We start from the raw sequence: 72,089 nt of genomic DNA, 5'->3' as shown, positions 1-72,089 counted from the left end.
CTGACAATTCTTCAACGAGCTTCTTGTATTTCTTCAAGGATGGTTCATTTGTAGTGTACTCTCCCTTTATTTGGCGAATAACTAGCTGCGAATCACTAGTGATCCTGGCATTTTCTAGTTTCATTTCTATTGCGAACTTTAAGGCATGTATCACAGCTTCATATTCCGTTTCGTTATTAGTGGATGCGAATTCCAATCTGAATGAAAAATCCATCTTCGCTCCTTCTGGCGAAATTAAAACAATTCCAACTCCATTGCCTTCTCCATTTGATGATCCATCTACCAATATCTCCAATCTATTTGGTTCTGTTAATAAGTCTTTTGGATCTCCGTGTTCTTCTTCTATATTTATCATTTATTCTACCGCTTCATCTTCTTCTAAAGGAAATTCTGCCAAGAAATCTGCAACAACTTGTGATTTTGGTGAAGACAAAATTTCATATTTATTATCAAAGTGGCCTACTTGTGCATTCTATCTCTCCACTCTTCCTGATCTTTTTGAATTCTTCATCACTGATTCAATTGGTACTTTTGTTAATACCTTTATTTTGTGTGCTTGAAAATATATGCGGAGCTTAAATGATGCATAAACTAATGCTAAGATTAGCTTTTCAATCTTTGATTAATTCTTCTCGGCAGTATTAAAAGTTTTGTTAATGTAATAGATGGGTTTCTCCACTCCTGCGTCTATTCGCAATAACACGGCACTTAATGCATGCGGCGTCGTCGCAAGATAGATTAATAATTCTTCTCCTGATTCTGCTTTTTGTAAAATAGATGTATTCATAAGATGTTCTTTGATTCCTTGAAAAGCTTTTTCGCATTCATCAGTCCATTTGAATTTCGCACCCTTCTTGAGTATATCGAAAAAATACTTGCATTTGTCTGATGATCGCGAAATGAATCTCCCTAGCGAAGCTAAAAGTCCATTCAAATTTTGTACATCTTTTATTGTTGCTGGTGTTGGCATGTCACGAACTGCTTGCACTTTTTCTAGATCCACCTGTATTCCTTCCTTTAATACAATGTAGCCTAAAAATTTTCCCGATGCAACTCCAATGGTACATTTCTCAGGATTCAGTTTAATGTCATACTGACGCATTTGTTCAAAAATCTCGCACTGTACATGGTCTTTGGCTTCTTTACTCTTTACTAACATGTCATCCACGTATACTTCTAATGTTTTGTGTATCCATTTCGCGAACACCTTCTCTACCATTCTTTGGTATGTTGCTCCCGCATTTCCCAAACCAAATGGCATTTTCGTGTAACAATATAAACCTCTAGGGGCAAAAAAAGCAGTATGCTCTTGATCTTCTTCAGCGAGAGGGATCTGGTTATATCCTTTGTACCCATCTAAAGACGATATTCTATCATTTCCAGCTGCTGATTCCACCATTTGAGGAATATTTGGTAACGAAAAGCTATCTTTAGGGCAGGCTTTGTTTAAATCAGTGAAATCTATGCAAATCCTTATTCCTTTGTTTTTCTTTGGAACAATGACCATGTTCGCTATCTACTCTGGGTATTTAGTTTCTCTTATAATTCCTGCATCAAGCATTTTTTGTAGTTCTTCTTCTATTTGGGAATGGTAGGTTGTTGCGATTTTTCTTATTCTTTGTTTAAATGGTCTCACATTCTTGTTAATCTCCAGCTTGTGACATGTGATTGATGGATCTATTCCCGGTATCTCATCCATGCTCCCTGCGAAAATGTCTTTATATTCTCGCAAAAGGTTAACAGTTCTTTCTTCTTATTCTACATCCATCTTGGTTCCAATTCTCAATATTAGAGGTTCTTCTATAGTCCCAACGTTTACTTCTTTTGTTGGTTCTGCGGCAGTGTAACTGGACTTGGGTTCTCCCATTGGTGTTGGTTCTTTTATTGTTTTCACAGGTCCTTCTCCTTCTTCCGAAATTTCTCTGGGTATTCCCCTGCCTTCTTTTTCCCGTATCGTGTACACTCTAAATTCTTCTTCTTTCTTTGCCTCCTTTGCTAACTTTCTGCGAAATTGTTTCTTTTTTGCTCGTCCTTCATAATGCTTTACTTCAATTTGATGACATAATTTCGCATTGTCAACATCTCCTCTGATTTCATCTATTCCATTTGGTGTGGGGAATTTAATACATTGATGCAACGTTGATATTACAGCTTTTATCGCATGTATCCATGGTCTTCCTAGCAACATATTATATGGCGATTCCATATCCACCACGCATAGTGTCACGTGTGTTTCGATCTCTCCTAGTGGAATTCGTACCACTATTTCTCCTTTAGGTTTTGTTGTGGATTTTCCAAAGCCATGAACAAGATATGCTGAACTAGACATTTCTTCATCTTTAAATCCCATTCCCCTGAACGCATGATAAAATACTATATCCACTGAACTTCCTGTATCGACTAAAGTTCTGTTCAATGTTCATTCTTCCGTGGATTTTGTTGTTGTCCCCTTCTTTTTTTGCGTAATAGGTATTGTAATAACCAATGGAGATGTGTGGTTCAAATTTTCTTTTGATATTTATGTCGCCATGAATGTGATTTTTTGCTTTTCCCAATCTTTCAAGGGTGATGTCTTTTCTACCGCCATAACCTTCCTTCCTTCAAAATCTCGTTTATGTATCCTTCCTTTGATGTTTTCATGGAATTCATTAACCATTGTTTTTGTTATCATATTACACTCCAATCTTTTGTCATATTCATTGACTCTAATCATTTTTCTTTTAACTGGTTCACTGATTTGTTTAATCACTTTCTTGATTTGAACAATCTCGACAACAATATTCAACTTTCAATCTTCAGCCTCCATGTTTCTAGTGCCATTATGTAGTTGCAGGAAATCCTACACTACACCCCTTACAAGATTTCACTAACATTTAACTCATTTTCGATTAACAATCTTAATTTTATTGATGAATCTTTAAACAATCTTACAAGAAAAGATAAAGGAATCAAGAATAACCACTGCTCTAGATTTTCTCTCTCCTACTTACTTGCTTCTCACTCAGAAAAGATCTCTCCCCTTTCCTTTACCACTGAGCGGATATTTATAGGGAATTATATAGTGGATGACAGCTAATCTGTCCTTTATTTTCGGACATGACTTGCGACATTCTCGCAACCTTACAAATGTTAATCTCGCAAACTCTCTAATTTTCGCAGGACCATCACGTTTTTCTCATGATTTAGCTGACGTCGTTTATTATTTCGTTTCTGAAGTTGTTCTGCGACACTGCTGTGTTGTGTTGTTAATAATTTCGCTGAGGCATTATTGCTGCGAGATTCTGATCCTACAACACTCAAAAACAAGAGACAGGACAAATACCAATCTTAACTCATCCAAATTCAGAAATTCTCATCTCCATTTTGAAGATAAATCAAAGAGGAAGAGAATGCAAAAAGAATGAGGTCATTCCGAGTTCGGACGAAGAAGTTACGACCAAAACAAGTTTACCGAATATCGACGTCAAGTATGCATACGGGTTTGCAAACGAATTTTCAAGTCCGCGAACTTAACCCCTGGATTTTGATTTTAAAATATGTTATGCATACCTGGTAGGTGTACCATGAAGTCCAAACATCCCAAACTACTATTTTCAAACCTAAACGTTTAAGAACCTTAAACACAAATCAAGTTAGGTAGAAAAGAACGATAAGAAAGGTACGTGAATCATTATAAGTTCTCTAAACAAATAAAAGCACAAATCTTTCTCAAGTTTATAGACATACCTTTTTAAATGAATCTAATTGAATTCTACAGCCTTACCGAACATAATCTGTGCACCCCAATTTTTGTGCTTCCCTCACCGTATACATAGCAGGGCATTTCTTGGTGAGGATGCACTTACAACACAATCAAGTTGTGTTGGGGTGAACAATGTCTTGTTCACCACAATTGACCTTTGGATTATCATGAAAGGGATCACTTTTAGAGCCTTTCACATCCAATTCCATTTTTCCAAAAAACTTGTTAAGTTCCAACATCATGGATACTGCCTTCTTCATAGTCATGGAATTTTCTGGAAGATCATTCCTTTTCACACTCAAAGCATCATTGGCTTTCTTTGGTACCCACTTATGAGTACGTTTAGGAACAACCAGAACCTTCTTCCCATTACTCTCTTTAAGATTTCTCGGAAGAGAATTGGATTGGCTATTCTTTTGCAAGTTAGTCTTTCTCCAATTGGGAGCATCGAATCTTGTCTTCGTCTTTACAAAGTTATTCTTTCGATAATAATTACAATTGTGAAAAGACTTCGTATGACGTTTATAGGCAAATCTAGGATTATCACAACACTGATTCCTTTGCCTAAAGGTTGGACGTTTACAACTCGTAATGTCAAGAGTGTTAGCCTTAACATATGATCCCGGTTTAATAACTTCTTTTGACACCCAAACAAGAATATCATGAAGTTTTTCATTCCTTATACGAAAACGACATCTCCTTTTTAGGTGACCTTTGTTTCCACAATAATGACAAATATAAGGAACGTTCTTACCCGGATTCATGTGTGCTGGTTTTGGAGGTTGATATACTTTGCTCTTTTGAACCTTAACTGCCGGTGAAGGTATTTCACTTTTGCCATCAGTGGAAACCTTTTTTTGAGAAGAATCACTAGCCTTGACAAATTTTACCTCTTTGTTAATACTTGGAGCATCTATTCCCTTATAGCCCAATCCTCGTGTATCACGATGATTTTTACTTGCACCTAGCATAGTGGTTAATTTGCTTGAACTAGTATTGAACTTTTTCAAGTCATCTTCCAACATCTTGATTTTATCAAGAGCAACAACTAAATCAGCCTCGAGGCGTTTTTCTCGAGCAAGATAAGCGCTTTCTCTGTCATCAAAACTTGTTTGCTGAGAGTTAAACCTTGTTTCAGATTCTGCAAGTTTTTTTTCCAACAAAAAGTACTTTTGATAAACATTATCACATTCAAGTGGGGTCCCAAGCATGTCAATATAATTACCGTGGGCCCGTCTACATGTGTGACCAATCGGCCAAGACCGACCATGGCTAGGCGCCTCAATTCGTGCGTCCAAACTAGGCATGGTCGTGCGGTTCCAATTGCAAACTAATCTCGACCACTCAACTTTGCCGGAAAAATTGAGTGGCTTAGATTGCATCTCCATGGGACAGTGAGGTACAGACGTGTACACCGGCATGCCGTCTACACCATGACCGATCGGTCTTGCCAAAAACGTGTCCCATGCTTGGATTCGACCAAGATAAAAGTTGGTGTTTGAGCACATCCTAAACCCTAATCCGACGGTCGCAGATATGGGTCGCAAGTCATCTCGTCCGTCCAACTTCTCCAGCTTGGACGGACAGCCTAAGACAGGAGTTAGGCGACCAGTGAGGCATCACCATGATCACCGTCCACCACTCTTCCACACCGAGTGATCGGCCAAGTCATGGCTTACCTGTACAACCTCCAAACGATCACTCGAATATGGCTGAACGTGATGCTATTTTAAGATGCTTAATCCGCGACTTACTCCGTTAAGCCTTAAAACAACGATGCTTCATACATGTTGAATATATTCGATGCATTACATGCATAGAATACACACGATATTTCATAAATATCGCCTCCCTAAATAAATTAGTTATTTAATCTAGCATCACATGCTACTTTCTGTGGGTCCCACGATCCACACACTCGAGACATTAATCATGTCAGAAACTGGGGGATACTTACTGGGGTATTGGTCTGGCGGTTTACAGCGTGCATCGCACAACGCGCCATCACAAGAACGTGTCAGGAAGACATGGATGGTTAGTGATGATGGGAGACATGGATGGTTGGTTATTTTCTTCATTCCATGGTTGTGTATAAGTGGTCATGCACGGCTATCAAGTTAGTTGAGAGGGCCATTCGAAATTTCTTGTGGTCTGGAGATGCTGAGAAACGTAAATACTTTACGGTTCTTTATGATGATTTATGTTGTCCAAAGCGTGAAGGTGGTCTTGGTCTTACGAAATTGATTGATGTTAATAGGGCCATGCTTATGAAGTTGTGGGTTTCGATTCGTGACTCTGATAAGACTTGGGCCATATTTTTGAAGGCGAAGTATTTCAAGTTAAATGGCAACTTGATAGATTATAAATTGGGTTCTTCGGTTTTTCCAGGAATCAGATTGGTGCATAACTTTGTGAAAAAGCATACGCGCTTAATTATAGATAATGGTGCTAATACTTCCTTATTTTTTGATAATTGGTGTGCTGATTTTTCAATTGCGCAAAAGCTTGGCATCACTAAAAAGGGTCCTAATGATTTTAAGGCCAAGGTTAGTGATATTATTGTTGATGGTTCTTGAATTATTCCTCCAAAGACTAAGTAATTGATGTTACGTTGCAATATCGATGTTGATAATTTGCCTCTTATTGGTGGTGGAGATGATTACAAAATTTGGGACTTGGACAGCAAGGGCGTATTCTCTGTCAAGTCGGCTAAGGCTACCATCAGGGCACCTGCGGAAGTTTCGCCAACTACGACTCTTTTTACTAGAAGTGTTGTGCATCCTACCTTAAGTGTTCAATACTGGAAGTTATTTAATAAACAATATTTCGCTACTGAAGATAACATCATTAAGAAAACAGGTAGGGAGATGCCTTCTATGTGCCTCCTGGCAAAGAGAATTGCGAAGATGTCAGCCATATCACTTGGCATTGCAAAATTGCTAAGAAGATTTGGGATTGGGCGGCTGATATTTTTAAAATGAAACCGAATGAAGATCTTGTGGCCTCTTACAAGGCTGCAAAAGTGCGTAGTAGGATGATAAAGGATTTGTGGCTTGTTGCAAATCTTGCAATAGTTACAGAGTTATGGAAGCTGCGAAATAAGGCTTATTATGAGAACATGCGTGTACGATGGCTTGAATTTAAGGGACGGGTTCATCAGGTAATTCGTGATAACTCAATTAGAATGAAGGGCCACATGTACAACACCTTAGATGATTTGCGCATTTTGAATTTCTTTAGAGTGAAGCACAGATCTTGCAAGCACTCTGTTCCAATTGAAGTTACTTGGACGCCGCATAATCCATGTGATCTTATGATCTGTTGTGATGGTGCATCACTTGGAAACCCGGGCCAAGCTGGTTCTGGTGTATTTTTTCGTGATTCTAACTCGGAAGTTCTGGGAGTTTTATGTGTTGGACTGGGCTGGCAGACCAATTACTATGCTGAAGTGTGTGCGGTTATCTATGGCGCAGTTGTTGCTCAAAGGTGGAATGTAAAAAATCTTTGCGTCAGATCGGATTCGATGAGTTGCATATTAGCTCTTCAGAAAGGGGAGTTACCGTGGCAGCTAATGCAGAAATGGAGAATAGCGAAGAGTTTTTACAACAATATTAGCTATGTTCATAGCTACAGAGAGGCTAATTTTTCAGCTGATGCCTCAGCCAAACAAGTTTGTTTGTTGGCCGAGGAAAATTATGAGTTTTATGAGGGTAGCCAGGTTTCATTCAGTCTGTTGAATGACCTGGAGAGGTTTATTTTCGTTTCAAATAGGTCTTATTGGCGTGCAACCTTTAGGCTTAGCGCTAATATAGCCTAGTCCCTGTACAATTTCGCTTTTTATTTTAATTTTATGTTGACCGAGTAAAAAAAAATAGTGATGATGGGAAAAGTGGGCAAGACTAGTCGTGTGACACTAACACACACAACTCCACTACTTCATCACTCTACTTCCTCCACTTCCCATGAGAGACGTGGGTAAGGCTCAATGACTTGTATAAATAGGTTCTCCTCCCTATTTCCAAAACAAGACAACGAGATAGAAGCCAAGTGTTGATACAATCGTATTCCAACACCAGAACTGATAGATTTCTTTCTGCAAGCCAGTTCAGCTTTCTGATACAAGTCATACACATCCAACACCTTCACAATATCAACACCTTCTTCGCTTCCCTACCTAAGATCAACCCCATCTCCTTCACTTTGTGACCGAAGCAAGTCTGGAACGGCCATTTCTTGGTTTAGGCCAGAGTTGTACAGATTGATTTCTCGAATCACAAGCACTCCCGTGCAGTGCATTTGTTTAGGGTTTAGATTCATTTCTCATCCACACACCCCAAATTACCAAAACCGGCAGAAATAGTTTTCACCCATAAACAGTTATATAGCCGTTATTCATAGACCGTTTCACGTCAGAGCAATTTTCAAAGTAATTGAAAATTTTCATGACTTTCGTCACTAGGTGAAGATAAACTTGATCAAAGCGAAACGCTCTACCAACACACTATTTCGAGAAAAAGATAAGTAGTGAATACTCAGCTCGAAATGTCAAATGTGTATGATCCAGTCTATATAGCATACGACTTTTTGTCTCATAAGAAGTAGGAGATAGAATAGATACTTTTGAGTGATAGATAAGTTCAACTCTCCACATACCTTTTTGTTGATGAAGTTCCACGGTTCCTTGAGTAGATCTTCGTCGTTGTATGATGAATCGCCATGAAGTCCTTGAGCTCAACTACACTTTTCTATCCTAGTCCGAGACTTAGCTATAATAGACTATAAATCAAGACTCATAGTTTTGATCACTAACATTGACAAACATGCTTGATATAGCAACGCATGCGAGGTTGACCGAGCTATGCTCTAACAAGAACTGTCACATCTAAGTCAATATCTAAACATTCTCTTGATGTAAAAACTGTTGATTGGGAAACTCTCCTAGAAGAACAGTTGGATGAACTTTCTGATGAAGGTGATTCAGATATTGATAGAGATGTTGATGAGGAAGTCTCAGAGTATGTTAAGTTTTTAGATTCGTGGACTATGAAGAAGATTACAACTTCTCATGTCTTACCTCTTCTGACTCCTCTCTGTCGAGAAAACAAGAAATTGAGAAGATGTTATGCATGTGTTTATTTTTCGAATCGTTCTTGCGAATCGATCCTCAAGGATTCGTAGGAAAACCTACGTATGAAGTCCTTTGAATCTACATCTACACCCTCCATCTATGCCTGCGAAGATGGATGGTTGTGACTGATTTGCGACACATGTGATGTGTCGTAAACCCTAATTAGGGTTTCATGTCCATGCTACTTTAGCTGGACGAATTGGAAAGCCACGCTTCTCTTTGGGGAGGCCGACCATGTGGGGCCCACATTGGGCCGGTGGTGAACATGCCAATACCTGCCTGAGAGTTATGGGTCCGGTCTAAGCCATCCAATCATGCCGGTGAAGTTGGATGGTCGTGATCAATTTGAGACCTTTAGTGGAATTTCCTACGACCCTTTAAACCTCACGCCGGCCGAACTTCGGGCCACCGTACGTGATTATGTGGCTAGGTCGGGGGATGATTGATTATGCAGACATGAAGGGGGTTCGTCGGTGTGTAGGAAAACGCTTGTCCAACCGGTCATGGGACGATCCACGCCGTCCAACCATGCCGGTACAGTTGGACGGACGTGATGAATTTGAGACTGCCGTAGGCGGCCTTTATTCGTACGGCTCCTCCAAGCCGCTCCATACCAGCCTGGACATCCAATTTCAGACTGGTGTTCGGTGGTAGTTTGGGAGGCATGGTAGGTATTCGACCGACCAGGGCATAAGCGGGCCTGCTGGTGGTCATTCCGGTGGTAGCCTGCTCCTGCTGTGGATCGTCTAGGCTGGTTAAATTATGCGGCCAACTTGCGTGGTCGTGATTGTTCTGAGACTGATATGGACAGTCCATATCCAAATATGCTCAATCGGGCTAGTATAACACACCGAGAGATGTATCCTCAATCGGGATAGTATAACACACCAAGAGATGTAGGCTCAATAGGGCTAGTATAACACACCGAGAGATGTATGCTCAATCGGGCTAGTATAACACACCGAGAGATGTAGGCTCAATATGGCTAGTATAACACACCGAGAGATGTATGCTCAATCGGTCTAGTATAACACACCGAAAGTTGTGGCCTATACGGGTATTTCGTGCATGCCTCATTATTGACACTTGGAGATTCGTGTTACTCTGCTGAGAGCAACACTCAGTCGTCATGTCGCACCAATAATGAGAGTTCTGCGGGAACATCACAGGAAATACAAGGCTAATCGCGCATTAATTAATAATGCTATAAATTCACAGGGTATATGGGATTGTTGCTACATGCTCCAACCTGGATGAATTTTGTGTATTTAATTCACAGAATGGTGGGATTGTTGCCACATGCTCCATTCTAGGTGAATTAGTAAAGTGAAGAAGTTTTTATCACTTATCAATGGCTTTATCCTTTGCAGGATGTCAGCGCATAAATTTGGTTTTACAATTTTAGCCGTGAACTAAAATTCACCATCAACAATAACGTCCTCCGAGAATGTCTCAATGATTGGAATAAGAGTTTAGATTACATAACCATGTATTCCTTAATCCGAAGTTTTCGAACTTTGTTGATTGAGAGAAACCGGAGGAATTGGCTTTGCCAAGTCCGCAAACTGACGGAAGTTCTCTTACTGAGAATTTCTGCTGGGATTTTCCAAAAACTCGTTTGCGTGTTTAGTCCGCGAACTCAGTCTGCGAACCTAGTCCGCGAACTGGCGGAAGTCTCTTTGCCGAGATTTTCTGCTGAGTTTGAAAAACTCTGCCGGTTGCCTTAAGTCCGCGAACTTGTTTGTGAGCTTAAGTAGTTATGATCTAAAGATGTGCTCCGAACATGAAACTTAGATTACTAAGGAATGCTTTATGCAAACCGTGGCTATAAAGTTCATGAGCCGATTCATCGAATCGAATCATCTTTGTTTCAATTGTGTCTTGTGTAGTTACATAAGATCTTATAGCAATTGAACAACTCTCTAACTAGTTCATTTGAGTCAACTGAACTAGTTATGGTGAAGAAGAACTAGGTTAATATGAAATGCTCATATGGTTAACCTTTTGGGTTACTATGTTGAACCAACATACACGTACACATTTGGGCATGGTTTTCACAAACCCAGTAAACGTCTACCCAAGTGTGTGTGACAAGCTATGTTTTCGATCTAACGGTTGAGAAATATTATCTTGAATCTAAATCAGGTTTTCATCTAACGGTGAATATGGATTGCTTTGTAACTAAGGCAAACCCCTGATTTGAAGGCTATATATAGGAGACATCTAGCATTGAGCAAAAGTAATTCCCACATGTCTGTGTGATACTAGTGCGCTCGCTAGAGTCGATTCTCCTTTAACCTTTGGTTTTCTACTCTAAAACCAGGTTAACGACTTAAAGAATTCATTGGGATTGTGAAGCCAGGCCGATACTACTTTTATCGTAGTTGTGTGATCTGATCTTGCATCTTCTATCGTACGAGTACAATCTTTGATTGGCTTGAGATCGTGAGAGTTCTCCGATAGGCAAGATAAAGAAGTCACAAACATCTTCGTCTCACTGTTTGTGATTCCTCGACAAACCGCTTGTGTAGTCAAGAAGGATTGTTGAGAGGCAATTGATTAATCTAGCTTGTTCTTCGGGAATATAAGACCGGATTATCAAGTGGTTCCTGTTCACCTTGATTTTATTATTTAAGACGGAACAAAACCTAGGGTTTTTTAGTGGGAGACAGATTTATCCCTTGATAGACTTTCTGTGTGAGACAGATTTGTTTATTATCAAGTCTGCGATTTTGGGTTGCAACAACTCTTAGTTGTGGGTGAGATCATCTAAGGGAATCAAGTGCGCAGTGTCCTGCTGGGATCAGAGGCGTAGGAGTACAACTGTACCTTGGATCGGTGGGAAACTTATTTGGGTTCAACTATAGTCTAGTCCGAAGTTAGTTTGGAGTAGGCTAGTGTCTGTAGCGGCTTAATACAGTGTGTTTTCAATCTGGACTAGGTCCCGGGGTTTTTCTGCATTTGCGGTTTCCTCGTTAACAAAACTTCTGGTGTCTGTGTTATTTCTTTTCCGCATTAAATTTTTATATAATTAAAATAATACAGGTTGTGCATTAAAGATCATCAATTGGAAATCCGACCTTTTGTTGTTGATTGATATTGATTGATCCTTGGACATTGGTCTTTGGTACCGTCCAAGTTATCTCTTTTTGATAAAGACTCGCAGATTTCCATTTGCTTGAGTAAAGATCAAATCGAGAGATTGAGATATAAACTCTTTGATATATATTTTTATTGATTGAGTTTAACGGTCTAGTTGATTCTCATAAAAAGTATATCGGAGTTTGTCCATACAGATTGCTAAGTGAAATATTGGGTGGTGTTGTTAGACCCCCGCTTTTTCAATTGGTATCAGAGCAGACAAACACGTTAAAGACCTTATAAGCCTGTGTTTGTAGCGATCTCATTATAGACGAGTCTATCTCTAATAACGTACCAGTTCAGAAATTACCAGATGATTCTAAAAGCTTGGATTCACCTGAGAGAACTGTCACATCTAAGTCAATATCCAAACGTTCTCTTGATGTAAAAACTGTTGATTGGGAAATTCTCCTAAAAGAACAGTTGGATGAACTTTCTGATGAAGGTGATTCAGATATTGATAGAGATGTTGATGAGGAAGTCTCAGAGTATGTTAAGTTTTTGGATTCGTGTAAAATGAAGAAGATTACAACTTCTCATGTCTCACCTCATCTGATTCCTCTCTGTCGAGAAAACAAGAAATTGAGAAGATGTTACTCAGGTGTTTATTTTCCGAATCGTTCTTGCGAATCGATCCTCAAGGATTCTGAGGAAAACCTACGTATGAAGTCACTTGAATATGACAATCTTTATAAAAAGTACTTTTTGTTGGAAGAGAAACTTGCAGAATCTGAAGCAAGGATTAACTCTCAACAAATTAGTTTTGATGACAGAGAAAGTGCTTGTCTCGCTCGAGAAAAATGCCTTGAGGCTGATTTAGCTTCTACTCTTGATAAAATCACGATGTTGGAAGATGACTTGAAAAAGTTCAATACTAGTTCAAGCAAATTAACCACTATGCTAGGAGAAAGTAAAAATCATCGTGATACACGAGGATTGGGCTATAAGGGAATAGATGCTCCAAGTATTAGCAAAGAGGTAAAATTTGTCAAGGCTAATGATTTTTCTCAACAAAAGGTTTCCACTGATGGAAAAAGTGAAATACCTTCACCTGCATTTAAGGTTCAAAAGAGCAAAGTTTATCAACCTCCGAAGATAGCACACATGGATCGAGGTAAGAACATTCCTTATGTTTGCCACTATTGCGGAAATAAAGGTCACCTGGAAAGGAGATGTCGTTTCCGTATAAGGAATGAGAAACTTCATGATGTTCTTGTTTTGGCATCACAAGAAGTTGTGAAACTAAGATCATACATTAAGACTGATCCTCTTAACATTACAGGTTGTAATTGTCCAACCTTTAGGAAAGGGAATCAGTGCTATGATAAACCTAGGTTTTCCTATAAACGTCGTATGAATCTTTTTCACAATCGTAATGGTTATCAAAATGGTAACTTCGTAAAGACGAAGACAAGATCCGATGCTCCCAACTGGAGAAAGACTAACTTGCAAAAGAATAGTCAATCCAATTCTCTTCCGAGAATTCTAGAAGAGAGTAATGGGAAGAAGGTTCCAATTGTTCCTAAACGCACTCAGAAGTGGATACCAAAGAAAGTCGATGATGTTTTGAGTGTGAAAAAGAATGATCTCCCACAAAATTCCATGACTATGGAGAAGGCAATATCCATGATGTTGGAACTTAACAAGTTTTTTGGGAAAATTGAATTGGATGTGAAAGGTTCTAAAAGCGATCTCTTTCATGATAATCCAAAGGTCACTTGTGGTGAGCAAGACATTGTTCATCCCAACACAACTTGATTGTGTTGTAAGTGTATCCTCACCAAGAAATGCCCTGTTATGTATACGGTGAGGGAATCACGAGATTTGGGGCACACAGATTATGTTCGGTAAGGCTTTAGAATTCGACTAGATTCATCTAAAAAGGTATGTCTATAAACTTGAGCATGATTTTTGCTTTTATTTGCTTAGAGAACTTATAATGATTCACGTACCTTTCTTATCGTTCTTTTCTACCTAACTTGACCTGTGTTTAAGGTTCTTAAATGTATAGGTTTGAAAATAATAGTTCGGGATGTTTGAACTTCTTGGTACACCTACCAGGTATGCACAACATATTTTAAAATCAAAATCCAGGGGTTTAAGTTCGCAAACCCGTATGCATACTTGACGTCGATATTCGGTAAACTTGTTTTGGCCGTAACTTCTTCGTCCGAACTCGGATTTACCTCATTCTTTTTGCATTCTCTTCCTTATTAAATTCCATTCAAAATAGAGATGAGAATTGTTGAATTTGGATGAGTTAATATTGGTCTTTGTCCCGTCTCTTGTTTTTTAGTGTTTGCTCCGTTTCGTTGTACTTGTTCTATTCTCTTGGACTTCGACACTGGGATTCTTGGAGAAATCCTATTCTAAGCTATTTTGTGGCTGTTACAAGAGTGATGTTGGTGAATCACAAAGAAGGAAGTTCGAGAATGGGTAGTAGTTCACATTGCTATATATTCTTGAGTGTTCACAATCATCTCATGTGAACTATGGTGCATAGTCGTCAATGACTTTGTATGTTCTTCTTTGTTAAGGAAATCTTTTTATACGCTTTTGGTAACCACTTTTGGAATAAATTCGTGCGAAAAAGATTGATTCTACCTTCTAAGGGCAAATATTGTTATTGTTGTATTAATCTTTATGATTTTGTGATATTGCAATTGTTTATGGGATATGTATTGTTTGAATCCGTGAACTTGAAGGTCTCATATGTTGTCAAAAGTAAAGTCGTTCATGAATTGGTTTTCGTATTGATGAAAGGACGAATGGACTTTTGACAAATACAAAAGTTATGCCTATGCAGTCATTTATTTGATGGAAAATAGGATAAAATCTTTTGTATGACAAGGATAAAGTCTATTATGTCATTATGCATATAGTGATGGAAAGATAGAATAGATCCTTGTATGTATTCCGCGGTATTGATCTTCTTTGATCCATTCTTTTTGTATTACCGTGAAGGCTCCATTGTGTGTCTTATGTTGAGCACGATACAACTAAGTCGATTATTCTTATTGGATTTGTTGGTTGTTCCATAAGATGCTATATGTTGAGCATTATGAACTAAATTAATCATCTTGGTTGGTTATTTAGTTATTTGCTCCGAAAGTCTTCTTTTGTCGAGCAAAACTTTTGACAATTAAATTGATTACCTTCGTGATTAGTTTGGTTGTTTGTATTCCAATTAGATTAATTATGGGTTCTCTTGTAATTAGTTTAGTTGAGTTTTCATATATTCCACAAGTTCTTGTGTTGAGTATATGAACGGCTATACTAACTATGTTCTATTGATTGATGTGGTCGTATATTCCGTAAGGTTTTCCTTATGTTGAGTATGTGAACGATTAAGTTAGTCATCTCCGTATGATTACCTTAGTCGTAGCTCCGTAAGTTTACTTATGTTGAGCACAATCAATTAAATTAATAACTTTTGTGGTTTGATTTAGTTGCGTATTCCAATTAAATTAATCATGGGTTTACTTGTGATTAATTTGATTGAGTTTTGGATATAGAATATCATTTTCCTATGGTTTTTGGTGTCCAATTAAAAATCCTTCTTTTCTTTCGAAATTAAGGTCGCTCTTGTTTTTCTCTCGGGAATGACATCAAACGGGGGAGAGTTCTTTTGAACTTGTGCTTAATGGTAATATCTTGCGGGGTGTGCGGATGTGGAATTTTATAGGGGTTATCTTGTATCTTAAAACTCCTTGATGAATGCATTTAGCTTCGGCTTTATGATAGCATCTAAATTAAGTTGGTATGTATTTTTCTTTTAGTTTATGAAATGTCTCTTGTGGAAATTTCATTATGATCCCGTTCTTTTACCTTTGCCAATTTTATTGACAAAAAGGGGGAGAAATAATGTAGTTCACACTACAAATACATATGGTTTTCGGATCATTGTGTAAGGGGGAGTGGTTTCCATGATCGAGATGGAGTATTGACTAAGGGGGGTGATACATATCACCATAGTATTGTTGTTAAAGTCGTGATGCAATTGGACTTTGATTTTACATAATGATACTATGACACTGTATAATAATGATAGAGAATCTCGATTTCTCTCATTGTTATAGCTACTGATCTTCAACAACAGTGGTGCTAAACTTACAACCTTTGGGATCATTGGAGTACTTGGAAGTACGAAGATTTCAAGGAACGTTGAAGATTAGACTATGGAATAGGAGCCACTAAAGTTTATCTTTTTTTGTATTCCATATGTATTAATAGTTTTGTCACTAAAATTGACAAAGGGGAAGATTGTTAGAGCATAGCTCGGTCAACCTCGCATGCGTTGCTATATCAAGCATGTTTGTCAATGTTAGTGATCAAAACTATGAGTCTTGATTTCTTGTCTATTATAGCTAAGTGTCGGACTAGGATAGAAAAATTTAGTTGAGCTCAAGGACTTCATGGCGATTCATCATACAACGACGAAGATCTACTCAAGGAATCGTGGAGTCATCAACAAAAAGGTATGTGGATACTTGAACTTATCTATCACTCAAAAGTCTATCTATTCTATCTCCTACTTCTTATGAGACAAAAAGTCGTATGCTATATAGACTGGATCATACACATTTGACATTTCGAGCTGAGTATTCACTACTTATATTTTTATCGAAATCGTGTGTTGGTAAAGCGCTTCGCTTTGATCAAGTTTATCTTCACCTAGTGACGAAAGTCATGAAAAGTTTCAATTACTTTGAAAATTGCTCTGACGTGAACGGTCTGTGAATTACGGCTATATAACGTCCTCTGAGAATGTCTCAATGATTGGAATGAGAGTTTAGATTACATAACCATGTATTCCTTAATCCGAAATTTTCGAACTTTCTTGATTGAGAGAAACCAGAGGAATTGTCATTGCCAAGTCCGTGAACTGACGGAAGTTCTCTTACCGAGAATTTCAGCTGGGATTTCCAAAAACTCGTTTGCGTGTTTAGTCCGCGAACTGGCGGAAGTCTCTTTGCCGAGATTTTCTGCTGAGTTTGGAAAACTCTGCCGGTTGCCTTAAGTCCGCGAACTTGTTTGTGAGATCAAGTGGTTATGATCTAAAGATGTGATCTGAACATGAAACTTAAATTACTAAGGAATGCTTTATGCAAACCGTGGCTATAAAGTTCATGAGACGATTCATCGAATCGAATCATCTTTGTTTCAATTGTGTCTTGTGTAGTTACATAAGATCTCATAGCAATTGAACAACTCTCTAACTAGTTCATTTGAGTCAATTGAACTAGTTACGGTGAAGAAGAACTAGGTTAATATGAAATGATCATATGGTTAACCTTTTGGGTTACTATGTTGAACTAATATACACGTACACGTTTGGGCATGGTTTTCACAAATCAATTAAACGTCTACCCAAGTGTGTGTGTGTAGATGGTGGATTTTCAACAAAGGGTAAAATTGTAAAAGTATACTCCGGATCCGGCAATCAGATGAGTATTGAGACCCACGTCTCTCATTAAATCGTGAAATCTCATAAAACCTCTGATTGATAAAGTTCTCACAGAGAATATGTGGATGTGTAGTCTCTCAGCTGAGACCACGGCACATCTCATGAATACTGAGCAATTTCAGTAATTACTCCGGATCCGGCAATTGGATGAGTATTGAGGCTCATGTCTCTCAATAAAGCATGAAAGCTCATGACATAAAACCTCTGATCGAGAAAGTATCTCAGGGAAGGTGTAGATGTGTAGTCTCCCGGCTGAGGCCACGGCACATCTCATGAATACCGAGCAATTTCAGTAATTACTCCGGATCCGGCAATCGGATGAGTATTGAGACTCATGTCTCTAAGCATGAAATCTCATGCCATAAATCTATGACTGAGAAGGTTGTCTCTCAGAGTACATGTAGATGTGTAGCCTCTCAGCTGAGGCCACGAGACATCTCATGAATACTGAGCAATTTCAGTAATTACTCCGGATCCGACAATCGGATGAGTATCGATACTCATGTCTCTATGCATGAAATCTCATGCCACCTCTGATGGAGAAAGTTTCTCAGAGAAGATGTAGATGTGTAGTCTCCCAGCTGAGGCCACGACACATCTCATACTGTATAGAATCGAAAGATTGGACGGCTCCTAGACAACATGCCTGCTAGTATAGAGCGACAACGTCTTCGGGATGTAACCAGGTTTTCCCCGACTATGCAAGAGGAATATGACACTCCAGCAAGTTCATATTGCTCAACCCTCAGATAATTAGTGCTCCTAGACAGGAAGCCCTTCTAGTATAGAGCCATCAATTAATTGTCTTAAATCGTCTGAATATCCAGTAATATTCTACGAGCCATCAGTTAATCGTCTGAATATCCAGCAATATTCTATGCTTCTTCGTTATATTTCGTCACTTCAATTCATGGTTCTTCCCAGCAGAATTCCACGGGTTAGTGATAAATATTTAATGAAACAGGCATCTGAGCATCGAATAAGCCTTGACAAAAATGGTGCAAGTGTACTTAAAAAATAATGCACAGACCAGGGGACTGGGCTCATCAGCCGGCCGGTCATGCCGTGACCAGTCCCGCGCCCAATTTTATATTTTATCACATTTTATTATTTTTCGCTAATCTCACGAAAATTCTCTCGTTCGAGCAAATTTCCTTTATTTCAAAGAAGTTATCTAAATCACATGATTTTATCAAAAATAATAAAATTAAGGAAAGGTTTCACGGGACCGAGCACCAGCCGGCCATGCCTTGGCCGTGGCCGGTCCCACACCTCACGTCTCCATTATTTTATTATTTCTCTCAAATTATGAAAATTCCTTGATTTCATGAATTTTCCCAAAAATCATGAAAATTACCTAATTTCATGTATTTTTATCTAAATCACATGATTTTATCAAAAATAATAAAATTAGGGAAAGGTGTCATGGGACCGCCAGCCGGCCGGTCATGCCTTGGCCGTGGCCAGTCCCACAGCTCAATCCCATTATTTTATTATTTCTTCTCAAATTATGAAAATTCCTTGATTTTATGAATTTCCCTAAAATTACCTAATTTCATGTATTTTCTCTAAAATCATGAAAAATTAGGAAAACTTGTGGGACCAAGATCTAGCCGGCCGGCCATGCCCTAGCCGGTCCCACACACCCATTATTTTATTATTATTTGGTGTTTTGTTTCCTAATTTCATGAAAACTCTCTGATTTCAACAAAATATCTTGGTTTTCAACAAATACCTTTGATTTTATGAAAATTATCTAAAATCATCAAAACTTAGTAAAATTGGGAAGAGTGCCTTGGGACCCGTGCCCATTCGTCGGCCGGCCATGCCACAGCCATTGACCGGTCCCACACTCCCATTACCTATTTTATATTTTAATTTATGTCTCTCATCTCATGGAAGTTCCCTAATTTCGCCAAACTCTCCAGTTTCATGGAATTTCCCTTAAATCAGAGAAAAATACATAAAATCACATAAAACTTGGAAAAGCATGTGGGACCGCGTGTCAGCCGCCCGGCCATGCCCTAGTCGTGGCCGGTCCCACAACTTGTAATTCCTTGTTTTATTTATTATTTTCATCATCTCATGTATTTTTCCCAGTTTCAGCAAAACCATGGATTTTGCATATTTTCTCCAAATGTTGATCAAACGTGTACCAGAAAATATCAAATTCTCAGGACTGAAGCGCGGACATCATGATGACACAGTCATATCCTCTTGACTGACCAAGGGTGACTCTGAGGCTTGCAAACAGCTGGTCCCGCATTTTTTAATGATTTCAACCTAATTTGCTCAGTTGCTCATATTAGGTTCAAACTCTTTCCAAACAATTGGAAGTTCGCTCAAACGACCATCTACTGGTCCCACGGCCACCAAGAGCCGGTTTGATGACCTCTTGGTCGGTCCCTCATATTTTCTACATCAGGTTTTATGATTTTGTCACTCACACGAGGATTATTTCAGTAAATGATTAAACCAACATTTAATCATTCTTTCACCAACTGGTCCTCAAGAGACTTTGGTATTTTTGCTCATTCGAGCATCTCGGCGTTATATGGTGAACCCGTCATCCCATGTATCCGGTCCTATGTGATTTGCAGTAAATCATCATCTCGGTAAAATTAGGGTTTTGAATCCAGAGCTCTATAGAAACGTGATTCTTAGCAGATTCGAACACTATGATAATTTTATGTTGATTCCATGATTAACATTCATATTTATTTTGGGCCAGCTACCAACAATTCATCAAAAAAATAATATTTGTTCAAACTAGCAATATTTGCTCGAACTAGCGATATTCGCTCGAACCGGCAATATTTACTCAATTAGAAATATTCGCTCAGACTAGCAATATTTGCTCAAACCAAAGAATATTGGTTCAACTATCAATATTCAACAATTTAGCAACACAATTTTGCTCGTCTTAGGTTATAATGATACCTCGTCTCAGCAGACACGTTAAATTCATGAGTTTCAGAACATTTGCTAATCATGTTCAACTCAGCGCTACATGGACTCATCGTCCCCTAAAGTCAGCAACTGACTCCACAATCACGAGATTTCAATCGTGTCACATGGGGGGATATTAACTAGGGTTTTGGTCTGGCGGTCTACGACACGTGTGTTCACCCACGATGAGAATATGAGCAAGGCGTGCAATCAGTTGGAAGAGTCAGCAAAGTAGTGGGTGGAAAGTTTACCAAGTCTCTGCACGATGAGTAATTGGTTTTAACACGATTTCCCCATTTCCCATTCTCTGATTCCAGCAACTGCCACACTTCATGGGATCATGGTGTTTTCAACTCCGGCATTATAAAATGTCCCTGAATCCTGATTGAAAGAACAAGTTTTCGAACACTCGAACAACATTCGCCAAGACGAGCAATTTCTCATCAATGTTCATAAACAATCTTTCGTCTACACGTACTCACAGAAATTACTCTCAACTGAGCAAAATTCAATCATTCAAGGCAATTTTACGCTGAATTCACAACACACCTACAATATCAGATCACCAATGATCTCACGCATTTCTCAGCTTCCCTCCTACAGATCAACCCATCCTCTCTTGTGACCGAATTGACTCTGGAACGGCTATTGTTCTTGGTTTAGGCCGGGGTCTTACATATTGATCTCTCGAACTTAAAGCACTCCCTTCTTGCAGTGCATCTGTGTAAGGTTTAACATTTCTCTCGGTTCAAGGAGTCTCCACACGGTTGACTCTTCAATTCCGTAAAAACCAGCAAATCGTTTTTCCCGATCCACAGTGTGACAAGCTAAGTTTTCGATCTGACGGTTGAGAAATATTATCTTGAATCTAAATAAGGTTTTCATCTAACGGTGATTATGGATTGCTTTGTAACTAAGGCAAAACCCTGATTTGAAGGCTATATATAGGATACATCTAGCATTGGGTAAAACTAATCCCCACACGTTTGTGTGATACTAGTGCGCTCGCTAGAGTCGATTGTCCTTTAACCTTTGATTTTCTTCTCTAAAACCAGGTTAACGACTTAAATACTTCATTGGGATTGTGAAGCCAGACCGATACTACTTTTATCGTAGTTGTGTGATCTGATCTTGCATCTTCTATCGTACGAGTACAATCTTTGATTGGATTGAGATCGTGAGAGTTCTACGATAGGCAAGATAAAGAAGTCACAAACATCTTCGTCTCACTGTTTGTGATTCCTCGACAAACCGCTTGTGTAGTCAAGAAGGATTGTTGAGAGGTGATTGATTAATCTAGGTTGTTCTTCGAGAATATAAGACCGGATTATCAATTGTTTCCTGTTCACCTTGATTTTATATCTTAATATGGAACAAAACCTAGGGTTTTTCTGTGGGAGATAGATTTATCCTTTGATAGACTTTTCTGTGTGAGACAGATTTGTTTATTATCAAGTCTGCGATTTTGGGTTGCAGCAACTCTTAGTTGTGGGTGAGATCATCTAAGGGAATCAAGTGCGCAGTGTCCTGCTGGGATCAGAGGCGTAGGAGTATAAATGTACCTTGGATCGGTGGGAGACTGATTGGGGTTCAACTATAGTCCAGTCCGAAGTTAGCTTGGAGTAGGCTAGTGTTTGTAACGGCTTAATACAGTGTGTATTCAATCTGGACTAGGTCCTGGGGTTTTTCTGCATTTGCGGTTTCCTCGTTAACAAAACTTCTGGTGTCTGTGTTATTTCTTTTCCGTATTATATTTTTATATAATTGAAATAATACAGGTTGTGCGTTAAAGATCATCAATTGGAAATCCGACCTTTGGTTGTTGATTGATATTGATTGATCCTTGGACATTGGTCTTTGGTACCGTCCAAGTTATCTCTCTTTGATAAAGACTCGCAGATTTCCATTTGCTTGAGTAAAGATCAAATCGAGAGATTGAGATATAAACTCTTTGATATATCTTTTTATTGATTGAGTCTAACTGTCTAGTTGATTCTCATAAAAAGTATATTGGAGTTTGTCCATACAGATTGCTAAGAGAAATATTGGGTGGTGTTGTTAGACCCCCGCCAGATAGACTCGTCCATAATCAGATCGCTACAAACACAGACTTATAAGGTCTTTAACGTATTTTCCAGCTCTGATACCAATTGAAAAAGCGGGGGTCCAACAAAACCACCCAATATTTCGCCTAGCAATCTGTATGGACTAACTCCGAAATACTTTGCTAGAGAATCAACTAGACAATCATACTCAATCTAGATAAAAGTATCTCAAGGAGTTAATATCTATCTCTTGATTTGATTTTTACTCAATATAAAAACAATAGCGAGTCTTTATCAAATACAAGGAATAACTTGGACGGTACCAAAGACCAATGTCCAAGTGTTAATCAATGAAATCGACAACCACAAGGTCAGATCTCCAATCGATTAACCTTGAACGCACAACCTGTATTATTTCAATTATAAATATAAACAATATAATGCGGAAAAGGAAATAACACAAACACCAGAAATTTTGTTAACGAGGAAACCGCAAATGCAGAAAAATCCCGGGACCTAGTCCAGATTCAATACACATTGTATTAAGCCGCTACAGACACTAGACTACTCCAAGCTAACTTCGGACTGGACTATAGTTGAACCCCAATCAGTCTCCCACTAATTCAACGTACAGTTGTACTCCTACGCCTCTGATCCCAGCAGGATACTACACACTTGATTCCCTTAGCTGATCTCACCCACAACCAAGAGTTGCTGCAACCCAAAATCGCAGACTTGATAATAAACAAATCTGTCTCACACAGAAAAGTTTATCAAAGGATAAATCTGTCTCCCACGGAAAAACCCTAGGTTTTTGTTCCGTCTTAAGATATGAAATCAAGGTGAACATGAACCAATTGATAATCCGGTCTTATATTCCCGAAGAACAACCTAGATAATCAATCACCTCTCAACAGTCTTACTTGAATACACAAGAGGACATCGAGGAATCACAAACAATGAGACAAATATGTTTGTGACTTCTTTATCTTGCATATCGGAGAACTCTCACGATCTCAAGCCAATGAAAGATTGTACTCGTACGATAGAAGATGCAAGATCATATCACACAACTACGATAAAAGTAGTATCGGTCTGGCTTCACAATCCCAATGAAGTTTTTAAGTCGTTAACCTGGTTTTAGAGAAGAAAACCAAAGGTTAGAGGATAATCGACTCTAGCGAGCGCACTAGTATCACACAGACGTGTGGGGATTAGTTTTGCCCAATGCTAGATGTCTCCTACATATAGTCTTCAAATCAGGGTTTTTCCTTAGTTGCAAAACAATCAATATTCACCGTTAGATGAAAACCTGATTTAGATTCAAGCTAATATTTCTCAACTGTTAGATCGAAAACTTAGCTTGTCACACACACTTGAGATATACGTTTACTAGGTTTGTGAAAACCGTGCCCAAACGTGTACGTGTATGTTGGTTCAACATAGTAACCCAAAAGGTCAACCATATGAGCATTTCATATTAACCTTGTTCTTCTTCACCATAACTAGTTCAATTGACTCAAATGAACTAGTTAGAGAGTTGTTCAATTTCTATGAGATCTTATGTAACTACACAAGACACAATTGAAACAAAGATGATTCGATTGAATCGACTCATGAACTTTATAGCCACGGTTTGCATACTGCATTCCTTAGTAATGTAAGTTTCATGTTCAGAGCACATCTTTAGATCATAACCCACTCAAGTACGCAAACAAGTTCACGGACTTAAGACAACCGGCAGAGTTTTCCAAACTCAACAGAAAATCTCGGCAAGGAGACTTCTGCCAGTTCGCGGACTAAACACGCAAACGAGTTTTTGGAAAATCCCAGCAGAAATTCTCGGCAAGAGAACTTCTGTCAGTTCGCGGACTGAGTTCGCAAACTAAGTTCGGGGACTTGGCAAAGCCAATTCCTCCGGTTTCTCTCAATCAACAAACTTCGCAAACTTCGGATTAAGGAATAGGACTTATGCACATATGTGTTTCCACACAATGATTATATCCATCATTGGTTATATATACCTAAACTCCCATTCCAACCATTGAAACATTCTTAGAGGACCTTATATAGTTGTTACACTATTTCTCGTCAAAGCGATTTTCAAAGTGACTGAAACATTATGACTTTCCCGATCAAAGCAAAACGCTTTACCAACACATGATTTCGAGATATAGATAGGCGAGATATACTCGGACCGAAATATCAAATATGTATGATCCAGTATATATAGCATACGACTTTTGTCTCATAAGAAGTAGGAGATAGAAGATATATACTTTTGACTGATAGATAAGTTCAAGTCTCCACATACCTTTTTGTTGATGAAGTTCCACGGTTCCTTGAGTAGATCTTCGTCATTGTATGATGTGTCGTCATGAAGTCCTTGAGCTCAACTACAATTTTCTATTATAGTCCGAGACTTAGCTATGTAGACTAGAAATCAAGACTCATAGTTCTGATCACTAACATTGACAAACATGCTTGAGATAGCAACGCATGCGAGGTCGATCGAGCTATGCTCTAACAGTTTGCAAAGATTGCATTCCTTAATATATAAATGTATTTGTTCATTAGTATGAAATCATACTTAACCGATTTTAATACTTAATCACATAAGTTTGCAAACGGGTACGCATACTGTCGTTCCGGACCGCATTCAGGTGAAACAATTTGCAAACGGGTACACAAACTTAGTTCCCGTACTTTCACAGTTAAAACCGTTCGCATACGGGTATGCATACTTGGTTCCCGGGCCTGAATCATTCTTACAACTGTTTGCATACGGATATGCATACTGTGTTATATCCAAACAATGATTAATTGTTCTAAACTCCCATTTGTTTATGGGTGAAAACTATTTCTGCTGGTTTTGGTAATTTGGGGTGTGTGGATGAGAAATGAATCTAAACCCTAAACAAATGCACTTCACGGGAGTGCTTGTGATTCGAGAAATCAATCTGTACAACTCCAGCCTAAACCAAGAAATGGCCGTTCTAGACTTGCTTCGGTCGCAAAGTGAAGGAGATGGGGTTGATCTTAGGGAGGGAAGCGAAGAAGGTGTTGGGATTGTGGAGGTGTTGGTTGTGTATGACTTGTATCAGAAAGCTGAACTGGCTTGCAGAATGTAAGCTATCAGTTCTGGTGTTTGGATACGGTTGTATCAACACTTGGTTTCTATTGTCTTCTTATGTCTTGGAAATAGGGAGGAGAACTTATTTATACAAGTCGTTGAGCCTAACCCACGTCTCTCATGGGAAGTGGAGGAAGTGGAGTGATGGAGTAGTGGAGTTGCGTGTGTTAGTGTCACACGATCAGTCTTTGCCCACTTCTCCCATCATCACTAACCGTCCATGTCTTCCTGACACGTTCTTGTGATGGTGCATTGTGCGCTGCACGCTGTAAACCGCCAGACCAATACCCCAGTAAGTATCCCCCAGTTTGTGACATGTTTGATGTCTCGAATGTGTTGATAGACACATTTTTGTGTCTAATTTGTCTCGATTTTATATATTGATAGTGCTCATTTTTGTACTTATTATGGTGATTTATGTGTGTGTAGGTATTTTTGGCCAATAAACATTTTTGGAAACTTCTACTCAAAAGGTTGCGCGGGGCACCCCCGGAGGACACTTGCTATTCGGACCCCTCAAATGGATAAGGGGTAACCAATTACTAAGGGGAATCCGTTTCCAAGCAGCTGCTAAAGGGAGACCAGCACAGGATAGGGGGAGGTCATCCTCATCATTTGAATTCTGGTTTTGGCGCGAAACAAAACCAGCGAGCCTGCAGTTTAAGAAATCAAAATTTTGAGAAGTTTTAGGGAGATTCAACCTCGGATTTTTATTGGGCTGGACGTGATATAACTAAACAGGCCTGGTATGGGTGATTTAATCGATCAAATTGGGCTGGATAATCCGGAAGAAGAAAACAGAGGTTGACTTGTAAAAGGAAACTGTATGGAATTATTTTAGGAATTTCAGGGAGACTAAAGGCGTGATATTTTTTCCTAAGGTGATATTCTATCTAAGGAAGAGTTTCGGATGATTTGGAAGTCTTAGAAACGCTTAAGGAAATCGGCAGAGAAGATTATTGTCGTGGCTTGCACGAACAGAAAAAGAGAGAATTAATCACTATTTTTAGGTTTCTGAGCAGTATAAAAGGTGTGTTCGAGTTCCAGGGAAGGTGACGAAGTTATTGGAACAGTTTGGGGAAGTTTAGAACACCACAGAGTCAAGAAATCGAAGTTGCAGGAAGTCGAGTTCTGCTGCTGCTGCTGAAGAACACGAAGAACATAAGGATGTAAAGGACAGTCGTTTCTTAGGGTCTTAAATTTCAAATCCTGTAACAGTCCATTAGTAACAATTATTTCAGTTTGCAACAATTCCTTGTAACACTCGATCTGTAACAATTATAACTGTTACGATTAAGCTACTTTCATTCTTTTCTCACATACCTTCAATAAAAACACCTTTTGAGCCATGAGATATTATTTTGAGCGTGTTTTCACCATGAAGAGCTAAACCCCAACACTGGGATGACGGAGGAAGCCTAATATCATACTTGGGTAATTATATTTGATTCTTATATGACTTTTGTACTAATTAAAATTGAATTATGATTTTGATTAATTAGTTGTCATCTCGTTTGATGGGTCATGCTTGCTTAGATGTTTTGATGTCCCATGCTTAGGATTTACAACTAAAGTTTTGAGAATCTACCTTGGCAAAAATAAGAGTCCATGTCTTTATTGATATATAATTGTTAAAGAATTAATATTTGAACCTTATGTTGTGAGTTTGGTGGAATCCTAAGTCCCAGTTTCTCCCGATACTGCTACCATATTTTTTATATATATTTATTAGAATTAGTATTTAAGTCTAGAATCGAGTCTACACAAGTCCGAGTTGAACGAACTTTATTTACCACTTAAAAAACTACATCAATTTTTGGCGCCACCGACGGGGATTTGTATTAGGTTTTAGATTTATTTTATTTCTTTTAGAATTTTTGTTCTCTTTTACGCCTTTGGTATTTTTCGATTCTTTTCATATTGGAGCGAAGCTACAAGGAAAGAAAAAGTGCTATAAAAGGAAAGCATCGCCAAAGAAGGAAAGAAAATAGGAATCCGAAAGGAGTGAAGAAGAATATTTTGTGTATAGTTATTTTGTTTTATTTTTAGAAACTGTAAATAGGGTTTTATTTGTGTAATTTTTCTTTATTTTTGGACACTTTTTGGACTTTATTTTTGGAATTGGACATTATTATTTTTAAACCCTAAGGAAGGGTTAAGATTAGATATAAACTGTTTGCAGGGAAGGACGACAGTTACGATACTGTCTCGGCCCCTCGGGTTCGTACACTGACATTGGAGTCGGTGGCCTGAGTCGACTTCAACGGTTCATCGCCCGTCTGGTACGGGAGGTAAGACTCTCGAATCCCCTGTCAGTGGGTTTTATTTTGTGTGACAACTCACACCCCTGCAATAGAATGTCGAACTGGTATTACAAGAGCCAATACAACGAATATCCGACTGAGTTTCAAAATGGACGTTACTACTTTGACCATAGTGTGAATAGTGGTTGGGAACATCAGCCTTTTCAAGGTTGTGGCTCATACCTTGATGAGCCCAATTACTATCCACACACGCACCGGTTATATGAGCAAAATTCTTATATTTCTCCTTTAGAAGAGTCCCTCAGGAAATTAGAGGAGTCGACACGTAAGTTAGCTGAGATGAATAACTTAGTTTATGACGAAAGAGAACTTTCTATAGAGGAATCCTTCAAGCTGATAGCTGAGACGAACGAAAGAATTGCTCGAAATAATCTTAATTTCCAATACAGTGATTCCAATAGTACCCTTGAAAATGAGGATAGTTATTTGCATAATCAAGATGACGAGGATAAATTGGTAACACTAATTGTTTAGATGAGGTTCATCCATTTTCATGTTATTATGATGATTATGATGTGGATAGTGTTGATGAAGAATTTGAAATATGTAGGCATAGTGATTAGGAATTTATTACTCCAAATGAACTTTATGATGATAGTGTTATTTCTGGTTCAGATGCCGATAATTTTAATGATTATTCACCTATTCAAAAGGACGAGGATTTGATTATAGATACCACTTCTTTAGATGATGTAGTATTTCCTTTTGATTACGAAGTCGATAATGGTTTAGAGGAACGAGTTTATTCTGAGAATACCGTTTTAGAGTCTAGCAATTTAGAAACAATGGTCTTAGACGAAGAAAATGAACTCGTATAACTATTAAATATGAGTGAGGATGCGTCACTTGAGTATAACCTAGAAGAAGCAATTGACTATATTTCAGGATTCCAACGATCTAGAAATTGTATCTAGTCTATCTAGAGATACCCAAAAATCTAAGTTTGGGGGTGATTATCATTCTCCATGTGCTTTAACTCTTACAAAGGTCCCTCAATTAGGACTTGACATATATGCCTCAACCATTTTGCAAGATTATCTTCATACACATTTTCCTGAACCTAGTGATGTCCATAAGGAAGTTCAGTTGTTAGAAACCCATCCTCTGGTTGATGAGGTTAGACCAGGCTATGATACCAAGATCGAACTTGTTTTCCCACCAAATATTTTTCAACCAATTGTGGGACGTATAGTTTTCAGATGTGTCAATTATTAAGTTTTGAGACTAAACCTAATTTTAAGAGATTAGGGTCGACACATTTATTTAAGGAAGACCACCACCCTTATTGTGGTCGATTATGTGAGTCAAAACTAATTGACTTAGAGGATCCTCAATTATTCAGGTTATTATTATGTGCTTCTAAGTTTTTACTTAAGTTTTTCCAGACTATAATACCTGAACCGGATCTTAGCTTTGAGGAATTCAAACCCATGAAAATATTTTATTTGGACCCAGTTATAGAACCTGAACCACAGCTAGATGTAGTTGTCTTAAACATGAAATTAGACAAGGGTGTGCTTTATTTGTTTATTTTCTTGACAGGTTGCAGATTCCTTTTATTTGTGATAGCTCTATTTGGTTTTAATGACCCACAGAAATTTCGACTATTACTTTATGATTCCATGAGGTGACTAATCATCTATTAGTCTGGCTGAAGACTTTAAACTTAGCACTTCTTGGGAGGTAACCCAATATTCATGCGACACGGTAATATCTTTCCTTATCTCTTTTGCTTCAAATGGTAACATTTTTTCCTTGTTCATGCTTTTAATTTTATCTTTAGAACATTGAGGACAATGTTAGATTTAAGTTTGGGGGTATGGGAGAAACTTTTTAGTTGCATTAGTAAACTCCAGAGCATAGAAATTTATGTTTATTAAGGATCGCATTAACTAATCTAAGTGGATGGAAGCATTTTGGTTGTAGGAGTTGAGAAACCAATCTGATTAGATGGCGACATCTAAAGAGTTTATTCATAAAAGCACAGAGCTCAGTTGTTAGGAATAACATGATAGTTTCACCATATCTCGTTGAGTCCTTTTCACTTCTTTTTGATGTTGTTTTGTTTTTAAACTATGTTTCTCTAAGTGATTAGGTGGGGCTCACGATTCAAGTTATTACCAATGCTAGGGTGAATTAGAGTGATTGAGATACCATGAAAATTTTTTTTTGAGACCAGACCATTTGACCAAAAAGAATAAATTCAATAAAGTCGACCACTGGTACCCTTGTATATGCCAGCTGTGTTGACCTAGAGTTAGGATTATCAATCACTGGTTCCGTTGTATATGCCAGTTGTGTTGATATTAGTCATACTAGTATCTCAGTCCATTAGGATAGGTTCATTTTTAGCGGAGGCCTTCAGACAGATATGAGAAACACCGTTCACTTAGTAAACATCAAAACCATCTATGTTTTTCTCTATATCCATCTTCTTGATCTATCCATGTGATTAGTTTGAACTCCGGATATTGATGCCCATAGTGCGACTATCTGAGTAGAGCTCTGTCACTTTATATGAATTTTAGTATGCTTGAGTGCAAACTCTTGTACAACAATTGGAATTTCGCATCAGGGTATTTCCTCCTGTATTCAATAAGTATGAACGAGATATGGATTTTAGTATGCTTGAGTGCAAACTCTTGCGGATCGCTTGACCGGGTGACGGAATGCAGAAGGCGTCGTAATATCACTGCTGAGTGAATGAATTGAACGCTCCCATACTATGTACTCACGTGTTCCTTGATTGATCTCTCCTTCCTCGAGCATTTCTTCACTTGGTTGAAAGGTCACTGTGGATTGGGCAGTCTTTTGAGCTTCGGCAAGAGTCTTGAGATACAAATCTTCCAGCAAGGCTCCGTAAGCTACAGGCTCCTTTTCTTTATCCGGCAGACGTTGTGGTATCCCGAACAAGTATTTTTGTCTATGGATTTGTCTCGAGTCTCTGTCGTCAGCTGGACCATGTGGTTCGTCTTTCTTGAGTCCCCTGTGGCTGCGCGCTCTCTCTGTATCTCCACTGGTAAAGGCATGACTTTTAGATAAGGATTCAACATTTCTTGCATTGTCTGGGTAAATGCTTGTTGATCTTTCTTGTAATTGAGCTGTTATATCATTCAAAAGGAGGAAGGTTTCGCTCTGCCTTCTAGCGATACCAGCTTGATTTTCCATGACATCCTCCAGCATTCTAGCCACACTTCCCATGATATCTGAATCATTTATGGTTTCCGAAGAATCTAGCGGGTGAACATACATCGTGAGATAAAAACCGAAGATGAATAGGTTAATGATTGAATCGCAACCAAGATCTATCCCCAAAATTGAGAAGGTTGGAATGAATATTGAGAATTCAATTTTGCAACCGAGAGATTAATCTCCCGCCGTGGTCGCCAATTGTTTATGGGTGAAAACTATTTCTGCTTGTTTTGGTAATTTGGGGTGTGTGGATGAGAAATGAATCTAAACCCTAAACAAATGCACTGCACGGGAGTGCTTGTGATTCGAGAAATCAATCTGTACAACTCCGGCCTAAACCAAAAAATGGCCGTTCTAGACTTGCTTCGGTCGCAAAGTGAAAGAGATGGGGTTGATCTTAGGGAGGGAAGCGAAGAAGGTGTTGAGATTGTGGAGGTGTTGGTTGTGTATGACTTGTATCAGAAAGCTGAACTGGCTTGCAGAATGTAAGCTATCAGTTCTGGTGTTTTGATACGGTTGTATCAACACTTGGTTTCTATTGTCTTCTTCTGTCTTGGAAATAGGGAGGAGAACTTATTTATACAAGTCGTTGAGCCTAACCCACGTCTCTCATGGGAAGTGGAGGAAGTGGAGTGATGGAGTAGTGGAGTTGTGTGTGTTAGTGTCACACGATCAGTCTTTGCCCACTTCTCTCATCATCACTAACGGTCCATGTCTTCCTGACACGTTCTTGTGATGGCGCGTTGTGCACTGCACGCTGTAAACCGCCAGACCAATACCCCAGTAAGTATCCCCCAGTTTGTGACATGTTTGATGTCTCGAATGTGTGGATCGTGGGACCCACAAAAGGTAGCATGTGATGCTAGATTAAATAACTAAGTTATTTGGGAAGTCGATACTTGTGAAGTACCGTGTATATTTTATGCAGGTAATGCATCGAATATATTCAGCATGTGTGAAGCATCCCTGTTTTAAGGCTTAACGGAGTAAGTCGCGGATTAAGCATCTTAAAATAGCATCACGTTCATCCATCGTCGAGTGATCGTTTGGAGGCTGTACAGGTAAGTCCTGACTTGGCCGATCACTTTGTGTGGAAGAGTGGTGGACTGTGATCATAGTGATGCCTCACTGGTCGCCAAACTCCTGTCTTAGGCTGTCCGTCCAAGCTGGTGAAGTTGGACGGACGAGATGGCTTGCGACCACATCTGCGACCATCAGATTAGGGTTTAGGAGGTGCTCGAACACCAACCTTTAGCTTGGTTGAATCCAAGCATGGGACATGTTTTGGGTAGACGGCATGCTGGTGTAGGTGCTCGAACACCAACCTTTAGCGTGGAGACGGCATGCTGGTGTAGGTGTCTGTACCTCACTGTCCCATGGAGATGCGATCTAAGCCACTCAATTTGTCTGGCCAAGAGGAGCGGTTGGGATTGATTTGCGACAGAAATCCCATGCCGCAAAGGAATTGAAGACCGCACGTCGTGCCTACTTCGGGCGCGCGCTTTGAGACGACTAACCATGGTCGGTCTTGGCCGATCAGTCAGGCCTGCAGTCGGCATGCCAATGTACACGTCCGTACCTTACTGTCCCGTGAAGATGTGATCTAAGCCACTCAATTTATCCGGAAAATTTGAGTGGTCGAGATCGATTTGCAGTTGAAAACGCGTGGCCATGCCTAGTTTGGGCGCACGAATCGAAACGACCAACCATAGTTGGTCTTGACCGATTAGTCATGCATGTAAGCAGGCCCACGGTGATTGTGTTGACATGCTCTGGGCCCTTTGAATCTACATCTACACCCTCCATCTATGCCTGCGAAGATGGATGGTTGAGATTGATTTGCGACACATGTGATGTGCCGCAAACCCTAATTAGGGTTTCACGTCCACGCTCCTTTGGCTGGACGAATTGGCAAGCCACGTTTCTTTTTTGGGGAGGCCGACCATGTGGGGCCCACGTTGGTCCGGTGGTGAACACGCCAATACCTGCCTGGCGGCTATGGGTCCGATCTAAGCCATCCGATTATGCCGGTGAAGTTGGATGGTCGTGATCATTTCTAAGACTGACGTAGACAGTCCAGATGCTCGATCGGGCTAGTATAACACACCGAGAGTTGTAGCATGTACGGGTATTTCGTGCATGCCTCATTATTAACGCTTGGAGATTCATGTTACTCTGCTAAGAGCAACACTCAGTCGTCATGCCGCACTAATGAGAGTTCAGCGGAACAGGAAATACAAGGCTAGTCATGTATCAATTGATAATGCTATAAATTCACAGGGTACAAGAGATTGTTGCCACATGCTCCAACCTGGATGAATTTAGCGAAGTGAAGAAGTATTCATCATTTTATTAGTGGCTTTATCCTTTGCAAGATGCCAGCGCGTAATTTTGGCTTTTACAATTTTAGCCTCAAACGAAAATCCACCATCAACACCATTTCAATCATTGAAACATTCTTAGAAGATGACAATAGCTGTCCACACAAAATATTAGCTTGTAAGCAATTTTCAAGTGATCGAATGATTAATACGAAACATTCTGAGTCTATATCAAATGACTGTCTCACACAAATCATGTAAGATGTTACAAGGCGATTTTCGCATGATCATCTTTTGACTTTCGTCAAGAATAATGATGAACGTAGTTAAAGCAAAAAGCTTTCCAACACATATTTCGAGAAATATATAAGCGAGTTAAACTCATCTCGAAATATCAAATGTGTGTAATGTTAAAGTCTATATAGTTATACGACTTAGTCTCAATAGGAGATATAATAGAATAGACTTCTGAGTGATAGATGAGTTCAATTATCCACATACCTTTTGTTGATGAAATTCCTCCAAGCTCCCCACAGTAGATCTTCGTCTTCAATCGATGAACGCCGTGAAGTCTAAAGCTCAACTACACATTCTATCCTAATCCGAGACATAGCTATAAGTAGACTTGAAATCAAGACTTATAGTTTTGACAACTAAACTTGACAAATGATCTTGAGATAACAACGCTTGCGAGTTCGACCGAGCAGTGCTCTAACACATACTTGTATAGAGGGTCTATGTGACTCCTTAAGGTAAATATTACAATACATATCCTTTGGATTTATATTAGTTACAAATAAATTTAGCAAGTATCTAATTGTACGATGTTTACTTTCAGTTTTGGTGGTAAATAAATTTTGGTTATGGTGTGAAAGACTTTTTGACTACACCAAAAATATTTCCCAATTGGAGTAAGGTATGAAGCCGGTAACTGGAATAAAAACGAAACAAAGGAGAGGTAAATGATTTGTATGTGTGGAGATACCAACACATTGTTAGGGACAAACATACTGTTATTTGGATGCCGTATGAGGATTTTGAGGAGAGAATTCATCATGTTTCCCAAAAGATCAAAGAATTTTCACTCCAATGCAATGTGTTCTACAGTCCTGTTAGGGATCTTGGTGTTTATTTTATCGAAAAAGATGAGCTAGATAGTTAGTTGTTACAGTTGGACTACCACAAAAGCCTCGATCCATGGCCACCGTCTTTACAACCGAACACACAAGACTCAATAGAAGAGGCTGAAAAAGGTACGATACGTTATTCACCGCTTGTGACAAAGACGAGCACGACAAATGGTTCAAATCGGTTATAAAGATGATAATTGGTCAAGAATCTTTACGCATATATGGGTTGGATTTTCCTACAATGGATAGAGCATTAACGAAAATTCCTTATCCAACATATCCACTACCAATGATTTATCCTTTAGCAGGAGCTTCATCTTCATTTGGCCCATCAGGAAGACCTTCTAGAGCAGAATATTTATCGTTTGGGTCTAATTTACCAAAATTGAGGTGGGAGCTATAGACTCTTTTACTCTCACTAGATAACGTCGGTTAATTCCAATTTTCTCACAAGGTATCGACTTCCCTAATTTGTATACAAGAACATTATTCGGTCTTGAAAAATTGGTAGAACAAGTGAGTCAAAGGAGTTAAGAGATATAGAAACTAGGCATATCTACGTACAAGAGATACACAGAACGGGCGAGACCATGAGCTTCAACCCAAAAATTTCAAACCATACTGCAACTCCAACATCCCAGGATATAATGACAGACTCACAAGTCAACATTATGCTAAGAGAATGATATCGTCTAATGCGACAATCTCCATATCGTTAATCCCATCAACAAAATCCTCAAGGTTATCACGATCATAGAAGATCGTTATACTTTGAAGGTTCTCCAACTCAAGGTGAAGGATCTCAAGGTACATGATCTCAAGCTGCAGGATCATACGAGAGGTCTGGAAGTATGACGCCAGGGACGCTACAACATGAACTGTAATATGTCTAAGTAGTTATGCTTATATAAACTTAATGATGTTTAATTAAAATCCTAATTAGTCTATTTAAAAAGGTAAATATCTAATCTATTTATGTAAATCGTTACAATCAATTAGTATAAGCTATTTAGAAAGGAAAGGAAAGTAAAATTATATTTAAATTCATATTTAATTAAAATTTATAACAACCCCATCAACGTCTTGCTAGAGTAGTATGTGTACTATTTAACATCCCATATGGGTTATCAAAAACTCCCTAAAAATTGTGTAATGAGTTTCGGAACAAAATTTGTTGTTTTGCATCTTCGCCATTCCCCTCAAGATTGCAAGACAACTTTAGCATTGGTTTCACCCTTAAGTCGATGTCGATTGACAACCCGAACTAAAATTATAAATTCTTCCACCTGCTTTTTTATAGTTTGATATAGGCAAAACAACCCAATTGCATTGTGGTTAACATACTAGCGAATTTTTCATAATTTATTTCCAATAACTCGCACTCACTAAACCATTTTGTCGTTGTTCTGAACCCCTAGCCGGATAACATACTACAAAAGTCTCTACATAGAGATAAATTTTCATCTATGGTAAACTTCGCATATTAATATATGGTTGAGCCATTCCTCGGAAACTATGAGTGTAAAAGGTGGAGAAGGTGTGATTTTGGAAGTGAAAATAATTGAATTTATAAAAGACGAGACGCTGGATGGAGCTAGCCATTATCGGTTAATTTAAGGATGATTGACTCAACTTGAGACGACCATTATCTCTACCAAAGCCGAGACTCGGATTTTTCTAAACCTGTTGTCTCTGTTTGATTTGAACGACTCAACTTGAGACGGAATGGGTAAATTTTCAGATTTGAGCAATTGCCCATCCATTAGCCGATTTATCTGTCCCTTGTAGGGTGAGAATGAACAATCTGCCCATTTTTCCAGCCCCACTGGAATTTCTCTAGGAGCATCTCTAATAATAGGTCAAAAAAATTCTACGTCGAGTTCATTTTTAGACCTCCATTTGTTGGGGTTTTCAAATATGGCCTAAATAAGACCGTTTTCCTAAAATTCATCTCCAATAGTCAAGGTTGTGCTATGTATTTTGGATTTAGATAAGCATAAAAATATTTCTTTTAACATGACGTTGTATCAATTTTTTTTAAAATAAAACCGATAACGTGGAATTAGTTAAGGGTCATTCTGAAGGTGTAGTTAAGACTTTCTTTGAATCTTTCATATTTAGTATTTCATCTCTCCTAATTTGTAGGACCTAACTATTGGAGAGACATTTATGCTAAATGGGGGTCTAAATCCTATCAGTCATTCAAAAAAAATATTTTCACCCTCTATTAGAGATGGACTTAAAATGCCTTCCTGGTTTGGGGCCTAGTGCATTTATTTGGGGCCTATAGATTTCTTCACCCACCTAAAGTAAGGGGATAATGGGTGTCTAAACTAGGTAAGTACTAAATTACCCTCACTTTTAAAATTTAATTGTAAGCCTTATCCTTCCAAATTTGAAACCCTTTCAAAATCAAAATATATTCAAATCATTTCCTTCACAAATTAAAATTAAAATCTAACTTCATCGACCGATTCTAGCTATACACCGATCGATTCAAATAAAATTTCGTCACCCATTTTAAAAACAAAAAATTCAAAATAAATATAGTTGATTGCAATCCATTATTCTTAATTATACTTGTGATTGATTTATCTCTTCAAGATTGAAAATTATAAACAATCTTGGGTTTCTGTGTTGAACCATAATCGGTCAACGTTCATGTTCATATTAACCGATTCCTATGATAATCGGTCGATATTCATGAACACCTCAAACCGATTGTCCTGAATGTGTTTTCTGGTCGAAGAAAATTTAACCAGAATCGGTAAAAGTTAATACCCACATAAACCGATTATCGTATGGTATGGAAGAGATACCCAGTTTTCTGTATGTTTTTTTTTGTTAGAATCGGATTATGTGAATGTTCACATAAACCGATTATATAACCTTTAAAGGGGGAAAATGCGCAACTTTCCAGTATAATTTTAACCTAGAATCGGTTTTTTATAGGAGCACTTGTATGAAACAAATTTTTCAGTGCATTGTTGAGAACCGGTCTATGTGGGTGTATCGTGACTTCCGTTTATAACAATCGGTTTATGTGGTAAGTATATGATTCTGAGTAAACCAATTATCTTTAGTTAATACTCAATCATAGAATGAGTTTGACATACTCATTCTAAAGCCGTGTTATATACACTTGATTTTAGTTTGAATATAAATTTTATATTCGAAATGAAAACAATTTTATACTCGAATTGAAAATGCGTATGATTTACGTATGGTTTTATATTCGAACTGAAAATGAGTATGAATTCTCAAATAAAATATGATTTTATACTTGATCTACAACTGAGTATGAAATCATACTCATTCTTAACTCGAGTATGAATTTAAATTAAGTGAAACAATCGGTTTATATGTGACTAGGAAAACCCCGATTGCTAGAATCGAGTTTTAATTATGCATATGTGATCCGATTCTGGATATCCTTCGTGAATTTCAAAACACCAACCTATAATCGATTCACAAGTGCATGAACGTAAACCGATTTTGCTTTTTGTTTTGGAAAAAAAAATAAAAATTTAACTTGTTTGATGTTTTGGAGTTCGATTTATATTAGTTGATCTCACATTTAACATGGTTAATTAACACCTAAATTGATTAATTCATACTAATTAATCAGGGTAAAAATGGATAGTGAGAGAATAGTTGGATAAGAAGTTGTGTGAAATTAATTTCTAATGACCCTTTTTGTCATTTAATAACAGGCCTCAGATAAATAACCTAGGGGAAGGTTAAAATGAGAGCCATGCCGAAAATTTAGATACGAGCTTCTCATTGACCCTTAGGGGAAGTTTTTTTATTGACCCTATACAAAAGGTATAAAATCCTAGTTGTTTTAGGGGCGACCCCGAAAGAATTAGGGGCGATCTTTTTATTCCCATCCAAGGAAGATGGCTATGGGGTGTCTTAAAATAGAAATTATCTATATTGTCCTCCACCTTCGTACTAAACCTAAGCCTATATGCTTTATTTTCATAATCATAACATTCCTTTTCTTCTTCTTCTTTAATCTACCGATTGAAATTTTTTTCCATCGTTTTAATTTTGATTGAAACGAAATATCGTCGATCAAACTTTAGGATTAATTGTTTAAAATCAAAACCCAAAATTCATTAACCTTAAAATTGAAACTTAGAACATCAAAAAAAAAAAAAAATCAAGTTAAACAAACAAAACGGATAAATAATAGTAGTTGTGACCCAAAATTAGGATTTGATTGCTTGAAATCAAAAAATTGATCGTAAATTTTTCTAAGATTTACAGTCGCAGAAACATAATCGTTAGGTATAAAGTTGATTTTATCCACCGATTATGGTTGATGTTTTTCATTTCTTAAGAACATCAACCATAATCGGTAGGTAAAATAGATTGTTATCTACCGATTATTTTTGCGTCAACAACTTCAATTTTTTGTGCTAAAATTTAAGCACAATCGGTAGATAAAATCCACCTGTGTCTACCGATTGTGAAAATAGAGGAATTCAAAATTCCATTGGTTTTTGAAAATTTTGAAATTGGGACTACTACCACAATCGATACATAATAAACATCACGAAACTACCGATTGTGAAAATAGAGAAATTCCGAATTCCATTGGTTTTTGAAAATTTTGAATTTGGGGCTACTACCACAACTGGTAGATAATGAACATCACAAAACTACCGATTGTACAATCGGTAGATAATAAACATCACGAAACTACAGATTGCGAAAATAGATAAATTCAAAATTTCATTGGTTTTTGAATATTTTGAATTTAGGGCTACTACCACAATCGGTAGATAATGAACATCACAAACTGCCGATTTTACAATCAGTAGATAATAAACATCACGAAGCTACCGATTGTGAAAATAGAGAAATTCAAAATTCCATTCGTTTTTTGAAAATTTTGAATTTGGGGCTACTATCACAATCAGTAGATTATGAACATAATGAAACTACCGATTATGTTTGTGTAGAGAATTTAAAAATTTAAGGATTTTAGCAAAATTCAATTTTGGGGCTACTTTGTAATCGGGAAGTTAAATGAACTTCATTTACTACCGATTATGTTAGTTCATTTACTACCGATTCTAATCGGAATTTAAACAAACTTCATTTTACTACCGATTATGTTTGTGTAGAGAATTCGAAAATTTAAGGATTTTGGCACAATTCAATTTTGGGGCTACATTGCAATCGAAAGCCAATTAAATGACATTTTTTTTCCCGATTATCGATATATTTTGGCTCAGTAGTTTACAATTGGTAGATATAGTACTCCATTATCTACCGATTCTGGGTTGTTCAAGCATTCAAACTAGAAAACAAAAGAAAAGAAAAAAATCCTCTATATAACAGATTTCTCCCTATTGTAAATTTAATTCCAACTAATGAGGGTAGAATCGCTATTATGAAAAACTAGAGATAAGGGATGGGTTGATTTTAGGGTTGGACAACCCTATTTTGGTTGATTACCAAATTTCTAGTATTTTTCACTTTTGTTTTGTTTTATTAGTCGGCCCAAATTCCTTCCGGGTCGCCCCAAAAAATGCTCGTATCTTTCGCAACCTTGATCCGAAATTTCCTTGGAAGAAAGTAGCATCGGAGATGCTCTTAAGGAGTCTTCAACTGCCAAATCCAATTACTCAGTAGTAGTCGTATTTTTTCATGGTCCAACCGGTAACCTCTCTTGCGCTGTGTTATACATGAAACCCTAAGTCGTTGAATCCTTATTTTGATAGTGAGTCTCTGTTTTGAAGTTGAAATTTTCTACTTCGTTGGTACTTTCTCATGTTCATTTGGTCTCAAACTTTTAATGTTCTAGGTCATTGTTTTTGTCTCGTCATCTTGAAGCGCATAAACGCTTTTCTTAGAATTCTGGGTTTCATTAGTATGAATTGTTATTTTGTCGGTGGAAGTGATTATCATGCTCATGACTGAAGAATCACAATATCGTTCATTGAAGTTATCTGATTGGAAATGACCGAAGAAAAAGTTTCGATTTTGATAATCTTTTGACTGGGATTAGAAGAAACTCGTTTTTCTGCTACAGGAGAAGCAATTTCTTTTTTTATTTTCATGGCAACCTGACGTTTTGCGGCTTTCTTTTGTGGTGCAGCAATATAACTTTTTGAAAGACCTTGTGAGTCTCTATCACTACATTATGGCTAGATCATTGTCTACGCTCTTAAAGAGCATCTCAAGTCTCCCAGCTACTAATTCTCTGAGAACAATGGTAAGATCCTGGAGTTTGAGTCTTTTTACCTTGGACAATGATTCAAGAAAAACAGTGATTTAGCTTATTGTTGGTCGTGCGACTTTAATAATCCGCGATAGTTATTTCAGTAGTAACCTGAGTGACGAATAACTCGATATAGGATTATGAGTTTTCACAACCCATGGGTTCTCTACTAAGCAAAGGCTTATTGCTTTTGATAAATCGAACCGGAGATTGATATCAAGTTGGTCTAGTTGGACTTTCTAATTATTCCAGACAGTTAGTTGAGTTATCCTTTTTGTTGCTTGGGTTATTGCTTGATGCCTTCAGGATGTAGATGGTTGTAATCCTGTTTTTGATCTTGCCCAAATTTGTGGGTGTAGGTGTCAGGATCTTTTTGTGGTGAAGGTGTGTGATACTCCACAACTGTGCCAAGCGACCCTGAAACACATGAGGATTTCAGACCCACCAACAAGGCTGCGAATTCCGATATTTCTTTGAAGGATATTGTTCAACAGGTAGATTGTCATCATTTTTTTTTCTCCTTGATGAACCATTTAACTTTACTTGTCTCTTGGTTTATGTAGTTTCTCGCTCATTGGTTTAGTCTATGAACATGGTCAATAGGATATCAAGGAAAACCCTGTTATGATTTACATGAAAGGAGTTCCTGATCAACCTCGGTGTGGATTCAGCTCGCTGGCAGTAAGAGTGCTCAACGAATATAGTGAGTTTCCACTTGTTCATTTCATTTGCAAAATAATGAAGTTGTTCATTGCCTTGAAATCTAGTCACGCCTTCATGCGGACACTCCGGGTATGCATGTCTATATAACAATGCAGGACATTTCATGAGACGTCCCTCTCCCTCTGCCATTAAATGCTAGTGTTAGGTATATCATTTGGATCTGTGTGTAATTATTTGGTCTTTTTACAATGAATTTTCTCTGCAGATGTTCCATTGAGTGCTAGAAACATATTGGAAAATCAGGAGCTGAAGAATGCTGTAAAAACTTTTAGGTATGAAACCTTATGTATCTGTGTCAAACCTTAGCATTAAACATTATTGCTGAGTGCTCGTATCTGAGAGATCTAGAAGGGTGTGACCAAATGTATGTTTTACTAATCCCAATTATTTGAACATGTAGCCATTGGCCAACATTTCCTCAAATTTTTATTAAAGGTGAATTTGTTGGAGGGTCAGACATCATCCTCAATATGCACCAGGTAAAATTCTATGGCGCATGTTCCTATCATTTTCTTTATAATTTACTATGCTCTAAATTGTAAACTGTCCTTGGCAGACTGGAGAACTGAAAGAAAAACTTAAGGATCTTACTGCAGAAAGCAAGAAGGAAGAATAAAGATGAATCTAACTTAGATTTTAAATGGTATGAGTTTTTAAGTCATGAAAATGGCATTTGTCCTTTTGTTGGAACATAAATAATATAGAAACGTTGATCAGATTTCACTTGTATAACTCCATTATAATAAGCTTTATTGTTATTATTTTTATTTATAACATTTTAATTGCGGAGCGAACTGAAAGTTGAAACCTAGAAGCTATACAAGATCATATAACTGAAACAGTAGTATGCGAGAGGCAACATCGTATATGATGTGATGTCATTTCGGTGGATCTTCTAAACTACAAGAAAACTAGATGTGTTTTTCTTTTTATGATTCTAGATTGGGATTTTGATGTTAACAAACGGTGGTCTAAGAGCATCTGGTGGAGTTTGTGCGGGGTGATGTCAACCAACTGGTGAGCATCTATATATGCGGGCTTTATCTCATATATACATACTTGTACTCTGGTTAACTTGTCTCTCCCTTTAGATAATGACCTAGAATGTGGGTGATATAGTGCATCTATGGCAATGGAGTCATGTATAGTTGACAACTCAATTGCAGATTTAATTGTTTCGTGGAAAGTTTGTATTATTGCTATAAAGGGGAGGTTTCAGCTGTTGTGTTTGAACTGGAACTTGCTAGAAATGGACATGGTGAAATTATGTTGTGATGCAGCGTGTTGAGCCAATGTGGGGTAAAATGAAGCTGCTGTATACTACTTTTCTGGTGTAGTTTGCTTCTATTACTACTAGGTAAGGGTATCTGCACCAATTGCGTTGCAGATTGGATACTCTAGCTATTGAGTCGCCATGGGCTAAAGAGTCTCTGGTAATGATATTGTAGCTTCAAATTCTGGAAGTGTCATCTCCTCCATGGTGGAAACACTTCGTGGTTTCTAATTATCAGAAAAGGGGATATAGAAAGATAACCATGTACCCTGATAAGTTTTTTAGATCCATCTTTATGCTCAGAATCACAGCCACCAAGGACCCAAGGTTGGCATGCTAAATTTGCTTAGACAGTAGCAGTTTAAAAACCATATTTTCAATGCATCTCTAACTCTCCCCATTGGTTTGGGATGAAGAGTATGTGCTCTGGGGAAAGAGTTCCATGGGTGTTACCTTCTTATTTCTTTTGAGTCTTTGACAGTCATGGTGATTTAAGTGAGACTTGACATTTATTAGAACATATGTTCACCTAACTGCCAGTCAATTGTTTAAGTTTGTTAGAACATGATCAAACAATCTAGTTTTGGATTAAAACTTTGAATATGTAGTTTTCTCTGATTTTTCTAAGGTAAATAGCTCAAACTTTTTCAGGGTGCAAGTCATTTTTTTTTTGCCTTCAGCCTTTCTTGTTGCTTCTGCATATACTTATTGTGATTCATCAACGGCCTTCCAGTGAAAATACTTCCCAAGCTGGTATCTCCATAAACAATCCAGTCCAGTCCACACATGATGAGTTGACCACAGCAACAAGTATACTACTAAATTGTATGCCAAAGATTTACCAGATTCAGTAACACTAAATTTCAAATTAATGACGGAAAAAAACGGAAATGATTGATGTCCCGCGGGTTGAATCCTGCGGGCCATCCCGATTTTTGGTTTTGTGAGAGAGAGAGGGAGGGACCCACACTTAACCCACCCTGCACACCGCCGAGCCGTAAGGGAGATCCCATTTTTTCGCTTGTCGGGACATCCCGCGGTGAGTGTAGCATTTCCGGGGAAAAAAGGGAAAAAGAAACATCAAACGCTAGTAATCTCCCTGTGGTATCATTTGTCTAGTGCTGAGAGCGGAAAAGCATTTTGAATGGCGAAGAAGTTGAAATGCACACAGGATATCATCAAATTTATCAACAAAAAACTACCAGTGGGACATTGTAAGCACATTAGTGTAATAACTTCACCAAAAGTGATATGAGCGAAGTTTTTGCTCACTTCAACTACTCTCCAAGTCCCCTCATTGTCCATCAGCTCTCTCGTCTACAGAATCTCGTCCTTGAATCTGTCTTTTTTGGCCTCTCGGGGCCGGGGTATAATTAACACCGTATACATCTACCCACATAATAGAAAGTTAGAAATTGTCAAAATTAGGTTCAACTGCTCCCTCACTCTCCCGCTCACCAAGCAAACAAATTGCCGTTAGATGATGATTTCACAGCTCTATAATCAACTACCAATTCGACACAACGCAACGCAACTTCTCATGAAAAAGCATAACTAACCGGTTTTTATGCAACAACACATACTCTAAATACATTAATACCTCCCAATTAAATCTCAAACTACACCACAAAAAAGAAAAAAGAAATCAAACGCAAGCTATCTCCAGCTTTTTGTAATCTCTAGATTACCTCTGCAAATTGAAATGGGTTGTAATGAATCCAAGCATGATGTCGTTACCGGTAACACGGTTAAAACTCCTCCTCCACCGGCACGTAAAAATTCTAACACCATCAGCGTTAAAAAGAGCAAGGATTTAGAAGTTATCCCTGAAATTACTGATGATGTCAATATTACGGCGGAAGCAACAAACTCATCAGCACCGCCATTATCATTGCGGTCATCGTCGTCGTTAAAGAGCAATGATAATAATAAGACTGAGTTGGCGCTGGCTACGGACAACAGCCCTATCGTAACCTCAAAGGACATAAATACCGTAAATGCGGAGCAGCAACAATTGAAAGAAGAGGATCCTGTACCTGTAGTTAAATCTGCCGCCGATGACTCATTAAACGACGCATTAACAAAGGAAGATAATGTTGTTAATGAGAGACATCAACGAAGACTCTCAGGTTCATCCGACCATTATTTTTCATCGAGGAAAGATGAAGCTGCAATTAAAGCCATTATTGCGGCGGCTGCAGCGGCTGATAACCATGGTGTTGAAAAAGAAGATGTGGTCGAGGAGTTTCTTGATCAAGATGACGACGATCAGAGTAACAAGTTAGTAAGTAATCATGACAACCAAGAGGAGAAGGTAAAGACAGATTTAGAAGAAGAAGAAACAAAAGAAGAAGATGTCGATGACAAAAACATTATCAAGAACGGTACTGATGGCGGTGATCTAAACAACGGTATGTTTATGTACGTATTTCCTTGATAAATCCTTTCAGTTAACTTCTGTTCTGCACGTGTAATTAGTAATTTTTCATGTTGGTTTGTTGTAATAACCAACGGCAAGTTCTACCACTATTGACCGTGGAACTAGAGTTGCATGGATTTATTTAGCCCATACCTAGAGCCAGAGATTTCAATCCTCCCAGAATGCCTGAAAAGGAGTCAATCAAGAAATCAAAATCTCAAGATTGACCAGTCAGACGTAAAAGTCCCAGTCCAACCTCTCTAAATTGACCATGTTTTGACCGTGAGGCATTTTAAACAACCTGCTGCAAAATTTTCATTGGATTCTCTCCAACCATAAGGTACATATTTTGTCCTGACATATGAAAAAATCGGTATGAGTTTTTTTCAGAGACATGTTAAGACTGTTAAGTTGGCGAGGAAATTATGTGGGCGATGATACAAATTTATACAGCCAATGGTTGTATTAACTCATTGAGAAAAATCTCATAATATCTCAATGGATAAATCATTTTTTGTTATACCTCCTAATCTGTACGGATGAATGTTGAGAGAGATTGAATAAAATTCCTTTTGCAGTAAAATCGCCGGAAGCATGTTTGCAAGAGCAAGAATTGTCAGAAGAACCGGAAGTTGCGACAACAATAACACCAATGGTTGATCAACAAAAGGTATTATTAGACTTGTAAAAATTCTAGATGTACCGTCCTCACAAACAACACTAATACCGCCTTTCACATATATTTTTTCTGTTGTGTCTCATGAAACACTAGTATCACCATTCCCCTTTTAAGAATATATTCGGGTTTTCATTCTTTTAGTGTTGTTATTCGAGCGTTTCGGATGGAACCACTGTTTCGATAAGGGGTAGGATCCTTTTACATGCTTGATTGACATTATTTTTACATTTGTCCCTTTTACTTATTATAATCTTATGGTTCTAATTTTTTCATGAAATGTTCTTTGCAATATACACTATATTTTCATTAAAAAAGAACGTTATTATTAGAGCGTCACATTCCAATAGATGGGCGTCACCTAATAAGATAAAACGGATCACCCATAAGTAATTTCAAAAATCCCTTATCTAAAATAATTTTATAGTGACTAAATTACCCTCATTTAGCTAGTGTTAACCATTTAACTAAATTAGCTAATCTAGTAGTATTAATTACTAAATTAGATTAATGATTTTAATTCATAGTAAGACATAGAAAATTGGAATTTATGTTTTGGTTTTTGGAAGGGAGAGTAAAAGGGAAAACGAGATTTTTTGAAAATCCTAGATTTTGAACCAAGTGAAAAATTTGAGGAGAACAAAAGTTTACATACCTCCGATGGAGATCGTGATTCACCTAGCCAAAGGCTGGAATTTTTTTGCCTTTTCAGAATGGATTACGGTTGGGTTTTTCTCTTCGTAATCAACCGTAAAACTAACTTACGGCTAGGTAATGATGAACTACCAACCGTAACTGGGTAAAACTGGAAACACCTAATTATAAACCAGTCATGATTAGGTATTTGGTTTTTTGAAGCAAACCGTAAGTCTGATTTTTGGAAAATTTACGGTTAGATTTTATCTGGGCCCAACCGGAGAGTACTTACTGTTTTAACAAGACCCAACCGTAACTCCTGCCTCCTGCGTTAAATTTTAATTTTTGATCCTAAAATGGAGAAGGCAGTATGTTCATTGCCGAAGAAACAAATGGTGATGGCTTGGTCGTGAAGTGGATGGCTAACCCCCGACTGAATCAAAAGATAAAATTAACATCTCCTGGAATTACGAATTGTCCAACTAAATACGCGTCAAAATCTAACCCTGTCATCAAATTACGATTAACAACGCGTCAAAATCTAACCCGGGACTAAATTCACTATTTTTTAGGATTGAGAGGATAACAGTGAATCTCTGCAATCAAGAATTAGTTCGCGGACAGTTTATGGAAGGAAAATTTTTTGTTTGGTCCTAGGTCCATATAGTTATTTATAGTAGGGTCCAACCGAATTTTGTTTTTATCCGGAGGTCCAAAATTAATTAAAACATGGAAATGTCCATAATGCCCATTACTACCAAACGTGTGTGTCTACACTGCTTACAAATTTGAGTACATATCTGGTACACTGCTTAAAAATTCGAGTACATATTTGCTACACTGCTTACAAATTTGAGTACATAGCTGTCGCACTGCTTAGAAATCTGAGTACATATCTGTCGTACTGCTTACAAATCCGATTATATATCTGAATGCTTACAAATTCGAGTACATATTTGCTGCACTGCTTCCAGGTAGAGTACAAATCTGTAAGAATCAATGATAAATAATTTAGAAAACGTATTACATCACATACATTGTGATGATTATAATTTTTCTTCGACTGTATTGCCATGCTTCTGGGGGCAAAGCAAGGATCTTCTATTATCGTTTTCTTCTCAACTGCATATAGATTGACTCGCTTTACGTACTGCTAGTGTCAATGCCTGCAGACACACAAAAATTAAAACGTTCATCATAGGGCCCATAACTTATGCCCAAACATACAGAGTCTAATTTGAGGAACCATACAAACCAATGCAAATAAAACTCATAATGCACGACAAATGGTCTCCATTAATAAATCCAGAATTTAATGAACCTGAAAAACTGTGGGCTGCACGGTGATATTACTTACTGAGCCATCCTGCTCTGTTGCGGTCTCCACCAATAAATCCTGCAGAAATACATCGAAGTCTGGTCAACAAAAGCAGCAATCTCATAGAAATCCAGTCATAATATAACTGAAAAACTATATTACTTCTGCTGAAATAAGTCGTGCAACTATGTTTTTTGTTTTTGCTAGTTTCTTACGGTTAATCGACAACCAAAAAACTAAACTGGAAGCACATAATTGGCATTCTTGATGCCCCTGCCATTAATCCAAAGCATCTAATTAATACACAACAGTTAATACATTAAGAAAAAGAAAAAAAACATTAGTATCAACAATGAGAAGACATTTACAGCATAAGCTGCGCTTTACCCCGAAGCTAACATTAGTAGTTTTCCTCAATCATAGCCATAAAGAATTAAAAGGGGTGTAATTAAATTCAAATTACCATGGGAGGTTATCAATGATTTTACTTGTCGATTGTTGCCACATAATGAGAAATTTTTTATCAGCAGTAGCTTAATCAAATCTAAGAAGAGCCGAACCTGAAACACAGGAGACATTAATTTAACATCTAAAATAAAAATGGTTCTAAGCAAGCACAGGGATTGCAATTCGGTGGATCAATGAAGGAACCCCAACCTTGAGTGTTACTGAGAAAAGTACACATCTGTTCCAACAACGAAGTTCTCTATGTCACATTTGGTATGCAACTCAGATATGCGCACATATTAATAAATTTAATCTGCTTGCAAGGCTCTATTATTGTCATGGAAATATATACTCGATAGGATAATAAAATAGCAAAACCCAAACTCCTGAATCAGCTAATATCAATATAGAAGACAATGGTCATGGAAAAAATCAATTAATGTTCCACTGAAGAAGAATTCTTTTCAAAGACATCTAAATCAATTCTTGAGTTCTACGCTATGTCTCCAATTTATGCTCATTTCCTAAGCTTTATCAAAACCATTGTTTGGGTGTATTCTATCATTGTTTCATCTGATGTGTTCAACTTAGTCAGCATTAACAACTGTCCAGATGATAAATAAGAAAGTTAAGTTAACATATTAACTGAACCAAACCTGTGAGAGCAATCATTCTACACCGCAAAATCCCTATTATTGTAGCGATTTTTCAATAGCATTTTTCTCATCTTTGGTCGACTCTTCCTGCAAAGGAAAAATAAAGAAATGGTTAACCATTTAGTTGTATATAGAGTTGATAAAAAAAAGATCAACATTGGTGTCAGGGAGAACATACTGGAGCTAAAATGCATTCTTAAAAACGACAATCGTTGCAACATAGGAATATTCTTTGATAGTAATTAACTTAAGGTTAGTTATTTGTATACACGACTCATGGGGACTGTATTGGCTAATGCAACTCCATAGCAGTTGGGGCTTTAGTTCAATATTAACAGCTCAACACCATAGTACCAACTCCATATGCTCATCATCAACGACCGGTTGTCTCCCAGCCAACTTTAATGTCGTTTGATGCATATGGTTGAGAAGCAATACCAAAAGGCAGTACCAATGGAGTAACGGTGGTTTTGAGCAGCAAAAACAACATACGGAAAAAGGAAACACCAATGAAAGCCTATTCTACACAGTAATCTACTTTTCATGGATTTCATAGGTACATCAACGGGAGAAAAAGAAGCAATACCAAAAGGAGAGAAATTAAACCATGGTTGTACCTGCAAAAAAAAAAACTAAAACTTGTGAGATGATCAAGCATAGCAAAACTAAAGTAAAAAACATCGAAAAAAAATCATCTGGATTTATAATTAATCTCTCAACCTTACAATATCTATGAACTCAAGCATGGAGTAGCTTGACCAACAGATAATATATGTCTGCAACACGGCTGCAACACAGCTGGATAGAGGAAAAAAATGGAGAAAGAATATGGTTTTAGGGCTATGAAAGTTTGCGGCAGGTATATGATGACGATAGGTATCTGTTATCTCGCAACTGCATATAAAATGGCCTGTGGAGCAAAATTGGAAGGCGCAGCTTCCTAGCAAGCTTGCTAACATCTTTGCTGACGATAGATATCTGATGATGAAGATCCATGATTTCATGTATATCAGGATAATCCCTGACAAGATTTTTGTAAGATTTGTTAGAATACGGGGCATCCAACTCAAAACCAATTGGCTTATAAGCCGTAGGAATCTATGAATATAACAAAATCAAAAGAAGTGATAAGTCTATGAATAAAAAAAATAAAATCAAAGCATCTTATTTCCAGTATGCGATATATCTACTGTTGGATCAAACAACAAAAATCATTATTTAAACAAAAAATAAACAATAAACTAGGTTTTTTGTCAGTATAGCATATATGTACTGATGGTTCATACACAAACAACCGAAAAAAAAACCTAAAACCAGCAAAATAAAACTATTATGATCATATCTAGTAACAAAATGAATAATAAAAACGTAATTATTCAGTATGCATATATTACTGCTGGATCAAACAACAACAAAAAAATTTTATTTAAACAAAAACTAAACAATTAACTAGGTTTTTTGTCAGTACATCATATACAAACTGATAGTTCATACACAAAAACAACTGAAAAAAACCTAAACCCAACAAAAGAAAACTAGTATAATCAGATCTAGTAACGAAATGAATAAAAAAACGTAACTATTCATCTAGATCTGGATTATTTTCATGAAAATGAAGGAACACTTGATTAATCATGCGTGCAAATTGGAAAACATAATCAAACATCAACTAATTAATGATTAGATCTTGAAACCTTCGAATAAACATTACGAGAAGAAGATTAATAAGGAAAATCAACTTACCAAAGGCTAGAATCGATTTGGGTTCTTGAATCGATCAAGATGTTCTATAAATCTTCGTTTTCAAGCTTTATCCTAATACAAAAAACTAGAAATTAAAGAATGAAGAAAATGAATGAAGAAAAAACAAGATTTCCCGCATCAGTAGAGAAGAGGAGAGGGAGAGGGGGAGAGAGAGAGAAACTGAATCTGAGAAGAAAAAGAATATGGAGAGAAATTGGCTTATGTTTTTGTTATATATAGTAAAGGCTATTTTGGAAATTCTAAAAATGCACGTAATATTTACACACGTGTGCAGGACCTGGGCTTAAAAAATTAGGTCAATTTTTCTCTTTTCTTTTAATTATGGACCTACCGTTACTGGGCTTTAGTGGGTGGACCTTCCACTAACTAAGAACACTAGAATAGTACCTACAGGTAATTCCTACTTTATGGAAAGTGGGGTACTTGTATTTAACTTCAATATTTCCCATCCAACGGTGAAAAGTAACTTAATTCCTTGAAAGTCTCTCTTATCATCTAAAATTCTAACTAATTATTGATTTAATCCTTAACTATACCGTAAATTCCAAGTAATTATTCAAATCTTAACAAGAAAATAGGCACAAGAATACTTACGGTTAGCTATTGTAAATCAAACCAAGCCGTAAGTATCTACGGTATATAACTACATGAATATTTACGGTTAGTTTTTTGATGTTCGAACTTAATCGTAAATAAAAACCTAAGTTTTAACTAATTTTACGGTTAAGAGTTCTTAGTTTTTACCTGACCGTAACTGATTCTGCAAACCTAATTTTTCCTAATTATTTCAACAAATCAAATCATTCAAATGCTAGACGGGGAAAAGTATTGGGTTTGTGTCGAATCAAACATCACACAATCGTTGGGTGCGATTAATTAAGGAATTTGAAATTATGCGTCGGTTTCATCTTGGTTTTCTTAACTGAGCAGTTGATTATCAATTTTCGTCGGATTATTGTCGATCATCATCACTGCTATTGATTAGCAGAAGAGAAACTGATTTTAATTCTTTTTTTTCTTCTTTTTCTTTTTTTTATTGATTAGGTTTAAATATATGGAAGGACAGTTGAGACTTTTTAGATTCCTTTTAGGACACCCTCTAACCAACTAAATAGACGTTATTGGAATGTGACGCCCCAATAATAGCTTTCTTAAAAAAACCCAGACTGCACGAGTAACCTTATCATCCAACAATTGGATAATTTATAATTAGCTTTCATCTGGGGGCTATGGAAAAAAAATTCCAAACTCCCAAAATAATGTCAATTTATGCATGTCAAAAGAATTATGTGGGACCTGTACTCTTCACGGAGAAGTCACACTTTTTGTTATTCCTATTATTTTGTCCAGCAATTTTATACAGATCGCCAAAAAAAAAAAACAATGAGAAAACCGCCTTTCACAGATTTTCAGAAAGTGGCCCCCACCCCTCGGGAGTTTAGCAGGGGCCCCTGCATTGTGTGTGGCGGTTTTTTTCTGTTTTTTTTGCTCGGACTATTGATACTTTTTGTATTTTGTCTCAGTGGCTCGAGAATTACTTAATAAAATTTCCAACTTTAACATCTTTGTCTTTGATGCAGCAGGAAAGCGCGATTACTACAACAAAAAATTGGACAAACACCAATGAAACAACATAATGATTAAAAACTCCAGTGGATAAATTCATAATTAAGGTGTGGTTGACGGGACTGTAATTTGTATCGATTTGGAGGGAACAATATTGTTGCATGAATTTCTTATTGATATCATTTCGTCATTAGTTGTACCTGTAATTAGTTTTGCTTGCAAAACCATCTTGAGTTTAATGTTTTTTCCCCCTAGAGTAGTGTACGGTTGAGAATTACTAAGTAATCAAGTATACTGACATTGGATGATCTTTATTCTTTTAGTAAAATTACAGATGTGAAAAATCAAGTCGCGTATAATTTATGAGAAAGATCATTCTCTTCGAAGCAATTAACATTTTTTTAATCAGAATATTGATAGCGTCATTTATATATCGGCTTTGTTACATGACAAATCTGTTAAACAAACGGCAAGGTTCAAGACCATTATATAAGAAATTAAATAGACAACAATATTTATAACTATTACATTAGCATCATAGTTTTTATGTTTGAACAGGTAATCCAATTCTAGCGTTTCAATTAAACCCGACTTTATCATTCCAATAAACCAAGAACCAAGTAAGGCTGTAAATAAGAAAAATGCATTGGTTTGCAAATCTACCCAGAACGGCTGCGTAGGAGCCGATCTGAACAAATAAAGATTTAGGCGATTAGGATTTTAGTTATCACTTTTGTGGGAGAAGAGAGTAGAGGAGAGAGGGAGGTTTTAGTTGTAGTTAAGGGTGCAGGAGTAGATCCTGGACTATAGCGATTGAGACCTTAGATGACTAAAAAGCCCATTGGCTCAGACACTATTGTGTCTCGCTGCTTCTTCTATCCATCTCCTAATCTCTTTCAGCCGGTAGGTTTTTTCTTTTTTGAAGCATTTTCCCTTGTTTTTTGTAATAGTTTTTCAAATTTGTTTTCAATTTGGGTTATTGTTGTATGCTTGTATCTCGTCCTCTAATATTTCAGTGGTTTTTTCTGGCGATGATGCTCAAGATTTAGTATATGGGTGTTTCTAAATGACATTCATCTTCCACCTCAACCACAATCACAACGTAAGCAACTCTAGTCACTATTACTGCTTCAACAATTACAATATTACACAATAATAATAACAACAAAAAAAGGTACTCACTCTGATCGATTATGACTGATCCAAAATCATATGTTACTTTAGTTTAAATAATTTTTTTTTGAAGCATGAATATTATTGAACTACTTAAATGGAGCAATTACACGAGGGTATATGATACCTAGATATTCATCGATTACATTTGGAGTGATATGCCATAATTCTAAAAAAGCAAAACAGTGGAGCATAGTGCGATCAACGGTCTTCGAATCAGAGTTGCATCGGGTGGAGATGTTGGATTCGAAGGTCAGAAGGCCTTCGTTCAATGCTTTCCACAAGAAAAGTTGTACTTTTGATGGACATTGCAGAGTCCATAAGAGCTTGGTTGATGGTAAGGTTGTTTGATGCGCTTGATTGAAGGTGCTAGTCATGCAAATGCGTCTATGTGCTGAGGTGTACTGCCCGTATGATAACTTTCTATCTCCTTTTTTTTCATTTTGATCCATCAGGAGGTGATTACCGTAGAAGACAAATTCTACTGCTAATAATGTTACTAAAACCATACTAGAGGATTACATACTCTACTAAAAGATTACAGACACAATAGAATTACAGACTCAATTAGATCAAACTAATTATGTTATTAAAGCTACTACCACTATCAAGTAACAATTACTGGCTAGATGTGTTTTTATAGATGAGCACTTACAATTAAAACTACAATATAAAAGTGATAAGAATCACTGATCCCTATTAGAAAAAATTTAAAATTACAAATATTTAAACTAATATGAATAAGAATAAGGGAGATTTACTTTGAGTTACTTACTGGGGCTGAAGATTTTTTAAAATAGTGAATTATGTTCATCATTTTAATCTGATAAATAAATATATTACTTGATGATCCTAAGACATTTGCTTCACAGTGGCATTATTATTTTGTTTGGTATTGTTCGTACTAAAACAAAAAAGACCATTTAAACTAGTCAAATCAAAATACCTTTTTATTGGTTTGTTGGAAAGTTAGGGGCGGTTGAAATTGTAAAATCATTTTATTCAAAAAATAAAATAAAATAAATGGTAGAATCATCTAGTCTTTTCATATGAAAAAATCATAGTATTTATGTAATCGTCTTAAATGGTGTTGTTTATTTAACCGATTTTACTTGTAGCGATCATAATTTAGAATTGGACTTTGTTGTTAAAAAAACGAGATAAAGTTAAAATCCATCATTTATTTTTTTTATAATAAATTAGAAATAAACCGTGTTGTAATGACACACGCCGTAACCAATCAAAATTACCTATAACATGGTGTTCTAATAGTTTTTAAAAAAAAAGAGAAAAAGGGTAATGTAACATTTATTTAAGTTAACAGATCAAAATAAAATAAAATAAATAAACATTTATCGAAATTAATTATTGCCTCTAGTGGCAATATAGTTGACCTCTAATGTCTTCTCAAAATCTGGTTAAGCTGAATTCCACACATTGATATAAGTTCTTAATGATTTTTTAAGGTTAATTCAGATGATCTGACATGTGCATCCCATTACGCATCCGTTTTTCTTATTGTTCCAAAACTAAAATGTGAAAGTTAGAGTAACTGATGTAATGATGGTATCCAAGTACACCACAATCTTTTCGATATCAACCTATAAGTATGATACCTTGTGTGATCGTCTATGGACAAAGTAGAGACAATACAACAACAAGGTAATCACTTGATAATAGTTACGGTACACGACCGATATTATAGGATCAATATCAAGTGTCTTGGATTAACGTACAAGTGTATTTACTTTTAATTATAATAAAACAATTATAATTTCAGAAAGTAAAAGTAAATCACACAAGAAGATTTTGTTAACGAGGGAACCGCAAATGCAGAAAAACCCTGGGGACTAGTCCAATTTTGAATAACTCAGAATTAACCGACTATACAAAGAACAAATCCAATTTCGTATAGTTGAGACCAAGTAATTAATCTACCCCTAGTTACTTAGTTCCCTCAATATTTCAGCGCCTATAACCGTCTGGCCAACGCACGTGAATCCCAAGACATAAACCACTACCTTGAGTTGTTTTACCGATGTAAAGTCTTCAACACTGATTTCCTTTTGATCGTATTGCAAACAGTAAACTAACAAAGCTGTTTGGTAGCTACTCTATCAATATTTGATAAATTTAGAGATGTGTTGAGTTTTGGCAAAGGCTTTTCCGTTTAACAAGTAAACTCCTTTGTTGGGTTTATATCAATCACGATCTGAAATAATCAGATCTAGATTCACAAGCTATCAGATTCAGATACTAAAGAATACCGCCAAATGTTAATTGCCGATCTATACGACTACTTAATCAAATCTATCAAAGATAAATAAGATCTTAGTCGAATCCCAGCCGATCAAGGTGTGTGCACTAATATCACAAGATGTGAAACCAAACATAAAAATATTCTTGTCTTCAATCGTATCTGCACACAAAATTTGATTACACTTATGATCGATCACGCACAGAACGGAGTCCGTTAACAATGGATGATCACAAGTTGTCTTCAAATATAAAAATAGTTTTGAAGATCCCATCGATCCTTTGATCTAGTTTGAGTGACCTTATGTCAGAAGAGAAGGTTCTCAAGAATAATCGAACTAAATGCAATCAAAGTTTCAACAACCCTTATTCAATAAAATCAATAATCGAAACTAAAATAACAATGCATGCGCGCAATTATCTAGTTTCCCACCAACAATACTTTCTAGAGATTCTTGATCCCACATCAATCTTTAAACGAGTGGATGTAAGAGATTTTGCCTAATTAGGGTACTCTCCTATCCAGAATAGTATTACAAGTAATATTATTAGTCAGCGCCATCAGAAACAACAAAGATGAAGTTTGCCTGGTTAAGGATAGTTTGTAAGAAGAACAAACTTCATTATTTATAGACCAAGGATGTTTGGAAAACAAGGAAATTCCAAAACATAAAAGATTCTCCAGATATGCGATGAAGTACCTAATTTTGATTTTCATATTTCCAACTAATATCCAACCTGTAATTCGAAAATCTCTCTTAGAAAATGTCTAATACTAATTTAATACTTGACTAATATATATTTTCTAGAGATATGTTTTAATTGATGGAAAATCAAAATATATAATTCGAGAATCTTAATTAAAAGATTCTCTGATATTTCAGTTTGGGATCACCTTGAATATCAAGGAATATTTTTGAACAATCAATGATAAGAATTATGCACATGTTCATGTCGACATTTATAACTTTCATCTCTGTCAAACCCTAATTCCAAACTCACTCAAACTCTAAAGTATATGTGAATATCGGAAATCAGTTTTGCTCTTGGGATCGGTTCTACCATGACTCCTAACATAGGCTAGGATCGATTCTACCATGACTCCCAATATATGTGGGGAACGAGAACAATTGTGTGATTTTTTAATTTCTTTTTTTTATAACTTGTCTCCCAACAAAAGCTAGGATCGGTTCTACCTTGATTCCCGATATAGGTAGGGATCGGTGCTACATTAACTCTCAACAAAAGCTAGGATCGGTTCTACCATGTTTCCCGAGATAGGTAAGAATCGGTTCTACCTTGATCCTCAACATAAGTTAAAGTCGGTTCTACCTTAATTCACTCCTTAGGTACAAATTGGTCATCCAATAGATCTTCATAGAAAACCAGACCAAACACCTATAGATTTCCTTTCGATTACAAAACAAGTTCGCAAATCTGCTTCCTTAAACCAATGTATTAAAACATAGTTTCCTAGGATGAAATCATACCTATATTCAGTATATAATCAAGTAACAAGTTACATAGATTATGTCAAAGTCACATTTACGAAGTTCAAAAGATAAATGTTATACTTCATAATTCAATATACCATATCAAATCATTCAACAAAGGATATATACTTCCTTGACATTTTGATCATAATGCTATGACTAAGTCTAATCCTAGAGTATCATATGTAACTTCGCATGTTATATTTTCAATCTTAAACGACTTGAAAGAAACAATGGGAATGGAAACAAGTCAAGTCAGTATTACTAACCGCAAGTGGAAGGATGATGTCTTCGTTGTAGTCTATACGTCTTCGCATTCTTCAGGTCTTCGGAGTAATACTTGTATGTCTCAACATTCCTAGACTTTCTAGTCTAACCTAAACGAAGTTGAATCTAGTAATCTTAATCATGCATCTCTAATTGAGTTTTGATACTAAAATATGACAACCAACCTTGACATACCAGCACTTGGTGGGTTCAACCGAGCAATGCTCTAACATTAACAAAAAGGTTGCATTTGCCTAAGCAGAAGATAATATAACAAATAAACATTCTGAATATATTTCAACCCAAAATTTACCCAAGCCTCTATTGTGGCTATGGATGAGAACCTCAGAGGCCTTTGTTAGAGTACCTTGAAGATTATGGTTGGAATTTCTAAAAATTATTTTCGAGAACTTTCTTCTTGCTACCATTCATGCAGGGAAAATCATAGATTTCCCTTCTCCTAAAATTACTGACTTTCTCAAAAATAACAAATTCCCTCAAATTTTCATCGACTCTCATTACGTCTTCGGTTTTCGCTCCACATATGTTAGTGAACCGTTCAAATTGTCAAGTGATGCATATGAACTGAATGGATTTTAAATCCATTCTTTGATTTTCTATCTCATATCTACTGAAATTTTGGATATGCAATTCATCGATTTCATATATCAAATTTGTGATTTATGGTTGAGGAGAAAAATACATAACCAGTTTTGTAATTGTGATTCTTTGCACATGTTTATCAATTGAAGGGGTTGATTCATGGGAATAAAAATGGCAATTGTGATTCTTTGCACAAACATCTTCATATCACCAAGGTAATTTCCAAATAATCTTCTGTTGTGATTTATTTCTCCTCTAGGCATGGTATATGATTTTTTTTCCTTCATAAAATGATTTGTATTTAGATTTTTTTTGTTTTTTTTGTTTTGCTTCTTCATGCATGATTAAAATAAAAAGATAAGTGGTTATCATAGATTTTGTTTATAATTGGCGTTGTTATGCACAATTCTTTAATAGTTGGAGAATAACCTATTTTGTAAAGGGATATTTTGACTTTAGGTCATGAAAATATGACCAACTTTGCATTTAGGTCACAATTTTTTTTTAATTAGAATTTGGGTCACATGACTGTTGCTGACCGTCTTGACAATTAGGAATAAATTTATTTTTTCAATTTAATTTTTATTTTCTTAGCCCCATTATTCGCCGTCATCATACCTCTATCACCAGATTCACCACCATTGAACAGATTCAAATAACAAGATACAACATCCAATCTGTTTATGTTCTCCCTATAGATGATGCCTTAAACATTCCATAATCGTAGACAAAAATCTAAAAACAAAATACCCAAACAAAAACATCTTAGTTAAATCATAAATTATACTTTTCTTATTTATCGATGGAGACGGGACAAATTAAGATGATGAAGAGAGATTAAGATGACGTAAAATGCAATTTCATTTTAGTCACCTTTGGTGTTGTTGAATCAGGACGCGAGGAAAGAAATGGGAAAAAGCCATTAACATAATTGAATTAAATCAGTATCTCAAATCAGTATCCCCAATCAGTTCCCCAATTTCACCTAAAAATAACGAAACCAATTTTCCCTTTATAGTGAAAATTGAAGAAAACCCACACATTCAATTACCTAAATAAACATCTGATTATAAATTTGCACAGGAAAAATGGTAAATGTGATGATGATAATATTCTTGGATTTCATCCATTTTGTTTCTTTATTGCAAGCCTGCAAGGTGAAAGAACGGCAGAGAAAAAAAACCCAAATTAGGTCTAACATTTTTCTTTTTGGTAATTTTTTCTCAAATATTTTGTTTTAAGCAACCAAATCTGAGTGACTAAGGACAAAGAAATTGAAGATGATTTGATTTGGAGATGATTTAGTTAGATTTTTAATAAAAAATTGAAAAATTATTTCTAGGGATTGTTCGTCACTGTGTTACGAATCTAAAATATGTGTAAGTGTGATTAGTATTATGTATGTGTTTATTAGTATTAAAATTATCCTAAGGATTAGCTTGTATGGTTGTAACCGTCAAACAGGGACCTATATATATAAGGGAAATATGTTATTTACTTAGATTATTTTGTTAAATGATAGTTTAGTTAGACAAGATCCTAGCAATTGGTATCGAGAGCTCTTTCCTGGCATCGAAATGAGTTCTATGGGAAAATCAGTATCTACAACAGAAGAAAGAAAGCAAGACGATGAAGAAGGTCATACGTCCATGGCTTCTCTAGAAGCGTTTGTACGGTCTATGCAAACAAAATTAGATCAGTTACTCATTCCACCACAACCACAACCACCTCCTTATCCCCAACCACAACCACCACCACCACCACCCCACCACAACCACAAACATCACCTTCTCAACCACCAGAACTCCAATTTTACCCTCCACAGCAATTGTCCATTTATCCACCACCACAACAACCGATTAATCCACCACAACTGCCGCTTTATCCACCACAACAACCACTGAATTATCCACCACCGCAACAACCATATACATCGTATCAACTACCACTACAACCACAATTTCAGGTAGATCATCACAATTTTCCAGGATTTCGGGGCCGTTCAATTCGTCTTGATTTTCCAAATTGTGATGGTAACGACCCTTGGGGATGGGTGTTTAGAGCCGATCAATATAAATTTCTGAATGAGATTCCAGAAGAAAACATGGTGCACTTAACTTCTGGTCATTTATTTGGGGATGTCATTCCATGGTATCAATGGTTAATTAAAACCATTGGTTTCCCAACTTGGCCTGATTTTTGTCGTTACTATTGTTCAAGATTTGGTTCCAAGGAGGATGATGATCTGGAGGGGGCCTTAGCAAAGTCATATCAAACTGGAATTGTCCGCGAGTATAAAACTATATTTGAACGGCTTGCAAACCGCTATTGCACATTACCGGAACTATTTATTATTCGTTGTTTTATCTCTGGCCTCAAAGACGATGTTAAGGCAGGTGTGAACTTGTTATGTCCTCAATCACTATCTCAAGCATATGTTATGGCAGAAAGACAAGAAGACGCTCTTGGTATGTTGGTATTTACAATTTCAAAAAGATGTAATACTCGACAACCCTTATATATATAGGTCCCTGTTTGACGGTTACAACTGTTAGAGCATAGCTCTGTTGAACCCACCAAGCGTTGGTATGTCAAGTTTGGATGTCATATTTTAGTGAATCAAAACTCAATTAAAGAGTCGCTTGATTATATACTAGAGACAACGTTGTATAGGTTAGGCTAGAAAGATTAGTATAATGATACATACAAGTATTACTCGAAGACTTGAAGAATGTGAAGAAGTAACAAGCTACATCGACGACATCATCCTTCCTCTTGAGGTTAGTAATATTGTGACTTGAACTGTTTCATTACTAACGTATCTTTCAAGTCGTGCTATATTGAAAACATAAATGCGAAGCTGTGAATGATTATACTCTAATAGACATATTGTTAAGGAATTAGAATACGAAGTATAACACTTATCTTTTGAACTTCGTATATAAGACATCGACATAATCGTATGAATGTTATTGCGATTATGGATATTGGTGAAGATTTCGTCCTAGGAAACAATGTTTACATTCGTTTAAAGGAAGTACATTCATGAACTTGTTTTATGAATCGAAAGGGAAATCTCTAGGCTTATTGGTATCGTTATTCATTGCATATCTTTGGATTACCAATATGTGTGAGTTAGTAGAAACCGATCATAACTTGTTATGTATCTTGGTAAAACTAGTCACAACGCCTGACTTATGTATTGGTATGACTTTTATTAGTGTAACTGATCCTAAGTAATCACCTAAGATGGTATGATTGATATTTGTAATTGGTGTAACCGATCCTAGTAATTGGTGTGACCGATCACAAAAGAGTGTGTAATCGATCCTTGTAGTTGGTGTAATCGGTCCTGGTAATTGGTGTAACCGATCCTGGTAACTGATGTGACTGATCACAAGTAATACCATAATTGATGTAACCGATCCTGGTAACTGATGTAACCGGTCCCAGTAACCATATTAACGTAGAACCGATCCTTGTGTTTGGTAGAACCGTAAACCCATGATTAGTGTATTGATATTTGATCAATCACATATACTACAAGAAAATGGGCATCTAGTGACAAATATTTTTTGTCACAGAACTACCTTGTTTAGTCGCCAAATAAAATTTGGAACAAAAAAAAAATTGGAACAAATTTTTTTTGTCATCTAATCAATGACTTTTATGGTCGCAGGAAATAATTTTGGTAACAAAAACAATTGGGTCGTTATATATGTCTTTCAATGACTGATATGAACTGTCTACAATGTTATGTATTAGTGTCAAAAAGTCTTTTCCCTAAAATTGTATTTGACGAGAAACTTTTTTTCTCGTTAAATATTTAAATGAAAATTTATATTTTCCTCCGTAATGTGTTTTGGTGACCGTATGTTTTGTTTCTAAAATATTCTTTTTCATCAAATACTTTTGTCTCCTAAGAGGTTTCCATTGACCGTTGTCGTTGTTTTCGAAAATTGCTTTTAAAACAAATGTATTCGCACTTTGGTGAGACGTGAAAAGACCCGATCCCATTCTAACTTTGATAGGTGGAATCGTCTCACGCCATATGTACTGAGAATATTCAGGAGACCGGTCACTAAAAGCAGGTTTTTTTAAACAAAAAGAAAATTATCTCCAAATATATTTATCGACTAATATGTTTGCTTGCGAAAAATTCTTTTGTAAATAATGAGTTTGGTCTTAGAATAATTATTTTGTGGAGAAAATATATTGTCTTCAATTAACTTTTCTAGAGACATGTACATTTGTCGTTGAAAACATTTTTTTATATACAAATCTTTTTTTACTCCTAATAACTTTCTTCAGAGATAAAAGGAATTGTCTATAAATCTATCTTTTCTGAGACAGGTATATTTGACATTGAAATTTTATTATCTTAACAAAAAATATTTGTCTCAGATAAAAATATTTTATAAACTAATATGTCCGTCCATAAAAACAGCTTTCACTGGCAATAATTTTCTTTTGTAATATTTTTAATAATGACCTATATATTTGTCTTTAATGAAAATTAAGGTAAACGCATTTTTTTAATAACTAACCAGATTTCTTCAGCAGAAGGGATAGAGTCTAATAACAGATTATCCTCAAGGGTAATACATGGAGTAATGTTATTAAAAAGATCAGGATTGGGGGAAGGGAGAGGAGATGGAGCAGAGAAGAGATTTTGGAAGTACTCAAAAAGAGATTTTTGCATTTCATCGCTTTTGAAAGTAATTTCCTTGTCACTCCTTCTAAGACATTCTATATTATTCCATTTTCTTCTCTTCATAGTCTTAGTATAGAAGTATTTGGTGTTTTTTTCTCCTAAATGGACCATGTTATCCCTAGATTGTTGATTTCCTATGGCTTCCTGAGTGGCATAGAGATTCTCTAGTAAAGATAGCTTAGCTCTAATTTTTTTTTCCTTCTTGTAAACATGGGAAGAATTATTCAGATTATTAATTTGCGACAAAGTTTGTTTATTTTGCTTAGAAGGGAGACCAAAAATGTTCTTCTTCCAAAAATCTAAATTAGTTTGAACTGTTAGAAGATTCTGAATCAAGGATTGGGTTGGATTTTCTCTAATGATATGGTCCCAAGAATCCTTTATAGTTTGAACACAAGAACTTTCTTTTTGCCAAGTATCATAGAACTTAAAGGTGTAGGAATATTTTATGCTATCAGTGTCAAGGTTTAGAGAAATAGGGCAGTGATCATATTCCGCTGCTACAAGATGAGTTAGTTCATCATTAATGAAATTAGAGCTCCATTCTACATTAGCTATAGCCCTATCAAGCCTTTCTTGGATGTTAGCATCCTCTTCTCTATGGTTATTCCAGGTATAGGGATATCCCTTAAATCCTAAATCTAGAAGACCAGCATAGATAGAGCATTTTGATAATAAATGCTATCAGAGTTCTTGAAAGGTAGACCTCCCAATTTGTCTTCTTGACTAAAAATCATATTAAGATCACCTAAAAGAATCCAGGGCATTGAATTAATGTCAACTTGTCTAGAAATATCAGTTAAGAAATTCCAAGCCTCTTTTCAATTATGGGGATAAGGACTACCATAAAAACAAGTAAGAAGCCATATTTTAGACTCCTGATTAGTTTGAACCAGTACATTAATCATATTTAAATTCCATTGAAATATTTAAAATGAGAAACCATCCACCCAAGCTAATGCTAGACCTCTAGTTAATCCTATTGGGTCAACTATGTGAATGTTGGGATAGTCTTTAAGCAGTGTCTTAACTAAGTGTTTCTTAGATTTGGTTTCTGAGAGAAATAGAATTTCAGGTTTATCTCCATTTATCAATTGATTAAGGTGGTTTTGAGTAAAAGGGTTTCCACAACCTTGAGTATTCCATGCAATGATTTTCATGATAAAAATTAAATAAAGCTAAAGGGAGACCAAACTAAGCACAATACTAGTTAAAATTGCAAAGAATTAAGCAAGATGATTCAAATTGAGAGATTAATTAAGAAAAACAGGGTTTTGGGAGTACCTGGATTTCACCTTTATGCTCAGATGGAGAGTTAAGGAAAAAGGGAATTGGTGAGAACTCGTCTGTTGCTTGATTATGTTCTTTAAGATTAGATCCATACTGATTAAACTTAAGCTGATTGTCTGAATCAGTTACCAAAATTCGAAGCCCTTCAGAGGATGAAGAAGATGGAAAATCTGGTACTGAAAGTTTGAAAGCCGACTTATGTAAAGATGCAGGAAATGCAGAACTTGAATGCGGAGTATGCTGACATAAAATGGTTTCATTATCATGAGGTGCAAAAGATAATGATGCAAAAGACTCAGAAGAGATATGTGAGGTGAGATGTTCATGAGCATCTTCAAAAGAGGGGGATGAAAAGGAAAGCCTCCTATTAACTACCTTTTGTTCCGGTTCTTGATCGGTTTTAGAGATGACAGGTATATGAGGAATAGGTTCTGGTTCAACATCGAGAACAGGTTCCTCAATGGTCCGATCCATAGAATCTAAAACTTGACGAGTCTCAGAGTTACACTAGTTAACTGAGTTCACCGATTCAGAGTCATCGCCGTGAATATGGATGAAATTTTCAGGTAAGTTAAAGGGATAAGTTCTTTTTCCTAGAATAGATGCTTCCGGCATGTCTTCATCATAGATGACTGGTCCCAGAACTTCGTACGATCTTATTGAGATAGTGAAGCGCTTGGTAACAAACCTAAAGGATGAACTTCTCCATAAAGTTCCGCAAGTGTCTCTTTATTACCCGGGATATTCAAAAAGTTCTCTACTGGCTCCATGTTACCATGGGCATGTGTGTTATCTTGAGGGTTCCAAATCTGAATAGTAGTATTGTCTAACCAGTAGATATCATCCGCAGGACCAGGGGAATGCATGGAAATGTCGTAAATATCTTCAAGAGGTCTATGTTGGAGAATAGCACAATGGGTAACCTTATGACCAAAACGGAAGCAATTGGAGCAGAATTTTGAAGGAAGGTTGTGGTAATTAAAGGATAACTCTCTAACTGGAAACAGGTCGATTTTAACTAGAAGTTTCATTACAAGAGGCTTTTCAATATTAACCCAGACGAGCACTCTTGGTTCACAATCAAAGCTACCCCTTTCTAGTCGACTCACAATGCCTAATCGACTAGCAATTAATCCAAAACGTTCACCTAATCTATGCTCATGCTTAGTAATCGAGATACTTTCCCATAAAGGTATTTCTTTAACTACATCAGAAGAGATTTGCATACCATGGTATGCCGATCGAGCAGAAAGCACATTACATAAGGATACGAAGGCCCATTCTGAGCTATCCACTCTAAATCCTTAGCATCACGGAAAGTAATGATAAAAAGGATTGGATCCACATCTCGAATTTGAAATCCGATGTTGAGACCCCAAAAGTGACGCAGAACGCTTCTTATATCTTCGGTTTTATAAGTATGGGATGAGAAAATTCTGGCTAGAATGTTGTTGTCTTTAATGCCGAACTCCCTCATTAAGGCAGGAGGAGTTGGTAAAATGCCAGCATTCGAATAATTAGTGTATCTTTGGGAGACTGAGAGACCACTTAAATGCTTGTATAGATCATGACTACTCATAGAGAAAAGAACAAAGAAAGGGAAGATTTACCAGAACAAAACTACACTAGAGGCGAAGGAAGAAATAAGCTTTGAAGTAAATGATCTTCAGCAAACTGAGTATAAATAAGATGTCTTCTTTATTCCAACATCAAAAAACCTCGATAAACTAACCTTAAACTAGCAAACAAATTTAATTCAAATAAACCTTGACCAATCAAAGTTCTACGACAAAAAGTAGAGGCCAAATCAATCAGCAGTAAAAATTGTGCATTAAATTCCTTGAGAAATAAAAAAGCACGATTAAGACAGGTTTACACGACTTGTCACAGAAATGAGGGGAAATAAATGTTTAAGAAGCAAGAAAGGAGACTAACAATTTCGAAATAAGGGAGAGCTACATGAATTAAATATTGAGAAGGGCTATAACACAGAATAGGGATAGCCAAGAATTAAAATTACCCTTAAAGAAGGATGGGGAGATTAAACAAGATAGACAGTCAAAGAAAATGCATGCTATGTATAGAGTAGCCAGATCCAGACTAGATGAGAAGCATGAGAAGAAGAGACGTCTGCAGCCAAAAACCAAACGTAAAGAAAAAGAAAAGTGATTAAATGCGACGAGAAAACCAAAGTTTCGTACTGTCTATAAAAGATTCAATCCAAAAATGGAGAAATCCTAAGAAAATCTAAATAAAACAATACATAAGCAAACTTTAGGGTCAATGGCTTGCAACCACTTTAGGATTCCATTAGGTGCTCCTATTTCCTCAACTAAGGTGATTCGCTGTCAAAAAGGCTAGCTTCATCGAATGCAATATTACAGGTGCAACATATGTAGCCGGGAAGCTTTTTTATATCCTACACAAGCCTAACGACTAGCTCTATGCAACCTAAGCAAGGAAGAGAAAGAAAGATTGGGGAAACAAGCAATCAAGGATTTGCAGGTAAGGTTGGCTACCGGAGTTCCGGTGACTTCTATCTATTTTTTGACAGAGTATCCACCCGGAATGGACTATGCTTATGTGCATGAGAAGTCAATGATATATCAGCAAGAGAGGGACGGAGGTTTGATAGAGGTGGATGATTCAGATGAAGAATATAGATGGAGGGGAAAAAGAAAATCGTCCAGTGCTAGAAACAGCTCAGGCCAAGCAAAGGGAATGGTTATGTTTAAGTTATTTAAAGCTTCTTTAACTTTCTTAGTTGAAAAAGTCTAGAGATTGCTATTAGTTATGTTGTTATCTTTTATTTTTAATGGAATCCTGTCTGTTTTGGTGTTTAAATTTACCTACTACAGAAACTCAAAAAAAGGAAATTGGATCTCTAACTTAAATTTGGAAAATACCTTTAAAGCAATCAAAACAAAGGGTTTTTTTTTTTTAAAAAAAAAAAGGAATCAGATATTATCGTAAGAAGGAACATATTATAAGTGCAAATCAACCAAGATAAGTAACAATCAGAAAGAAGTTCAAGGGAAAGAGAGAATTTCTAACAGTAGCTGTCAAAAGCCAAAAGAAAGCATGAAACAACAAAACCTAAGGTAGATGATACTAAATGATGAATGAAATGATTGTAAATATGTATGTTTACAGGTATCAATATTCTAAACCAAGCAAAGCAGAAAGGAAGTAGATGTAAAATAAAGAAAGGGAAGAGGAAAAATCTGAATGCATCACATATAAAAGAAAAAATGAATGAATGAAATGATGGATAGAATGCAAAATGCAAGTCAGCTTAAGTTTGAAATTGAACAGAATCATTGCAACAATTGATGGTAGTTCCCCTCCCTTAATCCCCATCTGGCTTTAAGACAAAATCCAGATGGGCGAATTACTCAGTAATCAACATTGTAGGAGAAAAGAGAGGAAGAAGATGAAGAAATAGATCCGTTGAGGTAGGAGAGAGGGCAGAGCAAATTTTGTTTTATTTATAACAGCGTGGATTAATTACCAGCAATTAAAATTCATATCTCTGGAAAATAAAAATTATGTGTATTTACTAATTGGAGATTTTCTAGTAGGATTTCGGTTAATTTTGGACAGAGCATTTCTAGGAATTATGAAAAACGAATTCGGAAATATATTGCATATCTTAAGAATATTCACTTTTGGAAATTCCTTGGTGTCCAAACTTCCTTGGTCTATAAATACCCAAGTTTGCATTTCGAGAAAACTATCCTAAGAGCCAGCAAAACTACCTTTTTGTGTTGTTACTGGTGGAGCCGTCTATTCAGAGAGGAAAGTACCCTAACTAGGCGAAATCTCTTACGACCGCTCGTTTAAAGACTTTTTTGGGATCAAGAAGCTTTACGAGTACCGTTGGTGGGAAATTAGATAATTGCAGTATTATTAGTTTTCGATTTGATTTTATTGACTAGCGGTTGTTGATCTTTGATTGCACCTAGTTTGTTTATTATTGAGAATCTTCTCTTCTGATATAAGATTCACTCAAACTAGATCGAAGTATCGACAGGATCTTTAGAATTGTTTGTAGATCTAAAGACGTCTTATGATAATCCATTGTTAACAGACTCCGTTCTGTGTGTGATTGATCACAAGAGATTCAAGTTGTGGTGTGCAGGTGTTTATTGAAGATTTAAGAAGATTTGAAGACAAACAAGATTTTTTATTGCTTTCATAATCTTTGGTGTGCACAAAACTTGATCGGCTGGGATCCAACTATAATCGGTTTGTCTTTGATAGACTTGATTGATTAGTTGCGTAGATCGGCATCAGTATATAGTATCTTGGTGGATCCTATTATTGATTGCATAGTCTAAACACGACTGCTTTGGTAGTTGTTAATTAGATAGATATAGAACCCGACAAAGGAGTTTATTGGTTAAACGGATGAGCTTTTGTCAAACTCATATCATTTTGATTTAAAAGAGTTGTTACCGAACAAATTTGTTGTTCCTTTACTGTTTGGAATATGAATTAAAGGAATTGTTCCAGTGCGTGCACTTATTGAATGTCGGAAGCGCAGGGATACTGAAGAAATTAGGTGAACTATAGGTTTAGTTGCTTGGTCTCAACTATACGAAGTTGGCGTGATTTTTTATAGCGGTTTAATTCTGAGAGTATTCAATTCTGGACTAGGTTCCGAGGTTTTTCTGCATTTGCGGTTTCCTCGTTAACAAAATCTTGTTGTGTCATTTACTTTTGTTTTCCGCAATTATAATTGTTGTTATTATAATTTAAAGTAAATTACACAAACGTTAACTCCGTATTACTTGATAGTGATCCTATAGAGTTTGGTTAAGTCCGAACCTATTATCAAGTAATCACACATTGATAGTTGTATTGTCTCGATCTCGTATCCATAGATGATCACAAAAAGTGTGAATACCGGTTCATTTTATTGTCTCGACTCAGTCCATAGACAATCACTTTCCGTAAGAGGACTTATAGGTGGAAAAGTTTAAGATTGTGGTATATTTGGGTACCATCGTATTTTTAACAACCATACAAGCTAATCCATATGATAGTTTTGATACTAATAAACACATACATAATACTAATCACACATACACATATTCTAGATTCATAACATTGTAAAGCAGCTAATTCATACATACATACATACATACATACATACATACATACATACATACATACAACCCTTACAACAGCTGTCTAGTTCAACGGAAGTTGCATCTCCTTCACCAACCATCCATACCAACCAAATAGAATCTAAGCAATCAACCCTTACATTACCTTCTGCAGTTGCTAAATCAGCAACCACAGGACCACGTCGTTTGAGTATTGCGGAGAAGCTTGAAAGAAGAAAAAAAAATTTACGTTTCAACTGTGATGAACAATTTAAGCCGGGTCATCGGTGTAAGCGACCTCAGCTGTTACTATTAGAAGTGGAGGATGACAGTTCCAATTTTATGCCAAAAAATGAACAAGATACGCGGGATCAATCAACTTTGGAAGTTTCTTTGAATGTTATCGCTGGAACTCAAAGGTCTGGACCTATGAAACTTTTGGGATACATTTCAAACCACCATGTAAAAATATTGGTAGACTCTGGTTCTGCTCATAGTTTTCTTCATCCGAAAATTGCAAAGCAGTGTGGAATACGTGTAGATAACTCTCATCCTCTGAGTGTTACAGTCGTAAACAGAAGCACAGTGAATTCTCCTGGTCATTGTTCCAAGGTAAAGTTAGTCCTCCAAGAGCATACTTTTACTTTAGATTTTCATATTCTTCCTATTTTTGGTTATGAGATTGTTCTTGGTGCCGATTGGCTTCAAAGTCGTCTTGGTGTTATTCAATGGGATTTTCAACAACTAACAATGAGTTTTGATGTGGATACAAAAACAATTACTTTAAAAGGGATTCCTACTACGTTTGCTCATGTCCGTGATAAATGTGAGTTCCAACAGCTTTTCTTACAACAAGGCCAGGGATTATATATTTGTTTATTGGATTCTTGTGCTAGAAAAGAACCCCAGATGCCGACATCAGTTACGTCATTATTAGAATAATATTCAGACTTGTTTGAAGCTCCGCCTGAGTTGCCACCTCGTCGTGATCATGACCATCGAATTCCACTACTGCCTGGCAGTGCTCCGAATAATGTACGTCCTTACCGGTATCCTCATTTTCAGAAAAATGAAATCGGGAAATTAATTCAGGAAATGCGTCATACTAGAATTATACGGCCAAGCACAAGTCCTTTTTCTTCACTAGTACTTTTGGTTAAAAAGAAAGACGGCTTTTGGCGTATGTATGTTGATTACCGTGCACTTAACAACATCACTGTGAAAGATCGATATCCCATTCCAGCAATTGATGAATTGTTGGATGAGCTGAATGGTATTGTTATATTTTCCAAGTTAGATCTTAGATCCGGGTATCACCAGATTAGAGTCGTTAGCGAGGGCATCCCAAAAACAGCATTTCGTACACATGAGGGTCATTACAAGTTTCTTGTAATGCCTTTTGGTCTTTCGAATGCACCAGCGACATTCCAAAGTCTGATGAATGAAGTTTTTCGGCCTTGTTTGCGCTAATTTGTATTGGTATTCTTCGACGATATATTTGTGTACAGTCGTACCATAGAAGATCACCTTATATATCTTAAGGTAGTATTTGAAACTCTCCGCCAACTCAGTTGTTTGTTAAGCGATCAAAATGTTATTTTGCTCAGCCAAATGTCGAATATCATGGTCATATTATAACTGAAAATGGTGTACAAGTGGATCTCTCCAAAATTGAAGCTATGCTGCAATGGCCTAGACCAACATCTTTAAAGACGCTGAGGGATTTTTGGGTCTTACGGGGTATTACTGAAAATTTGTTCGAGACTATGTTAAGATTGCTGCTCCACTAACTCGTCTCCTCCGTAAGGATTCTTTTAGTTGGAATGCTAAATCTGAAATAACATTTAATGAGTTAAGACGACCTTATCAACTACATCAAATTTAGCATTACCAGATTTTACTTGTGAATTTGTTCTAGAATGTGACGCTTCTGGCTTGGGGTTGGGTGTTGTTTTAACACAAGATGGAAAACCTATTTCATAGCTCAGTAAGGCCTTGGCACAAAAGCATTTTCATCTCTCTGTGTATGATAAGGAACTCATGGCTATTGTTATGGCTATTTCAAGGTGGCGTCCTTACTTGTTAGGTCGTCATTTTAAGGAATTAACTGATCATCGCACCTTGAAGTATTTTCTTGATAAAAGGTTAACTACTATGGAGCAGCAAAAATAGTTAACCGAGATTTTGGGCTATGATTATGAAATTATATATCGAAAAGGTAAAGAAAATGTTGCTGCAAATGCTCTTTCTCATCTCCATGACTTGATAGACACATTTTTGTGTTTAATTTGATCTCAATACTATATATTGTTGGCACTCGAGTTTGTACTAATTTTGGTGTTTTATATGTTTGTAGGCACCTTTGGAAAATAAACATTTTTTGGAAAATTCGGCTCGAAAAGTTGGTAAAAGCCCCGGAGAACACGTGTTATTCGGACTCTCACCGTTGGATAAGGGTGATGGGCCCGGAAACGTGTATAGAAATGATGCGATGGAAACGGGCCTACAGTAATACCGCAAGTGCACGGTCGTCAGTTGTAGCTCGTGCAAGTACGGGTCGATCCACAGAGATCGGGTGTGTTTTGGAAATGTCTCTAGCTAATTGGGTTCCTAAATTGTTGTTGGGTTTTGAAGCCTTTTGGGACTGTTGGGCTTAAAGTACTAATGGGTTTGTTCACAATAAAATGAACTGAGCTTGGGCTCAGTTTGTCTTTGAAATGCAAATGGGCTTTGGCCTTAAACTTAGGCTTTTGATTAAGCCCACAGTTGAATTGGATTGGGCCTTAATGAATTTGGGCTTTGGATTCAGTCAAGGTTCTGGGCCTTTGGGGAACTGAGCTTGAGCTTTGAAAGCTGGGCTTTGTTTCAGTGAACTGATTTGAGCTTTGGGCTCAACA

The 72,089-nt window shown here is 36.8% G+C and overlaps 1 protein-coding gene and 1 pseudogene across 5 annotated transcripts; both read left to right on the top strand.

The window, feature by feature from the left end:
* Positions 1–40,108: 40,108 nt before the first annotated feature.
* On the top strand, positions 40,109–42,297 carry LOC113319326 (annotated as a pseudogene).
* Positions 42,298–44,381: 2,084 nt separating this feature from the next.
* Positions 44,382–52,539, top strand: LOC113317774. 5 transcript variants are annotated; one of them, XM_026565911.1, is made up of 3 exons: positions 44,382–45,224; positions 45,801–45,892; positions 52,303–52,341. In XM_026565911.1, the coding sequence occupies exons 1-2, from the start codon at positions 44,506–44,508 to the stop codon at positions 45,880–45,882; spliced, it is 801 nt and encodes a 266-aa protein (XP_026421696.1). In that variant the 5' UTR covers positions 44,382–44,505; the 3' UTR covers positions 45,883–45,892; positions 52,303–52,341. The 5 variants fall into 5 exon arrangements, with proteins under 5 accessions (XP_026421696.1, XP_026421697.1, XP_026421695.1 ...); XM_026565912.1 differs by having other exon boundaries at positions 52,300–52,318; XM_026565908.1 differs by having other exon boundaries at positions 44,387–45,214; positions 52,300–52,539.
* The last annotated feature ends 19,550 nt before the right edge of the window (positions 52,540–72,089 follow it).

This window comes from Papaver somniferum, chromosome 10, assembly GCF_003573695.1.
Source record: "Papaver somniferum cultivar HN1 chromosome 10, ASM357369v1, whole genome shotgun sequence".
Taxonomy (NCBI): domain Eukaryota; kingdom Viridiplantae; phylum Streptophyta; class Magnoliopsida; order Ranunculales; family Papaveraceae; genus Papaver; species Papaver somniferum.
This window is presented reverse-complemented; position numbering and strand designations above follow the sequence as displayed.

What these genes read in the sequence shown, in the direction of transcription:
- LOC113317774 (XM_026565908.1), top strand. Translation starts at nt 44,506, where the DNA reads ATGGGTTGTAATGAATCCAAGCATGATGTCGTTACCGGTAACACGGTT. An exon ending in TGGCGGTGATCTAAACAACG is followed by an intron (nt 45,215 to 45,800) that starts GTATGTTTATGT and finishes TTCCTTTTGCAG; the next exon opens with TAAAATCGCCGGAAGCATGT. An exon ending in CAATGGTTGATCAACAAAAG is followed by an intron (nt 45,893 to 52,299) that starts GTATTATTAGAC and finishes TCTTTGATGCAG; the next exon opens with CAGGAAAGCGCGATTACTAC.